Source organism: Neopsephotus bourkii, unplaced genomic scaffold (assembly GCF_033783945.1).
Source record: "Neopsephotus bourkii isolate Nb327-2 ecotype Australia unplaced genomic scaffold, CSIRO-AGI_Nbou_v1 NB_94, whole genome shotgun sequence".
NCBI lineage: Eukaryota > Metazoa > Chordata > Aves > Psittaciformes > Psittacidae > Neopsephotus > Neopsephotus bourkii.
The window spans coordinates 27617-98489 of NW_026900611.1; the positions used below are offsets into that span (position 1 = coordinate 27617).

At 45.3% G+C, this 70873-nt stretch overlaps 2 protein-coding genes across 6 annotated transcripts; one reads left to right on the forward strand and one right to left on the reverse strand.

Annotated features, from left to right (window-relative positions):
- Positions 1-1133: 1133 nt before the first annotated feature.
- On the forward strand, positions 1134-26953 carry SMAD4 (SMAD family member 4). Of its 5 annotated transcripts, XM_061355505.1 has the most exons (13): positions 1134-1223; positions 11612-11966; positions 12867-13041; positions 13458-13487; positions 15348-15563; positions 17351-17470; positions 17602-17712; positions 18499-18555; positions 19503-19553; positions 21238-21421; positions 22411-22579; positions 23797-23935; positions 25578-26953. In XM_061355505.1, exons 2-13 carry the CDS (start codon positions 11718-11720, stop codon positions 25787-25789), a joined length of 1713 nt encoding a protein of 570 aa, XP_061211489.1. In that variant the 5' UTR covers positions 1134-1223; positions 11612-11717; the 3' UTR covers positions 25790-26953. The 5 variants fall into 5 exon arrangements, with proteins under 5 accessions (XP_061211489.1, XP_061211509.1, XP_061211518.1 ...); XM_061355525.1 differs by lacking the exon at positions 18499-18555; XM_061355534.1 differs by lacking the exon at positions 17351-17470.
- Positions 26954-36175: 9222 nt separating this feature from the next.
- On the reverse strand, positions 36176-52946 carry MEX3C (mex-3 RNA binding family member C). Its single transcript, XM_061355555.1, has 2 exons — positions 52147-52946; positions 36176-38461 (listed from the first exon to the last, which is right to left on the reverse strand). The coding sequence occupies exons 1-2, from the start codon at positions 52790-52792 to the stop codon at positions 37236-37238; spliced, it is 1872 nt and encodes a 623-aa protein (XP_061211539.1). The 5' UTR covers positions 52793-52946; the 3' UTR covers positions 36176-37235.
- Between the last annotated feature and the right edge of the window lie 17927 nt (positions 52947-70873).

The window sequence follows — 70873 nt, forward strand, 5'->3', positions numbered from 1 at the left end:
CCCAGAGCGTGAGCAGCAGCTCAGGGAGGGGATCCTGCCCCTCTGCTGTGCTCTGGGGAGACCCCCCCTGCAGCCCTGATCCAGCTCTGGGGCACAAGAGGGACGTGGAGCTGTTGGAGCGAGGCCAGAGGAGGCCATGGAGATGCTGCGAGGGCTGAAGCAGCTCTGCTCTGGAGCCAGGCTGAGAGAGCTGGGCTGGGGCAGCCTGGAGAAGAGAAGGCTCCTGAAGGGGAGACCTTAGAGCAGCTCCAGTGCCTAAAGGGGCTGCAGGAAAGCTGGAGAGGGGCTTGGGACAAGGCCCTGTAGGGACAGGCCAAGGGGAATGGCTTGAACCTGCCCGAGGGGAGACTGAGCTGAGCTCTTAGGCAGAAGCTCTTCCCTGTGAGGGTGCTGAGGCGCTGGCACAGGGTGCCCAGAGAAGCTGTGGCTGCCCCATCCCTGGCAGTGCTCAAGGCCAGGTTGGACACAGGGGCTTGGAGCAAGCTGCTCCAGTGGAAGGTGTCCCTGACCGTGGCAGGGCTTGGAGCAGGAGAAGCTTTAAGCTCGTCCCAACCCAAACCACTCAGTGACCCCATGGGGTTGCAGCGGTGGGGCTGTGCATTCAGGGTGCTGTATTGGTGACCCTGTGCGCTCGGGGCTCCACTTCCCCTGTTTCACACCTGTGGGGGCTTCACCTACAGGGACCGAGGGTTTGGAGTCCTGCCGGCAGCCCCAGCAGCGGTACCCGCGCCGCCGGCGGACACCAACCACATAAACAACCTCCTAACGCGCCCGCCCGCCCCTGTCTCCTGCTGCCAGCAGCGCGGCAACCGCGAGTCGCCGTGCGCGCAAGCGCCGTATGTGCTGGTGGCGAAGCGGCGAAGGGGGGGGAATGTTACCCGGATGTGGCGCATGCGCGGTGTTGCCTGGACGTGTCGGCGGCCCCGCGGAGCGCGATCGCTGGAGCCGCGGCAACAACACCACCACCAACGCGACCGGTACCGCGGCGGCGGCTCCGTGCCTGCGCGGCCGGGTCCCGCTGCCAGCGCCGCCCCGCCGGCCCGGCCACAGCCCGGGGAGGGGAGGGCGGGGGGGCGGAGGCCTGGCCCGCCGCGGAGCACCGGGGCCGGCTGAGGCGAGGGAAGGCTCCCCCCCTCCCGCCATCACCACAGCGGTCGCCGCCCCTCACCGCAGCCCCAGGCCGCGCCCGGACTGCGGCCGCTCCGACCCCGCCTGCGGCCCAGGTAACATCCGCTCTCGGCTCCCCGCCCGCCGAGACCGCCCGCAGCTTGCACCCCCCCATCCCGCAGCGCTGTCTGCGGACCGCCCCCTGCCCCGCGCCTCCCGGGGGCTTGTCCTCGGGCCCCGCTGCCCCGTTCCCCGCCCCGGCTCCTGTCCCGCTTGCCGTGAGCGAGCAGCAAACGTCGTTCCCGCACGCTCACATCCCCCCCCCCCCCCCAGCCCCAAACTTTTAAGTGTTATTGTTGTTAACCCCCGGTCCTCTCTTGGATGGGCTCTCCCGCCGCCCGCCCGCAGTTAAACTTCGCTGTGGTGCCGTTCGTGCAGACCGCGCTCGTGTCGTGCTCCCTCTCATGCCCTGAGTGGTTTTGTGTGAGCAGGTTGGCGTTTAGTTCTTTGAAATCTGCCATCTTCTTTGCAATACCAGCTCTCTTTAAGGTGATTTTTATGCAGCGTGGGGCTGCGCTACACGTGGGGTGTTCATAAAAGTCATTAAAGTGATTCCTCCTTGACCCTCTCTCTTTCCCATCCCCGTTTCTCAGGGAGATTTGTGGCATTGTGTTATTGAGTCCTCACCACGGAAGGGTGGTTAATTTACGGGGTAATCTAGCTGTGGGTTAGGTGTGTTATTACTTGGAGCCCAAATTGTACCACTTGCAAACCAATTCTTCTCAAGCACGTACAGTGGAGTAGGATCGTGGTGTCTTTTACCACTGTTCCTAACCACTTCTTGGTTAAGAACACCATGCTGCTGTCAACAGGCAGGAGTGATTCCAGGCTCTGTGATAGCTGTCATCTTCTGAATCGCAAGACTCTTGTTACTTTGTTCAGTAATGTAGGTGCAAGGTGCTGCCCTATAAAACATGTTTTCGTACTCTTAGCTTCATGATAAGTAGGCAACTTGTCCTTCTGGCCTTCTTATCTTGGCCGGATTGCTACTGGAAGCAGTTTCTTCTCACTTTGCATTCATGAACCTTGTTTGATTTGCTTGTTGCATAAGAATGCATGCTTAACGTTGATATAGAAACTTTATTTCAAAGAGCTGAAGCCTGAAGAGAAGCAGTAAGTGTCTCGAGCTGATTAGAATTCCTTTTTTTAAGTGGCTCTTTACATAATGCATTCAGGCTTAGCTTGCACAATGGGGATCGAGAGGTATCAACAGATTTAGTGGAGAACAAAGGTGCTGAGAGCAGTGGATCCTCGTGAGGAGCAGCCATTGCTGTGCTGTTGTTGAAGGCCTGCTGGAATTTTAGGGCTCTATTTTCTTATATTGTTAATCTGTGAAAAACTCTAGTTTTGGTTGGGGCTGGAATTTTCCATGCTTGCTTTGCCCAGAGGTGATTTTTTTCTTTAAGCTCAAGCAAATGCAGAGAGCATTATCCCTGTACGGATTACAATAAAGAGCAGATGTTATCTACTACACCTGTTCTGGGGTATCGAAACATGACGTACGAGTGAAAAATCACACTGCTTCTGCCTGAACAATGTTTGACTCTTCCTTCTTACTGCTTGGCATAACCACAATTGTTTCCTCTGTTTGTGAGGTTTTGACAAATTACTATTTGTCCTTGTTGGAGGAAGCCTTCTGCAAGAAGATGAGTCTTGCAGGATACCCTGAGGAAGAGCTCAGTTCAGGTTTGCTCTGTCATTCTACGGCAAGGAGTTCCACCACTGCCTGCTTTCTGAATGCAGTCTCTTGGAAGCGAGGTAGTGTGAGGTGCTGTGCATATAGATCCAGTTGTAGAGGAGTTTGCTGCTTTTTCCACCCCCGTGGTGCAGTGTGCAGTGGTCTTCCTTCTCTGACCATGCAGAAGGCTATATGGAGGAGGTTTTTTTCAGCTGTATGCTTTCTCGAAAGTGTGGAGAGAGGGAAGGGGAACAAACATAAAAAATTAGCTTTCTGGGGGTATAAAAAGTGTGCTTATGTAGTCCCATCAGCATCATAGTGCTGTTTTTCATTGTGTCCTGGTCCCCCTCCCGCATTCAAGGACAAGATAAGGCTTTATCCTGACTCAAGAGCTGGGCTGGTTCAGCCTGGAGAAGAGAAGGCTCCTGAAGGGGAGACCTTAGAGCAGCTCCAGTGCCTAAAGGGGCTGCAGGAAACCTGAAGAGGGGCTTGGGACAAGGCCCTGTAGGGACAGGCCAAGGGGAATGGCTTGAACCTGCCCGAGGGGAAACTGAGCTGAGCTCTTAGGCAGAAGCTCTTCCCTGTGAGGGTGCTGAGGTGCTGGCACAGGGTGCCCAGAGAAGCTGTGGCTGCCCCATCCCTGGCAGTGTTCAAGGCCAGGTTGGACACAGGGGCTTGGAGCAAGCTGCTCTAGTGGAAGGGGTCCCAGCCCATAGTAGGGGCTTGGAACGGAACGAGTGTTAAGGTCTGGTCTAGTGGAATGTGTCCCTGACTGTGGCAGGGGGCTAGAACTAGATGAGCCTTAAGGTCTGGTCTTGTGGAATGTGCCCCTGACCATGGCAATGGGCTAGAACTAGAAGAGCTTATGGTCTGGTCTAGTGGAATGTGTCCCTGACCATGGCAGGGGGCTAGAACTAGATGAGCCTTAAGGTCTGGTCTTGTGGAATGTGTCCCTGACCATGGCAATGGGCTAGAACTAGAAGAGATTTAAGGTCTGGTCTAGTGGAATGTGTCCCTGACCATGGCAATGGGCTAGAACTAGAAGAGCTTTAAGGTCTGGTCTAGTGGAATGTGCCCCTGACCATGGCAGAGGGCTAGAAGTAAATGAGCTTTAAGGTCTGGTCTGATGGAAGATGCCCCTGAGCATGGCAGGGAGTTGGAACTAGATTATAAGCTTTAAGGTCACTTCTAACCCCAACCATCCTCTGATTATAGGTATTTACTGTAGTGTTTGTTCCTTGAATGAGATTAAAAACCCGTGTGCAGCAGAAATGTTTGTTCTGTTTACAGGATCAGTCTGTTGTATTTGTAAAGTGCTTTTAAAAGCCATTGGAGAGCAGAGGTGAAAGCTGAGAGGAGTTAAGATGTGCTGAGAGCTGTAGCTGGACAGCTACATCAGACCAGTTTCTTCCATAAAGAAATGGCTGCTCATACTTTTTAACTGTGGATTTGTGTTAAGATGAAGGAGTTGCCTCTCAAGAGTTATCTCTAAACTCTTCTTCAGTTCCTTTTATGCTGATGTGTGTCTTAAATTTTCGTAGCTACTGACAGTGAGATGAACAGAATTGATACAGATGATTCAGATATGAGCACAAAAATAGTATTCTGGGGAATGTCAGCTCTTACTGTACAGAACAGTGTGAGTGCAGTACCTCCTTAGTACACTTTCTCTTGCTCTTTAATGCTAATTGGTCTTATGTCTACAAACATTTTGTTCCTGTTCACCCTTTGGGCAAGTAGATAATTGTCTAATGTGCTGGAAAGAATCTGCAGTTTAATCACTTATTCATATCTTCATCAAATCATAAGCTGCCTTTTGTTTTATTGGTTTATGGATTTTTTTCTTTGTCATGTTTATCATAAAACTTCTACCACTGCATTATTAAACAGCAAAACTCTAGTAACGTTTTGGTGGTTAAAAGCTATCAAATGTACGTGCTGCTTTTTCTGACATCTTTGTGTTTGTCTAATTTTGGAAGCAGCAGCTTATGCAAGAGCCTTTCTTGTCCTTTATTTATGTGAAATGTTCTAGCAAGATGTCAGTTTGTACGCTATTCTAATTAGCCAGTTCGTTAGCGTTGTGTTACTGCCTGGTATGAAAAGGCTGGAAATCTGGGACTGGGATGGCTGTAACTGGTAAATCATGTTCCGAGTGTGGCAGTGGCAGCTTCAAGCAAACTGTTCTTACTTTTTTAGATGTGTTTTTCTAAAAATTACATTTATAATCACAACTTGGAAATACCTTTTTGGTCATTAGGGTTGTTTTTTTTTTTGCATTAATTCATTTCCCTTCTTGCCCCACTATATGACTCCCTAGAATTGAATGCTGTATCTTTTATATTGAAATTGATGTTACAATATATAACGTATATTAGATAACATTAATTTTTAACAAAAATTACATCTTTCCCCTTGACATCATATGGCACCGTGGGCCTTGGTCTGGCTGTGGTCTTTCTTCGTTACTTCAGTAGATGTGTTTTTATTAGCTTTTTCACTTGAAAACACAGATGATGTGAGCTTATTTTCTTGGTTTTGAAGACCATAGTGGTAATATTCACTCAAGTCATGGATAAATCACAAACGACATTCTCCCTGTAAATTTGCTGACTTGCTTAGACCCTTCTACAATATGTTACGACAGATAATGGCCAAGTTACCTTAAAATTCATAGCAGATAGAAATGCCTGTAGAGTAGCTGGTGAATGCCATTAGACATACTTACCTGCCTGTATTGTCTTTAGCATCCCTGTACATGTTCGTGACACCAGCCCTTCCACAGAAAGAGTACTAAAAATGCTCAGGCTTACATATTCACATGCACTGTAGAGCATAACTGCTGCTAAAGATCTGTGTTAGTGTTATTTAGAATAAAATAGTTCAGTTGGAAGGGACTTGCAATGATCATGTATTGACAGTCATTTGAAATGCTCTCATGTGACACAGGGTGGTTGTCTGATCAGTTTGTACAAAAAGGTGGCAAATTTCAACCTCACTTTTGAAAGGATTCGTGAACCCCAAATGTGTATCTAATGCTCAGCATGTGTAAAATCTCTTATTTGACTTTCATTTGGCAGACTGGTTGCATTTCCATCGCAGTGGAGAGGGGCTTTGGACAAGGGCCTGCAGGAACAGGCCAAGGGGAATGGCTTGAACCTGCCCGAGGGGAGATTGAGCTGAGCTCTTAGGCAGAAGCTCTTCCCTGTGAGGGTGCTGAGGCGCTGGCACAGGGTACCCAGAGAAGCTGTGGCTGCCCCATCCCTGGCAGTGTTCAAGGCCAGGTTGGACACAGGGGCTTGGAGCAAGCTGCTCCAGTGGAAGGGGTCCCTGCCCGTGGCAGAGGTTGGAGATGGGTGAGCTTTGGGGTCCTTTCCAACACAATTTAGTCTGGGATTGCATGATTTCAGGGTTCTTGTGAATATGGTTGTAGTTCCATCTTGCATTGTTCCTGCACTTCTGTGTCAGTGTGTGCTGCATGTTCCCCTGCTGCCCCACTGACCGTGTTCATCGGCCTTCCCCATGATCATCGCTGGGTCCTCAGCACCTTCTCTCCGTCTGGAACCTCTTTTTCTGAGCTAATCTGCAAGGCTGCTTCCCTTTCTCCACCAAAAGCTTTTCAAAGGGCCTTTGCTGCCCTGACACTTGCAGGAACTATTTTTCCAGTTGTGTCAAGGCTCTGCTGTATTTTTAAACTTGTACTTCTCATGTAATTCGTCCTGCAAACAGTAAAGTCTCCAAGAGTCTTAAGTTGTTGCTTTTCTAGAAACTACCTCCTTTTTTGTCGAAACTTAACAAACAAAATGTATGCTGTGGAGGGGGTTTGGCCGTTGGCTCATATCTTAAAGTAATTATCCAGTGGCATTTGGGCCGTCACATATTTAGACTGAGTTTCTTGGTGAATTTGATCCTTCCGTGGCTGTGATTGGCTTAAACCCCACTGTAAATGAACAGCGTCACATATCATATCAGCGTTGGGCAGGGATAAAAAGGTCTGGCCCAAGCTGCTGGAGTGCTCATTCCCTGGATCGTCTTGCTTTGGGTGACATCCCTGGCTTCCAGCTCCATCCATAACCCACTGGTTCGCCTGTGTGAGCGTGTTATTTCCTTTACTTGTTTGGGGTTGATCATTCTACCCACATTGCAATGTGTGGCTTTTGTGGGAGGAGAGGGGGAAGATAAGTGAATTGCAAGTGTGAAAAGTATTCATTTGGGGTTCTTGTTGATATTTAGAAGGGAATGTGAGTTCTTTTTACTAAATCTGTATCTGTAACTTCTCAGCAAATTTCAGCCACATTAGTTTATTGGAAAAGGCAATTGTTTGGAAGAGGGATTTTTTCAGGTAAGTTTCAAAATGTGCTGGGCTGAATGGCTAGGACATTAAAGGGGGTTTAGGTGAAGTCTCAGTATTTTTTTGTTGCCTCTGCCCTTATGTCTCAGGTGAGAGTCTGTACAACTGCAGTAATTCCTCTGTAGAACCAAGGAAACCAAGGCCATGTGTTTTTTTTTTTCCTAACTGTGGAAAACAGAAACAGTTTTTCTCTCATTCTAAAACCCCTGTACTCCTCCAGACCATGTGTGTGTGTCTGCCTGTGTCTGTATGCATCTGCATGCTTTTTTGATGAAGAATTTCAAACTGAAATATATCTAAGCAACTCTTGGGGCTCGTGTGAGGCTGTCCAAATGATCCTATCTCTTAAGTACCTAGTATGCTGCCTGAGGAGTTGCTGAAAATATTTGGAAGTCATGGCTCACACTGTTTTTGTTATCCTTGGTTTCTGGCATGTAAAAGCACTTGTTCTTAAGGCGTGCTAGTTTATAATACTGTCTTGCAGCTCTAGGGATATTAGCAAAATAAACTATTAATTTTCCGTTCCATAAATGCATTGATTATCCCTTCAGGTGAGATCTCATCTTCTTTTTGTACTTTGCTCAGGTTTCTTCCAGTTGATCAGGAGCATCTTCTTTCCACAAGTGGGAGTGCTCTCGTGGAGCTCCGGGCTAGCTTTTGCAGAAGATGCTGAACGTTAAACTTGGTCTCTGTTTTGTAGTCACACTAGTAGAATAATTGCTATTTTGAGAGGGAATGTACCAGTTGATCCTAGAACAGTGGAACGGTTTGAGTCAGTACGGTTTTTATTTTGATTTCCTGCCCATGAGATAAATGTAAGCGCAATGAGGGCGGTAGTGTAAGAGCTCAGTAATGTTACTTCCACGTAGGTAAGTCAATAATATGTTTGATTTTCTGTTAGGTGAAGTAGCATACTGTCATAGATGTCTGTGTTTTTAGAATCTATTTATATTGCTCAGGTAACCATTTGTGGCAGAATTATCCACAGATATGAAAGTGAGGCATGTGGCACCAGTGGTGCATTTTTAATGTTAGACAGCTGCTTCATGTTTTGAATTTCATTGCACAGGCTAAAAGATACATCACCCTTCAGCAAGGCAGCCGTGGGGAAGTGGGACGTACAGAAGAGTTACGGTATTTGTTCCAGTCTGCATCACTCTTGAAGGAAGAGCTGCAGTTAAATGGTTACTTACCACTGGGGTGTGTTTTAAATTACCTGGCAATCTTAACTTCTTTTGTCTTTCAGGTTTAACTCCTCTTCAGAGGATCTTAATCTTGTTCCAGTAATCTTCTTAATCTTGCTCCGATACTTCAGCTATCACAGAACACTAGTTGTTGGCATCTTTCATAAGATACTGTTAATAGTTATTGAAATACATTACTTTCTATAAGATGAGGCACTTCTCTGTAACTTTGTAACTCGTTAGCATTTTATATTATCTCATCCCATTCTTTTTTTTTCTTCTGTGTTCTACTTGCATCACACTGTAGAAGGGGGGAGAGAAACACCTTTTTGTTCCTTGGTAGGTGGAGCAGGGAGCTTCACTAGAAGCTCTGTCTCCTGCAGCAGCTTTTCTTGTGTTCCCTGTCTCTTCTCTGTGCCCCTTTCCCTCCCAGAATACCCTCTTGCCCACTTCTGTTTCATGAAATCCTGGGTAGAGAGGCAGCTAAGAAGGTCTTTGCTCAGTATATTTGCCCCTACTTACTCCACTCTAAATCTAAGCTTGAGCTGTAGTGTGGGATTGCCTAGTTGGGCAGGGGGCCTGCTGGGGAATGAATTCGAAGTTTCATGGTTGCACCAAGCAAACGTTAAATCTCACAAGCATGCTGCTGTTTTGCAGAACATTTAACACTCCGTGTCTGAGGGCACACTGGAACCTTATCTTCAAAGGCTCTCTTCTAAAAATATAGCGCATTAAGATTGCATTTTGCTTTTATTTGCACACATAAAAGTAATATAGTAAGAAGGTGTTAAGGCACCCCTTGAATGTGTGACTCGTAGAGCTATTTCGTGAGAAACTGGATTTGTGGAACCTAAGAACTTGGCTTGCCTGCAAAATACACTAATGCTTCTGATGCTTCAGAAGAAATATGCCGCAGCATTTATCAGTACGTGCTAGATCGGTAGCCACTGGCCTCACCCCTCCTTCTGGGGATCAGCATTGCAAGATCAAATCCAGGATTTCTGTAGGGGGCAGCTCTAAAGGGAGGCTCCCGAATCACCGTGCATAGTTAATGCACCAGCAGCGTGTAACAGTATTTAAACTCCTAAACAAGTGGCCTGGCTTTGAAAAGTGCTGAACAGTCAGAAGCTCCTATTGAGCTCAGTGGCAGCTGAGGGGTGACTCAACATTTCTGAAGATCATTCCACTTAAATAAGGATTTATTTGCCTGATTTTTAGTCTTCTGAAAGTCAGCAAGTAAAATTCTCATTCATGGTTTTAGGGGTGTAGGAGAGAGCTGCATGTCTTATTTTAAACATCTCTTTATTTAAAGCTCTTCTGGCTAATAGCTTTATCAAGTCACTTATTTGTGATTACTTATGCATATCTATCTGGGATGCTGTTTTATATTTAAGGAAAATGATGTTCTATTCTGTTTTAGCTGGCAAGCTTTTACAGATTTATGTGAGTGCGAGTTGCCATGGAGAATGACTGGCAGGTTAAGCTTGACTTCTAAAAGAGACTTACTGAGTTGAAGCACAGAAAAACGTAGCAGTGAGGGAGAAACTTTAATAGCTAGGTAAAATGATCTTACTCATTAGGTAACTGTTTTCCTTTGGGATAAATTAGGCTCAGAAGTGTCCTTACAAAAGAAGAAAACTACTGAAAATTGAAGTGGGGGGAGTCTGGGGGGGTTGGGAGGATTTGCAGTGTGTATTTTTTTATTTCCAAGTGTACCAGAGCATGCTGTATTTGAGTTGGAATTGGAGAAAAATAGGGAAAAGACTTTTGTTTCCTTTTATGATTATGCTTGACTTATGTTACGTTATTCCTCGTGCAAGAAGGGAAGCCATGCATTCACACTGTCATTTGTGTGATGCATTAACTTCCTAAATTAACATCCCACTCTTTATTTTTGTGCAACACATTTGTTTCCAATAAATAGCTGTTACTACTATACCTCTAATAACATGGAAAATTCCAGTGCAGTAACAGGACTTTGACTGGATATGTTCCTCAGATAATGTGCATGAACATTTTTTCTTTAACTGTTGAAGATTTTATTTACACTGAAGAGAACATGTTATTTTCAGCAGGGCTTATATTTTAAGCTTACTCAAGAAATGTAAATATAGTAAAATCACTTCGGTGTATTTGCTGCCAGTGTTTTAAAGGCAGACTGCATAGTTGGTAGAATGATGTTACTGGATTACTGCCTCAAGTCAAAGCTGCAAAAAGACCCAAAGCAGCTTTTGACAACATTAGACTCCCTTTTCTGTCAGTGCCCAAAACCTGCTGTCTTATATTTCTGAATAAGGCATAGTAATTATCTCATTCAGAATTGAGAAAATCTGGCTAGCTCTTCTAATTTGTGAATTAAAGGGAACTTCAAAAGTGTGGGGTCTTCTGTCTTTGGGAAGAATGACTTAATGACCAGAAACCACTGCAGGTTCTTAACAAATGGAGTTTAAAAGCCAAATGTGTGAGGAGGTACTTGGTCCTCATCTTCTGTTTGGTGCAGTTAAGGCAGTTCAGTTTGAGATATTTGGAAGTGCTTTTTAAGTGACTTCAGTTGGTTTGTCTTGGTCCAGAAGAAGCTGGATGCAAACAGGACAGATGTGCCAGTTGGGTTTTTTGTATATAAAGATACACACAATACTAATTTACATAAATGTGTATTGAGCTAATGGCCAGATAAGAGTTTTGTTTTTTTTCCTTTGTGATTAGCAAAGACAAATCACAGTCTGAGGTCAGATTGTAGCTGAACTATTTGAAGAGGATTATTAAATGAAGATGGCAGATGATTTTGGTGTACATTCATGCTTCTTCACTGTTCAAATTTTGTTTAAACCTATGCTCCTTGACTCAGTCAGCATTTTCACTTGGTCTCATCCTACCAGTATAAAACATAGGAAATCATTGTCACTCTTTTCCTTTTCCTGGTTCAGAGCCTGTTCATCTAATAATCCCTACCTTTCTACATGTACATACTATATGTACATGTATATAAACTATAACCTTTATGTTACTAGGGGAAAAAAAATCTTATATATTAAACTGTGCAAGCAGTGTCTTAAGCATGTTTTAGCTGTTATAGGACAAGCAGTGCAGTTTTTTGGTGTTTTTTTTTTCATGTGCTTTTAATATCTTGCACTTAGCTTGAAAATAAAAGAAGCAAAAAGCCACAGACTTCCTTAGAAACATGATCTGCAGTTTGTTAAAAACAATGCTAATGTAGATATTTTTTCCTCCTAGGTTTTACCAAGGGACAGTACATCTAACACTTAACTTGGATCATCAGCTTCAAAATCATAACAGCCCCCAAAACTGACATCTGATCTGAAAGAAAAAGCTGTGACAAATGGACAATATGTCTATTACTAACACACCAACAAGTAATGATGCTTGTCTGAGCATTGTTCACAGCTTGATGTGCCATCGACAAGGTGGAGAGAGTGAAACTTTTGCAAAACGCGCAATTGAAAGTTTAGTTAAAAAGCTAAAGGAGAAAAAAGATGAATTGGATTCTTTGATTACAGCTATAACCACAAATGGAGCTCATCCTAGCAAGTGTGTTACAATACAGAGAACGCTGGATGGGAGGCTTCAGGTTAGTACCAGTGAAAATCAGATGCTTTCCTCCTAGTGAAGCTGGAGCAAGAGTGAGCAACTCAGGATCCTAGGATGTTGAGGAATAGTAGCTGTCCTCTGGCATCCCCCTTTTGTATTTGTGTTTTGTGGCTGGAGCTCTGGACTGCATCAGTAGTTGATTATTTATTTTTTTTTCAAAAGGAGCAGAAGGTGTTGGATCAGCTATTCTAAATGAGCGTGTGTGGCAGTAAAAAGCAGGGTCACATAATAAATGCGGCTGCTTATCCTGGTATTTTCACTAGAAGCTTCTGTTAGCTCTGTGTTGGTCAACAGTTGGAAGACAGACCCATGATCCCGTGCTAAGGTACTCCAAGGAGTCTGCACTGAGGATTTTTGTTAGCCTTATATCGCCATTACTCAGTACCTGTATAGTTTGGGTTGTGATTTGCTTGTTCTGGGACAGATGTCATGTTTGTTGGGTAGCTCTCTGTCTACCCTAAAGCATTACTTTTTTTATTTATTTTTTTCAGTATAATGGATTGGCATTCTTCTACTTGTAAATCCTTTACAGTGTAGCCTGGTGCTTGTTCCTCCTCCTGTGGGGCAAAACTCTGTTAATCATCCATGGTGGGGAAGGTGACCATATGTGCTACACTAAGCACAAATTCTGCTTCTGCCATTTTGTATTAAGTATTTTTTCTTTAAGAATCACAGCGTTGACTTAACCATAGCAAAACCCTAACAGAACTTTATTTCTCTTGAAGAACTTGGGTAAACTGTACAACACCTTTTTTTCTTTCTTACTTTGGTGATGGAGAGAGGTTGTGGTGATGTTCATCCTCTTCCAGGTTTGCTCCTTACTAAGTAAAGTGGGATGTCTTGCAACTTTCCAAATCAGCTTTTGTGTCTAACTTTTTAGGTGGCTGGTCGCAAGGGATTCCCTCATGTGATTTATGCTCGTCTTTGGAGGTGGCCTGATCTTCATAAAAATGAACTCAAGCATGTTAAATATTGTCAGTATGCTTTTGACTTAAAATGTGACAGTGTGTGTGTAAATCCTTACCATTATGAGCGTGTAGTATCGCCTGGCATTGGTAAGTAACCTCTTGACCTAAAATGTGCAAATAAAATGTGAAATGTTTTCCTTTTCAGTGTAGAAAATACAGGCCTAAGTTAGAACCGTTAACTTTTAACGATCTAATGATAAATTATTCTTGTGCTCTTGCCCATCTTCTTAATGGAATTTTTCTTTTACCTTTATTAAAAAAAAACAAACCCAGTTTCTGTTTGAAAAAGCAGTTTCTGGCTTTTGTGTAAGCTTTTCTGTTGACTTTGCACACAGTTCTTAGAGTTAATGTGTATCCTGTGAATAACTTATCATTGAGACTTGTATTGTGATAGAGGGGGTATCTGTAGGACTGGTTTGTAAAAGCTGATAAACTTAATGTTCAAACACTCTTGAAGATCTCTCTATAATCCTCCACACCCTCTTTTCTTTTTCTTGATAAAGATCTCTCAGGACTGACACTACAGAGTTCTGGTAAGTAGTTCTGCTTGCTGTTGCATTTCTGTGGACACAAACTGTGTTAAACTCTTCAGCATGTACGCACTTTATTCCTGTGCATCTTCCTGAGAGGGACTATAGAGAGCAGATGGAAATGCATTTGTCTCTTTGGTTTTGGAAAATTGACAAAGTAGCATATGAGAGGCAAGTATTGACAAATTCTTTAAATTGAGGCTTCAGTGCAGCTTGTTGTTATGCTCTGTTTTCATCGCCTCAACTTAAAAACACTGAGGAAAAATTAAAAAAACTCAAAAACCGTACTTTTTTTTTTTAACTAGCAGCATTGAACAAGAATGTGTGCATGTGTGTATAATAGGCTAACTAATTGAATTGGGAATAATAGATGCTTATGATTTAGTAAGCAGTTTAACAAGAAAATAGTAGAAATTCTGTAATTAATATGCAGTTGAATGAAGCAGTCTGATATTCTTGCTCTCCCTGAAACTTGAGGGAAATTTGATGTTAAATGTCAAAAGAATATTATTCAGGAATCTGAGGTTGTACAGCTGCTTTATTCCCAAACCAGTTTTTTTTTCTCCTCCCAGAATAAATTGATAGAGAAGGAAACCTATGTTTTTAGCACATTATTAGAAGTAATCAAGAAAAATACTCATCAGGGATTGTAGTGATAGGACAAGATTTAATGGGTTCAAACCTAAAAAGAGGAAGTTCAGTTTAGATATAAGGAAGAAGTTCTTCCCTATGAGGGTGGTTAGGCGCTGGCACAAGGTGCCCAAGGAAGTGGTAAATGCGCCATCCCTGGCAGTGTTGAAGGCCAGGCTGGACAGAGCCTTGGGCTACATGGTTTAGTGTGAGGTGTCCCTGCCCATGGCAGGGGGGTTGGAACTTGATGATTTTAAGGTCCTTTCCAGCCCTAACTATTCTGTGATTCTATGAAAAATGACTTAAAAAGCCTCCAGACAATGCAGCAGACCTTAAACTTCACAAGCTTTAACTTGCACACTCATCTCTGCTGATTTGCATGTTACCTGTGTCTTCTGAAAAATGATCCTTGTGTGCAGAATCAGAGCTTAATAACTGTCAGTTAAATACATAGTAAGTGTTCCCTTGTCCTGCTACTCTTTTTTGCAGCAGGAAACAGAAATTACTGTCAAATTTTAATATATTTAAGGCTGCTTGAAAAACGAGCATGGGAGCTAATGGAGTATAAAGAGTTTTACTTGAATGTGCTTAGTGGGATAGATGGAAATAAATTCTTGTAGTGGCCATGGTAGTAATTTCCTTACACTGTATGTGGAATATTCTAAATTAGTGTCTACACTGTTAAATACAGAGTAGTGTTATATTGTCTTTGGATGTGAATGTAATGTTTCTAGTCAATTTGGATGGGAGTTGCATAAAATTACTTAAGGGATGTGTGCAGTTTTTATGTGCTGTTTTCATGAATTATGTTTATCATAGGAGCTTTATGTATATTCTTATAATAGGAATTGGTTTGTTAGCTACTGCATTAACGCATATTTGGGTGCCTGACAAAAAGCATGTTTTTCTCTTTTATTAACCATGTCAAATCACACAGTGCTGGACTGGAAAACAAAATGCTGTTGGAATTTACTACTGAGGGACTAAACTTGATTGAGAGCAGTCAGCAAAATGAACAGTTTGCTCTTCCATCCAGTTAACGCTTCAAAATTTCCTGCTGCTGCCTTGTTTATTTGCAGTTTAGAGGACTGCTTTAGCAATGTTTAGATAGGTTAAATCCTCCTCCCCAGTAGCTTTAATAGCATTGCTGTTGCTTGAAAGCAGTAGTGCGATTTGTAGTTAAATCCTGAAAATAGATTTGCTTTGCAAGTTTAACCATTTGCTTCTTTACAGCTCCATCAAGCATGCTGGTGAAAGACGAATACGTTCCTGACTACGAGGGGCAGCCATCACTGTCTTCGGCAGAAGGCCATTCAGTCCAGACCATCCAGCATCCACCAAGTAACAGGGCATCTAGCGAGCCTTATAGCACCCCAGCCATGTTAGCTCCTACTGAAGCTAGCACTACCAGCACCACTAATTTTCCCAACATTCCTGTGGCTTCAACAAGTAAGATCCTAGAGATTATATGAAATATTAAACTGTGAAAATGTGACAGCTCAAAGATAACTGCTGTTTTTTACCAGAGTAGATATTGCATCAGAACCGTACTTCTGCTACACTATGCTGGGAAAGTGTGTGGCATTACAATCTAGGCAGTCTCTTAAGTATTAACATAAGGTTTTAACTTGGAGCATAATATGAGTAACTTTTCCTGGTAACCCAGTCTTTTTTCAGTGAGACTGACATTGCGTGAGTGTAACAAGACTGTTTTGGATATGCCAGTGGTTCAGTGATACTATGTTAAAAGAAAATTGCCTGCTGACAGAACATTATGGCTGTTATTGGAATAACTGCTGTAGGAATGGAAGAATTTTATTATTTTATTGCAACGGCAAATGGAACAAACAAATACACTGTAAAGTGGCGATATCAAGAGGTTTTCAGACAATTCTTCATTGTTCCACAGCTGACAGAATAAGTCTTCCGGTTCTAACTTGATTATTTTTGTAATGGCCCACTGTACTACCAGACAGACAGCCCTAAATTAATATTGTCATGAGTCTGTTGGAGAGCTGTGTCAAAGTTTTTCTTAATTCTCTGTGTGTATTTGGTACAAGTGGAAGAGTCTGGTTTACCAGCATCAAACCTCACTCTTCACTCCAGCAGGACAGTAAAGCAGTTACGTACAGTGTCCTGCAGCTCTAATGTAGAGAAACCAGGGGGTTTGGAGTGGTTTCATGTACTCTTTGTCACTTCAGTATAAAAAAATATGTGGATTTCATGTTATCAAATTTTATTTTTTAATGGTGTTTTGATAATGTTTTTAATCTTTGCTGACTACTTTTCTGCTAAAGCTACAGATGGTTTTGCCAAGTTTGAGATACAATGTCTATTTGTCTCCAGCAGAGAAAAAAGGATGGGCAGTTTAATTGTATTGCCTTTGCACAACAGTTTATAGTCAGTAACTTTTTCTCATCAGTGCTGTAATTGTTGGAGCCCAGTGGACAGGAAAAAAAAAAAAAAGCTTGTTTTTTTAGGTTTTAGTTCAAGTTTTCAATGTGTTAAATTCTGCTAGCTACACCAGTTTGAGAGAGTGCAAATGTACTTGTGAAACTGCTGACCAGTTTAGTGTTAATGGCTGAGCTGAAGCCTTCTAAGATCTAATTCTGTTAACCTGTTCTAAAATATCTGTAGTTTTACTTTAAATCTTAGTTAATTCTTGAAATGTTCATCTGGGAGAAAAAGGAACCCAGAAGCTTTCTCAGAAACAGCCCAGTGATGCGTGCAGCTCTGTTCAAGCACTGTTTTTAAAACTAAAATGCTGTTCAGTATGTTTTGGAGGCACATAAATTTAAGTGAGTGTCCTCCTTAGGAACAGTAGTTACAACATCCTGAAAATAAGCAACTGATTGGACCTGCTGCTGGCCTGTTTGGATTCATACTAAATCTGCTCCAGCGATGTTATTCAGTAAAACTGTGGCATCTCTTCTTGTTTCCTTTCAAACTGGAAAATGAGGTGTGAACGGAACAAAGATACGGTTGGTGAACAGAGTTCTCTGCATACTTCTACTGCTAAAATATTAAGGATGTCAGTCAAAATTAGCTAATGCAGAGCACCTTGCTTCAAGTTTCCTAAGACACTCCGGTGGGTGGAAAAAAATACTGAACCAAACTTGTAGGAACTGTGTCTTGCAGTGTCCTTAGTTGAGTGTATTTTCCTACCCAGTAGTGCTGAGCTCTTCTTAATTAAAATTTTGGAACGTTCATGAATAGGTAGTGTGTTCTTTTACCAGGTCAACCTACCAGTATATTGACAGGTAGCCATAGTGATGGACTCTTACAGATTGCTTCAGGGCCTCAGCCAGGAACTCAGCAGAATGGGTTTACAGCTCAGCCAGCTACTTACCATCACAGTGAGTATATACATATGCGCACTCTTCTTAGTTTTCTAAAACCAGTTTCCAAATATTGAGGAGAAATAGAGGATTAGAAGTGAGATGCAGAAAAGCTTCCTTAAAAACCAACCACTTCTTTCTTTTTCTAGACAGTACTACAACTTGGACTGGAAGTCGGACGGCAGCCTACACACCTACCATACCTCACCACCAGAATGGCCATCTTCAGCATCATCCACCTATGCATCCTGGACATTACTGTAAGTAGTGCAGGTTTTCACATCACTTGCTTTGTTTCCAGTTTTGTTGAATGGTGGGGGCTCATTTGTGATGATTCGTTACCCCCAAATCCTTTTTTGTTGTTGTTACAGAACTGCCATTCCTGTGTTCAGTATATTCTGATGGTTAAATGTAAGAGCTTGATAGGCTTTACTCTGGTAAAGCAGCAGAGATCAGAAATTCAGATAGCTATACTGGTACCATCTATGTTATAGATGTCTTACTGTACCTGAGAAAACTGGAATTTCTTTTCTAAACCTCTGATTCTAAAGCTTTGCAGTCTAATAGTAAATATTTCCTTTGTGACAGATGAAGTTGATGCAGAATGTGTTGTTTGGATATTTTTCTTTCAATACTTGAAAGGTCCCAGCTGTGTTTATTTTCTAGAAATTTTGAAGTAATGTCTTCATGATGTAGCAATCTACATTAAAGTGTTGGATGACCTGTGTCCATGTATACTAACCAGTGTGAAAGAACTGCGAAAGCTCATGTAGTAAAGCATGGTCTTAATACAGCCTGGTTGATGGCTACATTTGGCACACAAACTTGAAAATGATTTTTTATCTGAAGTAGGACCACAACAGCTTGTTGTAAGGTACAGGAGATCAAAATGGAAAAAAACAGTGATAAAACTTTTAGTGACAGTGTCTAGCACTGTATATGTATATACCTTATACAGAGTATAGTGCAAAACCCCCCCTCCCAAATACAGGTTTCTCTAAATTTTGTGGCAAAAAGGTAGAGCAGTTCCTTATTTTCTAATACAGTGCTGAACCAGATCATCTGTTTGCAGCAGTATTTGTTATTGGAGGGGAGAATACATGGTGAACTAATATCAGAAAGACTTCTTACCTTCTGTCTATCACAAAAACTGTGGTTTAGGTACGGTCAAGTTAATTACTCTGTTCTGTTAGGATCCCACTTCATTTATCTTGTATTTGTCAGAAGTACCAGGATGTAAAAACTTCAGTGGTGCTGTAGATACTCTATAAATATCCTCAGTGCATGTATCTTTCTATAATTAATATTTGTAACTGGCTAGTGATACCACATAGAGCTTTTCTTGGCTGCTGCCGTTTCTCACTTCAGAGAGTTGCATGTTTTGACACCTACCAGCGTTGTGCCTGTTTTGACATCTTGTTGCAAAAGCTGCTGTTACTTATAATACTATGTTTAAGTCTTTCTTTCTTGTTCTCTGCTGCCTGAAAGGGACTTTCAGGTTTTGAAAGTAGAGAAAATAAACTGACCGATACCAAGACTGTATTCAGTATTTTTGTCTTTAGAAAATGAGTTCTCTTGGGTTTCTGTCCATCTTCAGGGAGTGTTTCTCATGGTCAAGCCCACAGCATGCTAGGCAACTTGTTCTGTGATGGTTTCTGACAGATTTAGATCACATGCCTCTATACAATGGTTTTCTCGTTGACTAACTTGAGGGCAGATGTGGAGCTTAGGTCCTATTTCTATTACATCTCTCTGCTACGTCTGGTTTATGCTCTCTCCTGGAGCTGGTTCTGTCTTGAGCAGTATGGAGTATTTCCTCCTGGGATACTAATGGAGCTCTTTGCTCTACTCCCAGATTTTTAGGAAACCACTAAGAGAGTAATTCTTTTATGATCATTTTATCCCTGGTCAGATTTGGCCAGTTGATTCAGAAACTACTGGGATTTGTAACATCTGGCATCCTCACAGGTATCTTTTAATAGGAAAACAAGTTAAGAAAGAAAACTTTGCTTTTTCTCCTGTAAAACAAATTGCATGTTTTCTCTTAAAGGGCCAGTTCACAATGAACTTGCATTTCAGCCTCCTATATCAAATCATCCTGGTGAGTAAAATCTAATATGTAATGCTAATGTTGTGGAAGCTAACAACTTTCTGGTTTGAGTCTGTTGTTTTTTTTCTTTGTATATTTGTTTGGGTATTTTCTGTATCAAATACACTAAAATTTGAGATATATATTCAAAAGGGAAGGAAGGAAAAAGAACTGTTCTGTTGTCTTTTGAATTCAGATGTCTCTTTTGGAATGGTGACATAGGCTGCAAACTGAATTCAGTTTACATGCCTAAGTCAAGAACTGCAGTCCTGAAACCTATATTGGAGGTGTCTGAACTCTGAATATCCTTGATAATTACTTTTGCAGGATGCCTGAAGTTGTACTTTCTGCTTGCTTAGATCCATCATGGACCTTAGGTCATGCCAGAGACCTCTCTCATCCATAATCTAGAAGTCTATCTTCACAGCCTTGCATTTGGTTGCTCAGGTTCCTGTTTGGGCCTCTGTGTAGAACCTTCCTCTTTCCAGGGTTCTTCATTAATGTAGCAGTTAATGGAACCAAGGAGGTCTTGTCTTGCAGTACAAGCTAGCTTCATTGCAGGTACAAGGTGATACTCTTGTTTTTAACAACAGCAAAGCTGTTGCCTGCACAGGAAAGCTGCACAGGTGGAAAGCTTGAAAGTTTAAATTGTTTGTTCATTGGAAAGTGACTAAATCAGTACCAGAAATAAAACTGTGATAACTGCTGGCTGAACTTAACTGTAGCTAAATTGTGTTTTATTTTATTTAGCATGTCTCTTTCACCCTATTGATTGAGCTATTGATTTCACCCTATTCTTTCCTTGGAGACATGAGTATTCATTTGAAGATAAAATAATTTAAAGGAATTCAGGCACCTTGGTTTATTCTTTCCTAATAAAACCATAACAACAGTTTCTTCAGGCAAGTAGGTGTGCTCTTGGGTGCTGCATTTTGTAACGAATGAATACATGTCAAGGCCCTGGAGATGGTCTTCTGCTCCTGGCTTATCAGGCTGTTTGTTGTGTGTAGGTCCTTTTCTGCTTACCCTGTTTTGAGTCCATTGTAGTGCTGATTTTCTTTGTCCTCCCCTGCAAACTGCTGTGTTAGCCTTTTGTGGAAATGTGCCCTTGTAGTCAGCAAAGGGGCCGAGTCCCCAGAATCTCCAGCAACTTCAGCTTATGCCAACTTTAGGTTGTAGCATGTCTGAAGAGAAAAACTCTTAACACTTGAAAGCAAACGCAGTAAGCTGTGTGGAAGGCTTGACAAGCCAGTTGCTCCCAGGTAGCACACAAGCAGCTGTATATAAAGTTACTTGCTGTTCTGTCAGGTTTCCTCACTTACTTGAGTGTTTGGGTTTCATACAGTGTATTTCTTCTTTACGTTAAAGAGCAAAATCAAGCAATAGTTGGAAGGTGCAGGAATGCAGACCCCTTACAAAATCTAACTGGAGTTATAAACTGTACAGAGACTTGTCTTAACTACAAAACCTCTTCACATCAGTGCGTGTTCAGAAATGACAAGCCCATGTTCATTGTAGCATGTAGCATTTTTCTGTGCTAGCAGACATGCCTTTGTCTATCTGAACTTGCTTATGTGAATATACACTCCTACTCTGAATGACAAATGCAGTTTCAGAAGGCTTAATTGATTATCTGGAATGTATTTATAGGGGTTTTTTTGTGCATTTTGGTCAGCTAATCATACATATTCTTTAGCTCCAGAATATTGGTGTTCAATCGCTTATTTTGAAATGGACGTGCAAGTTGGGGAAACATTTAAGGTCCCTTCAAGCTGTCCGATTGTCACTGTTGATGGATATGTGGATCCTTCTGGAGGAGATCGCTTTTGCCTGGGGCAGCTTTCCAATGTGCATAGAACAGAAGCCATTGAGAGAGCAAGGTAATCCGCACATCTCAAAAGCTCCAGCTGTCTGTGGTATTTGATAACATTTTGTTTCTGCCTTCAGTGTGTGCCTCCCTTTTCAAACTACAAGTATGGTATGTTTCTTTTAACTGAATTAACTGCAGCAGAGTGTATCTTTCTAGGCCACTGCTGTTAGGCATTCAGAATGTGAACTGCGTGACAAAGACCCTCAGTGCTTTGCAGAAGCACATTGCTTTTCATTGCTCTCAAAGGCTCTGCTGTCAGGGATAAAATTAGCATCCCGTGCCATTATGTATGCAGGCTGAATATTAGCTCTCCACACCAGAGAGTGATGTGAGAATAGTAGCAATATATAGATTTGTCAAAGGAGCAAAGGAGCGTTGATGGAGAGCTATTTGGATTTTCATTCATTCTCACCATGCACGTGCTAGGCTTTGTGGAAGCACAGAGAACTGAAGCCATCTTGCAGCTTTTTTTTTCCCCTCTTTGAAACAAGAAAAGAAGAAAATTATTCCATGTCTTCAGAAATGTGCATTGTGACGAGCACAGATTTGCATTGTGACAAGTAAGATGCTAGATTGCTGTAATGGGATCCAAATGAACACACAGTTCTGCATTAAAATGTGGCTTTGTGTATGTACTTGAGTGACTTTCTGTGCTGGAGTACTTGTGGGTGATTTTCCACTTCTGAACAGAGCTGAATGTGTTTGGTATCCTGTCTCTGTACTGTCAGCGAGTACAGTAGTTGCTACTCAGGTATCACAGTTTCTGCATTCTGTTTCATGTAGATCTTTGCATGGTATTACAGTATTTTTTACTGTACTGATTTTGTGTAACTATCTACTAACTTATACCTCAGCTAATAATTAGATTTTGAAATCCTTGAGTGTGTGGAGTGTAAATTAAGGCACCACAGATGACTGCTGGAGACCTAGGCTTATTTAGTAAAGGTGGGATCTATAGTATGCATGTATAGGTGCATTGTACCTGTTTTTCTTTTTAAGGTTGCACATAGGTAAGGGAGTGCAGCTGGAGTGCAAAGGCGAAGGTGACGTGTGGGTTAGATGCCTCAGTGACCACGCGGTCTTTGTCCAGAGTTACTACCTGGATAGAGAAGCAGGGCGTGCTCCAGGCGATGCTGTCCACAAGATTTACCCAAGTGCATATATAAAGGTTAGTTTGATGTTCCTGGATGAAAACTGTGAGGGAAATTGCATTTCATTCTGGTATATGTTGGGAAAGTGATGAGATACTGAAATAAATTTAACTTTGTTTTTGGTTATCCTTTAAAAAAAGCCCTAAAATTTCCATTTGACAAGTCTCCTGAGGTTTTAAAATTACTCTAAGATGAAAGTATAATCTAGCTACTGCAGAAATGACTAATTTTGTGTTTCATCACAGTCTTAATAGCAGGTTTTTATATTTTTACCCTTACAGTTTTAAATAAATTTCAACTAAATTTTTTAGCATAGGTTATCTGTTTGTTTACCTCCAAAGCAAGAAGAGTTGGGAAAGTGCAGAAGTGTAAAGTGTGTGTTACAGTGATCCACTTCATGAACCTGAAGTGATCCAGGGGCCACTTAAGTTGCATGGAAACAAATTATTTTCAACAGATTGTTACTTGGAGATGCCTGTGTCAGATGTGAAACTTTATTTAGCACAAGTCACACTTATAAAAAAAAAAAAACAATTCTTGAATTAGAGAGAAACTGCTTGAAATTTGCAGTTATTTATTTATTTTTAATCCTCAGTTTAATCCTCAGGAGGCAGGTTGTGTAATGAAGGTGAAAGAAACCCCGTCATTCTCTATCTACAAGGTTTCTAGTACGAGAACAGAATTCCTGTATACATTAGTGCCAAGCCTGGTCACAAAGATGGAAAATGCCACCAACCCAAAATCTAGCTGCTGAAACCTCAGGCCGATCGATTATCAGTGTTTCTTTTAAATACAATAACACATTTCTGTGAAGCAGTGAAGAATGAAGTCTGACAAAGTTAAGGAGGACTTGCTGGCTTCCATTTGTATCTATATGCTTATTTTGTGGAAATACTGGGGTTTAACTAAAAAGTTGGTATTTTATCAGCATGTAGCATCCTTCAGACTTTCATCCTGCTGACACTTCCACGCAAGCTACTGCTGCAGCCTGCTCAGCTCAGCCAGGTTCTGGAATTGCCAGTGTGGTTAACATGAAGAGTGTTTAAGAATCAGCTTTAATCTGTTAGAAATTAAACTAGTAAGGGAAGATTTGCTTTACCTAAGTGTATGGTGAAACTGTAGGATTTGCTTTGGGAAAGCAGAGTTTTCCGGATTATTGGGGATGGGAGATGAGGAATTTTTATCTTCACTGATTTCTGTAAGTCTGCATAATTTGATACTTCTTTTTTTAAAGGTGTTTGACTTGCGCCAGTGCCATCGTCAGATGCAGCAGCAGGCTGCCACTGCCCAAGCTGCTGCTGCTGCTCAAGCTGCAGCAGTAGCAGGAAACATCCCTGGACCAGGTTCAGTAGGTGGAATAGCCCCAGCCATTAGTAAGTACATTAACTGCTTGGTCTCCTTTATTCCTTACCTGAAAATAAATAACAGAGCTCCCCCTTTTAACAGCACCCATCCACCTGCTGCCCCTGGAGCAGCACAAGTAAAGTGCAGGACTGAGGCAAGGTGGGGCTTGGTGGCATCGTGATCACTCTGTATTCATCCACTTCTAACCTGTGCTACACACCAGTTTTCACTCTGTAGTCTTCAGGTAATATTGGATATAGAAGTGGCTGCTTATTGTACTGCTTATTAAGAAGTACGTACTGTATTTCTTGGAGTACAATAAGCAGATCCACTTCAATTTTTGCAGTACAGTGGAGAACACATTATGCACAAGGTGAAATAGTGTACCCTGTTACTTTAAACAAAGATACTTTGGGGCTGCTTAGGCTAGAGCTTTTGAAAACATAGTCTTTGAGATCTAATCTCATGAAAATGGTGTTCAAAACAATGGGATTACTGGGCAACAAAGTCCTTGTCTAGGTTTAGGGAAACATAATACTAAGATTCCTGAGACGAGGAAGAAGAAAGTGTGATGTTGTTTAGTTGTTGGTTTGTTTTTTTTTTTTGTGGGGTTTTTTTTCTGTTTTTTTTTTTCTTTTTAAGTTATTCTGGGGTAAAGTTTTCTTAATTACTAAATTCTAGATCCTTGAATGTGTACCTAAGTACTTTTTAAGAGCATAAGTACTTATATGTCTCAGGCTGCTTTATAGAATCATAGAATCTTGGAATACTTAGGGCTGGAAAGGACCTTAAGATCATCTAGTTCCAACCCCCCTGCCATGGGCAGAGACATCTCACAGCAGACCTTGTCACCCAAGGCTGTGTCCAGCCTGGCCTTGAACACTGCTGGGGATGGAGCATTCACAGCTTCCCTGGGCAACTTGTTCCAGTGCCTCACCACCCTCACAGTAAAGAACTTCTTCCTGTGTGCCATAGCATTTTCTGGATTCCATGTGGCTCTTTCTGGCTATCCTACAAATCACTGAAGGCATTTGGGGAATTCATGTAACTTTTTGTCTTAGCCATATGTGTGATTTGAAGCTTGCCAGCTCTGTTAATCTTTTTATTAGATGCAAGTAGCATCATTTGTTAATTCAGCTTCTTGCAGGGGGTAAGCCTGATTTCTGTGTTGAAAATGCAGCATTTGGCAAACCTCAAGAATAAGTATTTTCTGACAGTGTTTCCTAAATAAGGTTTATATGCATTGTATCACATAAGATACTGGGTTTCATGATGTCTGCTTTATCATAAGAGGTTCAGTATTTCAGCACCTTTTCAAAGTTGATGAATGATGAAAAAACAACTGTTTAAAAGAAATGCAAAGTAATTGCTGTGTTCCATCCCTGGCAGTGTTCAGGGCTGGGTTGGAGAGAGTCTTGGGTGACATAGTCTAGTGTGAGGCATCCCTGCCCATGGCAGGGAGTTGGAACTGGGCAATCTTAAGGTCCTTTGCAACCCAAACCATTCTGTGATTCTATGATTTGTGATAGCAGAGATCTAGAAATATGGATTGGCTTTGGCTGTAGTGAGAGGGAACTGTACGTGAAGGAAGACCCAAACAAACATGAGTGGCTAAAACAGATAATGGAAGAACATGTCCACGAACACTTACTTGAAACCTCTCCTGTTTAGGTTTGTCAGCTGCTGCTGGAATTGGTGTAGATGATCTTCGCCGCTTATGCATACTCAGGATGAGTTTTGTGAAAGGTTGGGGACCTGATTACCCAAGGCAGAGCATCAAAGAGACACCGTGCTGGATTGAAATTCACTTACACCGTGCGCTCCAGCTTCTAGATGAAGTACTTCATACCATGCCTATTGCAGACCCACAACCTTTAGACTGAGATCCTTGTGCTGCACTGCTGTGGGCCATTATATTGTGAGGATGGTGGATTGTAAAATACAATTCTGTTTATAACCTGAAGATATATTTTACTTTCGTTCTGCTCAATCTTCTTAAACCAGGTTTTAAAAATGCGTTTGCCGCCTTGCTCTTAGCAGAAAGAAACCGAACATGCAGAATTTGAATTTCAGTTATTTTCAGAACTTTAATGTTGTAATACAGGGCTTAAAGTGAAAGGTAAATGCCTTATAGAGACTTTACAGTGTTGGGTTTGTTCCCTGCAAAAATTTTCCTTCTCTATTGTGGCATCTTGGTGACAAGCCTCACAGGAGCCTTTTGTATGCAGAATATATATTATATATATATTTATATCTGAAAATTCCTTCTAGTAGTTACAAGCATTTACCTTATAGCAGCTTTACAATTCAGACTGATTTGTGATGTTCTTTTTAGGGAACAATGGTTAACAGAAGACTTCTTTATTTTGTTGACTATCTTCTTATGATTTTTCCAGATTAAAACATAGAAGCTGCCAAAAATTGAGGGAAGAGACATACGTTGTTGGCATTGATCTGAAATAGCAAGGAAAAGAAACGTGGCTTTTCCTTCACTAGTTTTTAAAAAAGATATCTTTAGATTTTTATTTATATAGACACATGAATTTTAAAACACTAAAGGAAATGGATACTTTCAGTGCTGGCACTCGGATCTAGCATGAAATGCCCAGTCTGCCACTGAAGTTGCCACTGAAATTGCATATCAAGTACCTAATGGCAGGAACATATTTTCATAGTTACTACTGACTTCTATGATTTTACTCAAGTAAAACCTGGCAGGTATTTTAAAAAGTTGCATGACTCTTTTTACTTGCATATACCATTAAATCATGTATGATAATAATACATCAATATTTACGATTTGATTTTTTGTATCTGTTCACCATTTCCACTCAGGGCAAGATGGCAAACTTGTTTTTATACCTCTTGGTTATTTTAAGCCCTATGCCATCGATGACCGTATCAATTGGCAGTGACTTTGTATAGAGAATTTACAGTAGAAAAAAACCTGCAAATGTATTGACTGTATGACAGATACAATATGTATGCTTTCTCTCTAGCTAATAGTATAAATAAAATTATGAAAACCCTGATTTTTATAAATTTAATTTGCTTCTGTTATGTAATTTTGCACCATGAAATCATTGATCTGGAGTGATGGATTAACGTCCTTCGCAAGACCAGCAGCAGCAGCCAGTAGTGGTAGGAATTTTTCTTGGCCATGAAGCCAGCCCAGTTTTACTTGCTTTCACTGCTTCTCAATGGAAGTGTGTCCTGAGGGTATCTCTTTTGGCTCTTTGATGGGGTGTGAAGAGGGAGCAGGAGTTCCTTATTTCCCATGTATGTGTAGAGAGCTCAGTTAAGCAAGCTTAGAAGTACATGGACTCCAGCTTAAATCTCTCAAGCCGTGCCAGTTTGGTCTGCCTGTCATGCTGTTCTGAGCTGACCTGGCAGCACAGCTGTAGTGGTTAACATAAGTAGAAGACTTGGAAGAGATTATTCAGAAGCTTTTTGCCAAGTTTCTTGCATAGTTTCAGGAATCTGCTTAGGGCTGTGTCACACAGCGCTTTAGGTGCTGCTTTCCCTGTGTGCTGACATTCTTAGGAAGGCAGGCAGCAGTCACTGTTTCTGTCTTAGCAACAGCCAGAAATGGATGAGTTTTCTCTGTATTTTCATTAACAGAGTTGCCTTCTTCAGACTTGCTTCTAATGAGATCATTGTTGGGTGGGTTTTTTTCCCTCTTTGCAGCAACTTCTTCGTGTTTGGAAAAACGGTGTTTGCTTTTCTCAGGGCCTTCAGTTTAAAACCTTTTTCATTTCTCTTTCTTAATGATGCATTTTGTCTGAAAAGCAAGCTTCTTGCAGAGCACTTTCATTAGAGGCTTCTGACTACATCCTCAGAGAAGCTTATTAACCTGCAGCTCAGTTAACACCTCATCCACAACTGAAAACTTGATCTGGGGGAAGAAATGAAAAACCTGACCACGCATTCTTCTTGCCAGCCTCCCTTTTGAATTGCCAGTCCTGCTCTTACAGCGGGGTTTGAGATGCCTCGGCTTTTGGGAAGTGCCTTCTGTCTGATCAATTTATTCTAATAGACTGTTTGTTTGATTAGAAGGGCACGTGCTTATGCCCTGTTTAACTTAGTGGTTTTGCAAGGTGCTCATCTTGGTGGATGACTGATCTGTGTATGGCTACTTCACAGCAAACCTTTTGTACCAATTGCTCTCATTTTGATTGTGCCAAATTTTGAGAAAACAGTGAAAGATTGTTGTTTTTCTTGCCTCTATTACACTCGGAAAGAATTCAGCTGTTAAAGAGTACTTCTCTTTTTGCAGATGTTTTTCAAATCTCCTTAAGCCTCTACCTGCAGTGAATGGTACCCATGGTGTTGTATTTAGATGGCCAGGAATGTTCAGGATAGAACAACAAAATAATGTCATACGAGTTTATTGGAACCAAGAAATCAGGCTCCACATGAAGAGAAACCTGAACATTGTGTAAGTCAGTAAAGATACTAAAATGTCATTCATCTTCTCCAGCAGGCCATTACCAATAAGGTGCAGCCGTAACTGTTGAAGGGCAAAATGAGAGACTCTTATTCTTAGTTTTTAATACACTTTTAATGTAATTTCTGTGCTTTTATTTCTTACCACAAGGCGTAGAAGGCAGCACATATTGAACTGGAAACCCTTCAGCAGCAGCACACAGAATCGCTGACAGTCCTGCATTTACATCTCTTTCTCAGATTCAAGGAAGAGCAACAGCTCCTTGACAGCCGTGACGGTCCCCATACGTGCCGTAGGCATCTCTTCAGCTCTGAATGTCTCAGGTTCAGTGAGCTCAACAAGTACGTTTTTCAGCCAGCAGTCTCCTGCTTGTGATCCTGTGCCTGCTCTGCTGAGTTCTCTTGGTGAAGTAATCACCCCTGTGCTTCTCACCCTCAGTTATGTGCTCCTCAAGCCCAGCATTGTGCGTAGGGCACTGTGTAATTTCACTGAAGAGCTGGGATTAGCACCGGAAGCTTTAGCCGGCTTTAGCCGTGTTACTGTGAGCTGTGTTACTGTGTGTTACTGAAAGCGAGGGCATTTGAAGTTAACACAGAGTAGAGGTGTAGGAGAGGAAGCCTTTTATGCTGGAATGGTTTTAAGTTACTCAGTTCTAACAGGAGTTCTAACTGGACTCCCCTCTGTGATACAAATCACTTCATTAACAGCTTATGCCTACAGACCTGGGAAGAGCTCTGGCTGCTTTATAGATGGAGACCTCAAGTACAGAGGAGACAAGACAGTGTCTCCCAGCCACAGAACAGGTCTGTAGCAGCAGTAGTCATTGAACCTGTGTCCAACTCCTGTGCCTTACCTTTGAGACCATCTTCTTGTGACACTTCCAACGATGACAGCATCCTCTCTGCATAGCTCAGGAACGACTGCCGCAGCTCTTTTACTAGGAACCATTAAAAACAATTCCAGTGCCAGTGTGTATAGGGGGGCTCCTGCCCCTGAACCCTTCAGATGTTGTTTACGTCTTGGTGGTGGTCTTTATTGACACCTCTCTAATCTCTTCTTGGAAGAGTAAGCGCTTTAGAAAGGACTGTCTCCTTGACCTGCATCTGTACTCTGCTGCGCAGGGTGACTGGGCTTGCTGGTCACTTCTCTAATGCAGCCAGTTAAAAGACAGCCAGATGGGTCTGCCTCTAAGTGGGATTCAGGCTTGGTCTAAGAAATCCTCTTTCCTCCCCACCCTCCTCCCGCCAGGCCTCAAGCTACTTCACATCTGCTCTAAAGTTGCAAGATGTTTCGGTGTCGGGTATTGAGAAGGACACAATTTTTGGGAGGTGACTTTCTTCTTTGTTGTTTTAGAAGACATAAACATGAAAAGCAATGGTCTTGCTTGGCCCTGCGGATGCCAGGAGCATTTCAATGACTCGCGACAGGTTTTGGGGGGCCACAGCACTGTTGTTGGGACTGAGATTTGCAAATTCCCCATCATAGGTGTGCATGTTACTCATGAGCACTAAGCTGGTCGCTCCTACCCCTGTTGCAGTTTACTCAGCTCTTTGTTCCTGGGCAGGAAAAGGAATCCAATGGAAATCATTTCTCCAGCAGTCATGGGGGAGCTGGGTGCTGCACGTACCCTTTTGTCACATCACCACCTCCACAATGCTCTGCTCTGCTCGACAGCGTTTCTGAAGGGATCAGGGAGGTGTGAGCACGTGTTTGGGGCTGCTGAGGTCCCCAGGACCTGCCCTTGGTGAGAGCCGGTGGAAAGCAGAGCCCATGAAAACCCAAGAGATTCCGGCACTGTTGGCTGCTGTTGTGCCTTGGTACCATCACTCCTAAATTTACAGGACTTGAGCCTTCCGAGCTCTCCAGAATCACCCAGCGCTTTCCCGCTCCGGTACCTTTTCCTGTGTCTTTTTGGTGAAGTTTGGTACCACCATGAAGCTGTGATTGAGCCGGATTGAGAGCTGGGAAGCACCAGAACCCAAAACTCGCCATGAGAGGGTTTTTTTAATCATGAAAGCCTAGCTAAGCATTTCTGCTTTCAGCCATTGCCTTTTGATAGGCGGTCAACGGAATTCCCAGTAGTTCCTTTGTAGCTTACTGTATGTTTTTCATTAGACCTAGTTTGTGGATAATATACTGTAGTTAACTTTCCTGAAATTCTGTAACAGAGTATGTTTTTGATTAAAAAAGGTTAAAGAGTCAAGTCTTTGGCTTCTTTATTGCCTTCAGTGGAGAGCATTTACCCTGTTTGTGTCTGGCTGTCAGAGCTGATAGCCACGGTCTGGAGCTGGGTCAGGGCTGCGGTTTCGGAGCATCCTTTCCTCAGCATCCTCTGTGTGGATGCTTGGGTGCAACCAGCATTGAACACAAAGACAAGTGCGTGTCCAGTGTGGAAGGATCCCTGGGTGACCAAAGGCAAGCAGGTACCTGTCTGGTTTACCCTGGTGGAGCACAACGTGTTTGTGTTGTTTTTAATGGATATTACTTATTTTAAGCCAGCAGCCAAGCTCCGTGTGTTCTTGGCTTGGAGCAAGGGACAGGGCTGCGCAGTTGCATTTGTTGGTGTGATATTGATGTCCTGTGTTAGGAGGTGCATGGGAGTTCAACTCCATCTGTAATACAATCCCCAGCACAAACACAGGCTGGGGACACCGGATGGAGCAGCCTGAGGAGAAGGACTTGGGGTGCTGGGTGAGGAGAAGCTCCCCATGACCCGGCTTCAGTGAGCGCTTGAGCCCAGAACCCCCCCGTGTGCTGGGCTGCACCCCCAGAGCATGAGCAGCAGCTCAGGGAGGGGATCCTGCCCCTCTGCTGTGCTCTGGGGAGACCCCCCCTGCAGCCCTGATCCAGCTCTGGGGCAGCAGCACAAGAGGGACGTGGAGCTGTTGGAGCGAGGCCAGAGGAGGCCATGGAGATGCTGCGAGGGCTGGAGCAGCTCTGCTCTGGAGCCAGGCTGAGAGAGCCGGGCTGGGGCAGCCTGGAGAAGAGAAGGCTCCTGAAGGGGAGACCTTAGAGCAGCTCCAGTGCCTAAAGGGGCTGCAGGAAACCTGGAGAGGGGCTTGGGACAAGGGCCTGTAGGGACAGGCCAAGGGGAATGGCTTGAACCTGCCCGAGGGGAGACTGAGCTGAGCTCTTAGGCAGAAGCTCTTCCCTGTGAGGGTGCTGAGGCGCTGGCACAGGGTGCCCAGAGAAGCTGTGGCTGCCCCATCCCTGGCAGTGCTCAAGGCCAGGTTGGACACAGGGGCTTGGAGCAAGCTGCTCCAGTGGAAGGGGTCCCTGCCTGTGGCAGGGGTTGGAGCTGGAGGAGCTTCAAGTTCCCTTCCAACCCAAACCAGTCTGGGATTCTATAATTTATGGGGCTTGTGGCTCCTGTGGTTGCTGGGGCTCCCCTGGCATGGACGGGTTGGTGCCAGCGCCACTGAAGCCACCCTGAGCTGGTCCGTGCTGTGGCTGCAGTGACGCCCAGCAGCACCATCCCGCTTCACGGCTGTGCCTTGTCTCCGGGTCAAGCGGGTCTCTGCTGCCCGAGGGGTGGGGGGGGGATCCCGTCCCATGCCGGACCCTGCCCACGGCGCTGCCGTCGGCATTCCCATGGGGCACAGGCGTGAGCAAGGCCTGGCCGGTGCAGCCCCACGGCGGGGTCCGGGCCCTGCTGGTGCCGCCCGGTCGGTGCCGCTAGGGGTCCGTAGTGCTCCGTGCTGCGGAGCCGCGGCTCTGCGGGGGAACGGGGCTGGAGCCCCGGCCCCGGGGGGGTCACGGGGGGCGCGGGGACCTGGCGGCTTCAGGAGCACCCCTGAGGGCCCCGTCCGCCTCAGCCATGGGAGGTACCAGGGATGGGGACGTCCGGGGCAGCGCCCGGCCCTGGGGTGGTTCTGTGGGATGCAGGTGTCGGAGGGAAGCTCTACACAGAACCGTGGAGCACCGGTTTGGGTGGCCAGAGCTGAGCCCAGCCCTGGCAGCATCTCCACGGCCTTGCTCCAGCGGAGTGCTGCTGCGTGACCTCCTGATGCCAGGCTGTGTCCATCTCCCGTTGTGTTTCATATGACCATGGAATTACTTAAGTTGGAAAAGCCCTTCAAGCTCATCCAGTCCAACCATTCCCCAGGACTGCCAAGGCCACCCCTAACCCATGGCACTGAGGGTGTGTGAACACTTGCAGGGACGGTGACTGCAGCCCTGCCCTGGGCAGCCTGTTCCAATGCCTGAGCACCCTCTGGAACAGGAGTCCGTAACCTCCAACCGATAACTCTCCTCCCATAACTGTTTCCCCTCAGTCTGAGGGAGGTTTGCACCCTGCACTCCACACAGAGCACCCTAAAGATGCCTTTGGAAGTCATCGTGTCCCCTCTGTGCCATGAGCTGCCTTCTCCTGCCTGTCCTCCCCTCTTCTGACCCCAGTTCTGTCGTTGGAAGGAGCCTGCTTCGCTCTGTCTGTCCTTGTGCTGGCTCACGGTGCAGAGTGCTCAGATACTCCAGCAGTGTCAGCACAGCTCTGTTCTTGCTCCCTGCTGAAGCATCCTTCCTTCCCCATTCGTTAGCAAGGGGCGCCTGCAGGAGGGGGCAGCTCCCTCCAGGATGGGGAGGTTTTGTCCGGAACCAATTTATGGTTGTTCTGTAGGGAAATGGGAACAGCCGCTCCCGCTGGCAGCGCACAGGGATGCACTGACGTGTGTCACTGCCTGGCCAAAGATCTTAGATACCTGAGGCTGCTTTGCTTTGGGAGGATGCATCTCCCTGCCTCAGCACTGGCTGTAAACACATTCCTGGAGTACACGGCGGTGATGGAGCTTGTGGTCCTCAAAGCCACCTCCCTGGCGCTCGTGGCCAGAAATCTGTCCATTCTCTTCAAGGGGACGGAAAGGAGATTGCTCCCTTTTAATGAGAACAAAGTCTTTCAATGATGTCTTGGGGAGAGATCAAAGGGTATTTAAATTCACTTCGCTTGGAGAAGTTTCAGTGTTGCAGAAGAGGCCTCAGACATAAAACCTCTGGCAGCGAGGAGTTAACCCTCATCCTTTCCCGATGCGCATCAGCACCCTCAGCCCCAGCCTCTCCAACGTGCGTTCTATCCAGCGCCGGCTGCGCTGCCGGTTACCCCGGCCTTGCACGGGACGGGCACGGGCTCAGAACGCGCCGCTTCCCATCCGTCTGCTGTCATGAACGGCGTTTTCCATGCTCGGGAGCGCTTGTGATGGGTGACTCAACCCGCCTGGAATCTCGTCCATGAAGGGGAAGCACCCGGCACCGGCACGGGCCACTGCCCCGCTGCAGGCAGGCGGCCAGGGCGGCCGAGCGAGCCCAATGCTGTTATTCCTATAGGAAGTTCAAAGGAAGTTTAAATTCACTTTTCCTTTCATGCTCGGCAGCTCCACGCTGCTCCCTTGGCTGGGCTGCAGCGGGAGGGCTCCGGAGGGGCTGGGTTGGCACCAGGCTGGGTTGGCATCAGCCACAAGCCCCGCAGGACCATCGCTGTCAGGGTCCCATCCCTGCTCTGCTGCAGCAGCATCCGCCTGCTCCAATAGCCCGGGCCCTGCGCTGGGAAACCTCCTCTGGCTCCCTGTTGGGAGCAAGGGTGGGAATAGGGATGTGAAACCCCTCCAGCTCCCCGGGGATGCTTGCTGTCGGTGCTGTGGCTGCTGCTCAGTAGCTGTGGTGTGACCCTCGGGGTGGAAGTGGTGCGGGCTGGCCCTGAGCTCAGCACCTCCTGTTGGGTCCTGAAACCAGCCCTGGTCCAAGCGCTCCTGCTCTGCTGCCCACAGGGCTCACAGTGGGGCAGCAGGTACAGCACAGGGGCTGGCAGCAGGATGCTGTGTGTTAAATACAGGGGCTGGGAACAGGATGCTGTGTGTTAAATGCAGTACATAAATAAATCCCTTTTGTGCTTCGTGCTGTTCCTTCACTTGTGCGAGCACCGGCACTGCTGCACTGGGGCAGGGAGCTGCGCCCAGAGATCCTCGCCGTCCTTGGAACCGGAGCTCCCTTCTCCATGTGCTGTAAGGACACTTACATCGGCTGTAGCTCTGACAGGTAGAAGGGGGATGCTTCCCTTAGGATGAGGCTGCCCATGCATCAGGACTCAGGAGAGAAGCTGGGTTTTGGATTGGAATGGGGAGTTTGGGAGGGAGCTCACCTATGGGTGAGTGATCTCCTGTGTCAGGACAGAAAAGAGCCCTCTGCCCATGGGCAGCTCCTGATCCCTGCCCTGCAGGTACAAGCAAACTGGAGAGGGGCAGCTCTGCTCTGAAGCCAGGCTGAGAGAGCTGGGCTGGGGCAGCCTGGAGAAGAGAAGGCTCCTGAAGGGGAGACCTTAGAGCAGCTCCAGTGCCTAAAGGGGCTGCAGGAAAGCTGGAGAGGGGCTTGGGACAAGGGCCTGTAGGGACAGGCCAAGGGGAATGGCTTGAACCTGCCCGAGGGGAGACTGAGCTGAGCTCTTAGGCAGAAGCTCTTCCCTGTGAGGGTGCTGAGGCGCTGGCACAGGGTGCCCAGAGAAGCTGTGGCTGCCCCATCCCTGGCAGTGCTCAAGGCCAGGTTGGACACAGGGGCTTGGAGCAAGCTGCTCCAGTGGAAGGGGTGGAGCTGGATGAGCTCTAAGGTCCCTTCCAACCCAAAACCAGTCTGTGATTCTGCGACTGCTGCTGCTGCTGCTGCTGGTCGATGCTCGCACACACGAGCACAAGGAGTTTGCCTTGCACGAACTTCAAATGCAGGGTCCTCACCATGGCACCCAGCAGTGGCTGCACCCTCTGGAAGGCACCAGCTGCTTGGAAGGGCAGAAGTTAACAGGCAGCAGGACCATTGGCATGTGAAGTCACTCAGCCACAAAGCCAGGTTTGCAGTGTATTAACCACTGGGAAACCCCCATGGTGTTGGGTGAGGTGCATCACCCATCCCTACCCCCGTCCCCAGCCTCCAGAGGCTGCTCCAGGTGACAACCATAGACAGCAAAACATTCAAGTTAATGGAAACGAGTCTTTATTAAGTAACTTTTAATATCAGAAAAATAAAACTCTTATAATTCTCTTTACAGCAAATATATAATATCAGTGCTTTGGCCATCATAAGTTAAAGGCCCTTTATCATAAAATATATGGTTTTTAAACTTTACTCAAATTGAATAACCCCTATGCCCTCCCTACATATACATAACAAAAAGTGTAGTAAAATTAGCAAATACTAAACTGTATTGATAGTTTATCATTCTTAAGTTTGTGGTTTATAGAAACAGTACACCCAGCTAACATCTGTCGACTCCTTGGCTTATTAGTTGCGGTGTACAATGCAGTATAATACAAAATACATGCCCAGTGAACACTTGTTTGCATCTACAAGACTGCAGCTACAGATTAGGATTCAATACTGACATGTAACTACCCTATAAGCAATCATAGCATTGAAGTTATGCAGTACATAATGTGCCATCAAGGCAATTCTTATACCGAAAATCATGAAATAAAAACTGTTATTTGTAAACTCTTTATACGAAATGTAACTCTTCAAGTGGAAATAAAAAATAAATTTTTCTGTATATTTACTAGTTCAGTACACATATAATTTCATTTTCTTAAGCTGAGAAAAAAAGCTTTGTCTTGGGAAAATAACGCTTCAGAAAAAAAAAATTAGAAAAAAATCCACCAGAACTCCACTTTGTGTCTTTTATTTGTTTGCTTATTTTTGGTTTTTTTATTGTTTATTTTTTATTGTTTTTATTGTTCTAAATATGCCAGCACAGATTTGGGAACCTACTGAGGATGAAGCAGCTACAAACATCCACAGGTTGAAATGTAAGAAGCGCACTGAAAACTCTTTCTATTTTTAGGGTTTTGTTTTCTTTTTTTTTTTTAAGGTTTTTTCATTTTTTTGGTGATTGGAAAGACAGTTTTGAAATGAAGTAAACTGATTGCAGGGCCACTGTCACAGCTGCTGTCACGAGCAATACACGGGCACGTGAGCAACTCCCCGTTTCTCCTTTACACCCTACTAAAAATAAAATATATTATTTATACATGTGCAAGACAAGTATGGATTGAAAACAAAAAAATGCTTCACATTTTCAACTATACACTCGCTACAAATGTAATTTAAAGACAGCTTGATCGGACTAACGAACGGAATGTCAGCATCCCCACTAGAAGTTGAACTATGGGCATCCCTCTCTGGAAAGGGATGGAGCCAGCCCGACTTTTCTACATTGCATTAAGAAAAGCAGTGGGTAGGAATTCATAAATCTAGATGCTCTTGATTCTCTGAACATACTGCCTGTAACGTCAGGCAAAACAGAGGTGCGTGGAGCAGCTTCTCTCCCCTCCATCACTGTAATTCATTACCTGAACCTGCCACTAAATCACACCATGCTTTAACTGCAATGCCGAAGAATCAGGCCCAAGTTATGCACGAAGCAAAAAAATAAGGTGTATGTATTTCCCCAAACCTGTTTTTCACAACTGGCAGTGTAAAGAAGGCAGCACTGGAAGTGTTGATATATTGATAATGCCACAAACTCTCCACGGCAGATGAGCACTTCTGAGTTCAGGCGATTGAGGTTCACTGCTGCCAGCACACACAAGTCAAATGTTTAAAACTGATCCTTTAGAAAGCTCATACGTGTTTCTTTTCTGTTGTACACCTGATGAACACTTCCCCTTGCTGTGCCGTATCACCACACCAGCTCACTCGGTGCTCTATGTGCCATCTGCTTACAGTGAACCCGACAGAGACCACCTACGTGTAGTGTTACCGTAGCAGCCTTTTGAGAAAGCAGAAATTCATTAACAACTTCAGCCTAATCCCAAGAAAGCTCAATAGTCAGAATTCATTAAGAAGTTCACGAGTGGGTGCCATTACACCCGTGCCTTTAACAGTCCATACAGAATATCCATACATGTTTAAGAGTGAATTTGGATTGCCTGAGTAACAGCTGTCTGGCAAACAGGACACGATGGCATTTCCTTCTCACAGATTTTGTTGGCACACTCCATGCAGAAGAGATTGTGGCCACAGGGGACCAGGGCCGCAATGACTTCACTCTCAAAGCAGATCACACAGTCGTGCTTCTGTCTCGACTCTGGGGGCGAGCTGGACGTGGAGCCACCATTGGAGGAGGAATAGCTGTTGGTACCATTGGAGAAAGCAGGGATGTATACGGGAAGGCCAGCTTGGTGGATGACGGTAGGTGGGTCGCTCGTCGCTCTCCTCACCAGCGAGTGATCCAGACTTTCTGGAAATGTGGGTGACAAGTGAGGAGTAGATGGCTGGCTGGCTTGGCGCCGAGGCTTGGCATTGCTTGCAGCATCACTACCAAAGCCAGAGAGAGGGTTTACCGGTTCAAAAGGAGTCCAGATGGTTTGGCAAGGTGTTGGTAAGGAGTCATACGCGGCAGAGTCGGCCGCAAGATCTTCCGTGCCAACTGAAGGCAGCGCTTCTCCAAACCAGAAGTTACCTGTGCTGAAGGGACTTGTTGGGCTGAAGTCAGCCAATCTATTGCTTCCAAAATAGGAATCTGTGGAGCCACTTCCCAAGGAGCTGGAGCTGTCATTTCTGTAATTAGGGATCATTCTGGTGCGGCTGTGAGGGACAGGGTTAGAGGGGATCCACGCTGAGCTGAGGGTGCCTCCTTCGAAGCTCACGTCTGTACCGTTGTAGTGGAAGTCATTCTCCTCGCTCAGCTCAATGTAGTTCCCAGTGCGCATCGCTATGTGCATCTCGATCTCCTCACGTGCGCGGTCCACGTTTTCGGGCATCCCCGTGACCTCAAAGACAGGCTCCTTGTCTCTGCTGGGAGTGACTATGTAGGTATGGGTCTGCTGCTGAATTCTTTTGATTGTAGCCCCTTTTGGACCAACCACCAGCCCAACTACGCGGTAAGGCACCCTGACTTGGACAGTGGTCTGACCTGGCAGGCTGGGGGTACATGGCAAACCTGCCAGGACAGCACCGTTCTTGTTGCGCGACACTCTGATCATGGAGAAGTGTTCTGCAGCTGAGAGAATTTCCCTTTTGGCCATGGCTACGTCCTCTTTTCGTCCAGTGACAACAAAGATGGGTTCTTCTCCACGAACAGGGGTCTTAATGTAAGTATTTGTCTTGGCCCTTAGTGCTTTTATTTTGCAACCTGTTTAAAGGGAACACATGCAAGTTTAGTAAGACAGCTAAGTTTAGAAAGCCACAAGAAAGTTGGCTATTTTAAGCTGTTTGAGAGTTCCAAGAAACCATAGGGTGAAACCAAAAGCAGCTGTTTTTATCTCTGCAATCCACAGCAGAGAAAGCAGTAACAACTTCCACCCATTATTTCCAAGCAGAACTCTGATACTTACAGCCACAGACTATTTTAGCAATGTTTCTTGGGCTGTTTAGGCCCGTCACCTCCTCAACAGCTATTAGATGGTGAATAAACATGGATGGCTTTTTCCTGACAGCCACATTCATGATTACCCTATAATGGTGGGTTTCTCCATTGACTGGGTATCCTTCAGCTATTTCTGACATCCTGCAAAAGCAGTAAAGGCTCTCACACAGATGCACGTGCGTCTGATATACACCAGCCTTTCACCGACAAGCGTGACCTAAAAGCAAATTAAACCTTTTCAAGGGAGAGAAGGGTCTGCGATACAACCTGTGGAGGATATAGATAAAATTGATCTACTAAGAACTCTTCATTTGCTTCCTGTTACCAATAAGTGTTATTTAACATTACTCTTCCCTGTGGGGTGAAGGAGCCACTCCCTGAACTGTCAAGTAGGAGCTCAAGCAGTTTGCATGCAAATAAGGCTTACTGTGCAGTATTATGTGCCTACATGGAATTTCTCTCGTTAACTGAGTAAATACAACCCAAAAGAGAAACAAGAAGCTAATGGAACATTTGTCTTTGATTTCTGGGGACTGAATTATAAAGTTTGCTAGAACACAGTGGCAGAGGCTCTCTTTCTCAAGATGCTTAAGGCGTTTTGGCACGGTGCCTACAGAAGCACCTCTTACCCATCACAGGACCAGAAAAACCTGCAGTGCGAAACTGAGAGACACAAGCAGGCCCACGACATGCAAGACAGTCTATGGCATTCAGTCTTAACTGAATTTAGCCTGTATTAAAACAAATCCAAAAGCATATCACGCTAAATGTCATTTTATAGCAAACCTCATCTTGAAACAACTATAAGCAACATTTGCAGATCAAGTGTTTTAAGCATCATTTCACTTGCAGAGTGAAATTCATTTACTTTAAGTATCTCGTAACTGTCTGGGTACATGAAACAGTCTCTCGAAACAGTGTTTTCTGCACCCAAGGTACCACTAGTGATAACAATTTTATAGTTAAAAAGCCACTCACACATGCACTTCATTCAGGACTACCTACTAATAAAAACCAGCAAATATGCAGATGCTGGCTGGAACAGAGGGAAGGAAGACCTGCTTCTCACAGGGCCCCTCCACACAGTAAGGACAACGGCTGAACACAACAGTCCTTTGTTTCCAGGACACAGCTGGAGAGGAAGTTCATTATCTTCAACAGCTTGTAGGGAGGCCCTACCTCCACCAGAAAGTGCAGGGAGGAGCAGGGGAGTGCTCCTGCAAGGGAAGGAGTGAGGCACAGGCAGATCTGCACAATGGAGGGATGAAGACCCCAGAGCTGAACAAGCAGCTCAGCAAGAGGCACAAGTACTTGCAGGAGAAAACAAATCCATAAACCTCAACCTCCCACTGCAGCACACTGGAAAGGCACCAGCACTCCAATAGATAAAATAAAGGAAAACATAGGCACAAGATGCCTTCTGGAAGCTGCAAAACACACATCCTTTGAAGCCATGTCATTTCTGAGCTCGTAACAGACAACAGCACCTTGCTCTGGCATTTTGCCTTTACTACCTCCATCTCTTTGTTTGCATTTCTCCCTGTAGATAAATCTGCTCTCCTGCTCTGTTTCCCACCCTTTCACAGTTGCTTAGAAAATGTGTTGGGTTCAAGTCTTAAACCCACAAGGATCCCTAAAATGGTGCTGCTGAGGTTTTCACTCCAATCAAGCCCTCTTTACTGGAACACCAAAAGCCAAAGTCAACCTCCTGATGTGCCTCAATTATTCTCCAATTTACACAGATTAATTTACTCCATTCCACCCAAGTACATACTCTTACTTCCTAAAAGACTAGAGGCAGCATTTAAAGAACACTTAGCACAAGGCATACACATAATAAATATCAATGTGGCTATTTATATATATACACCACACTTCAGAGCCTATTTACTTCTAAAGTGCCTTCCCAATTCTTACAGTTTACATTTTAGACGAGATTTTCCTGATGTTTCAGAAACTCAAGTCAGAAGCCGGCACCATCAGCTCCATGCCCCAATTCAGCTGCAAACTCACACAGATTGTTTTGCCAGAGCTGCATTTCCAAACCACTCCTGTGTGAAGGAAAGCCTTCCTGCCTTTCTTCCTCAGGCTGCAGAAGGGCACAGAACAAGATGGGCACCCTTTTCTTTCAGGGTGTGAGCCACATACCTAGAAAGCACAGACTGAATACTGCCTCAGCTCCCTGAAGCAACACAGTGGAAAGCTGGCTCCAACGGAGCACTGACCATTAAGGCCAACTCTCAAACTCTATCTGAAACTTAGAAGGAACTGAAGAAAGTCACCACATACAAAACCCAACATTTCTGAATGAGTCAGTAATATGTGCTGGGCTTGGTCAGCAAGGAGTGCTGGAAAACCCCACAACAGACAGTCATGTCAGAGCACAAGGTCAGCTGCCCATCAGAGCACTCCAGCAGCATGATCTTTCTATTTGCCTTTACTCAGCCACTCTGGCTGCCCATCCTCCCCCATTACTCACTACTGAGATGATGATATGAAGCATGGCTGATTCCATCCCCAGTCTGACAGCTCCCAGCACCTAGAGGCACTGAGGCCACAACATGAACTCATGTGGCTGAAGGATGAATCAAGAAGTTTCCCAGTCTCCTGAGCTTAGTCAGAAAAAAGAAAGGAAGACAAAGGAAAAAAAAATACATGGCCCCAGTTATTGTAGCCAGCATGTTTAAGTACAGAGATAAAAAAGCCTGAAGAGAAGACTGGAAATTCAATTTAATCAAATCTTTCAAAGCAATTTTAGCATTGGTATGTTAATGGAAGTCTATTCAATACAAGCTACCATACTTGATTCAGCAGTGTAAGCATTCCTAGGCAGCACATTCATCCATAAGTACACACTGACATAGCTAAAGCAAAATCCTTTAGTTTTGCTTGCATTTAGGCAGATTCAGTACTGGCCTGCCCAGGCACTTGTGGAGGAGCTGAGCTGTACTGAGCCCTGCAGGCAGTGTTCACCCTGTGCTGGCTGATTTGTACCGTTCTTCTCAAGCCTCCTCCCCGTTTTTCCTGTAGGAGGATTATTTGACCGAACATTTTAAGCACACTTGAACATCATACTCCCCAAGAGACTTAAAGGTAGCTCTGAATGAACTGTTTACCTCATACACTACCCATTTTAAATGATGAAACACTTCCTTATTAAAGAAAATGTGATAGGAAGACAGATTATTTCCTCCCTCCCCACTTAAAGTGAGAGTTAAGCGCAGCAGCCACAGCACACGCAGTCCTCACTCGCCACACAGCAATGCCCAGCTCAGCCTTTGCTCCAACTTTCACCTTTCATCACCACAAACAGGGTGAGACACATCAAACCTGGTATCAGGCCACTTACTCCACAACAGAAACTCCCCACGGGAGCCAGCGGAGCCCAGTGACTGCAGTGGGAGTGCTGAGCATCATGCCAGCAGCCTGCTGCCCTGAGCCAAGGACCACCTGAAATTCAGTTTATGGACAACTCCTGTTTCATTCAAAGCAGCAGCACAGGAGGAACAGAACTTTCTTCTCCAGCCCTTTCTTTCTTCTGTTAAATTCACCTCAATGACACATACCAGGAATGGGATGAAGACTGATTTATAGATGAGGATCCCTTGTGTTGTCTCTTTCAAACAACTACACCAGGGGAAGGGAGTCCTTCATGCTTCTCAGTACTAACACTTAGCAAAACGCAGCCTGTCAAAGCAGGGGCACCCACCTCATACCCACATTCCTCCTGCAACTCTTGCCAAGTGCTGTGAAACTGGGATTCAGGTATGCACAGGAACCCAAACACTTTAAACCTTCATGTCTGTTTAACCTTGCCTCCCCAGTTACATAGGCTTTTGAAATAAAAACCTGGGGAAAAAAAAAAAAAGAAGTTTATCTAGATAGATGCCTGGAAGTCATAGTGGGTAAAAATTCTGTAAGCAGTCCCTGCAAACCACAACTTAAAACCAGCTTGTTCTCCTTCCTTGCTCCTGATGAGTCCTTTGTTAAAACTGAGAACCTCCTTCAAGACACCAAATCCAGTGGGAAGACACAGTATTGCCTGGGCTGTAAAAGCAGCAAGCAGGGTGAAGCTGCAGTAGCACCAACTCACCTCTCATGCAGAAGGCAGGGCTGATGAGCAGTCCCAACCAAACCTGGCATCCTTCAACACAGCCCAGAGCAACCATGGGCAAAGCAGAGATGTGACAGATTGGCCTCTGCAGCTTGTCAGCACTAAAGAGAAAGATGTAGTTCACAGGAATATATTTTTCAGTAGCTTTGCTGTTACCTGATGAAAGACAATGGAGTATTACAGCCTCCACTCAACAGTCTTTAGCGCACTGACCACTGATTTTGTAATAGGCTGATATCAAGTAAGGAGGCAGCAATAGAGTAATTAAGTGACATCAACCTGGAACCATGAACTGCTAGTGGAGTTGTGGCTAATTCCTTGCCTAGAAAGCAAGGGTAGGGTCTGGGAAGTCCCTGCAGACGTGAAGGGAATGGCACAGGATAGCTGGTCGTGACAAGGAAAGGGGAGACTGCCCAGGGATTTGTTTTCTATGAACCTGCAGCTGTTGTGTATGGACACAGTTTGTTAAGCTGGCACAGCCTCTTTCCTTGCTAGGTTGCCACAGGCTTTTAATTGGGAAGTGGAACTCCTGCAGCGAAGGTAACGAAGGATTTGCAGAGACTGAAATGCTGGATGCACCTCCAGGCTGCTGGGTCTGCAGAGCTTAACACTGCCCACCTGATTGAAAACAAAGAAAAATTAATCTACTTCATTAAGAATGGCTGCTCTACATCGTTTTTGGAAGTGTTGCTCTTTCCCATTGGTGGTACACCTCTCGGGTGTGACATGGCTAAAAATACCTATGCAGTTTGTGACTATACAGTAGAAAACTGATATATGCCCAATTTATCAAGCACAGATAGAGCTGCATTGGGACAGAAAAATTAAATCCTATTCTGAATTGTTTAATGGTTAAACCACCTTAGGCAGGCTGGCCACACAATTAAGACCAGAGTATTTATGACACTTCACTGGGTTATTAAATGTGTATGTTGGCTGGTCAGTTGATAGACTGACTCTGGCTACTATCAGCCTTCACCTAACACCAATTAATTCCTCTCACACCTTGTTTAAATTCATAGACAGTAAAATTTCAACTCCTTTTATTTTTCTGTCAACGGGCTGTTGAATATAGCTAGTAAATGCAAGGAAGATGAAGTAATTTCTCTGCACTTACAAAAGATGCTGCTCCACACAAACCCCTAGATCTATCTACTCAGGCAGTTATCCATCATCCCCTCTGTGGATTTCTGATTTTAGGAATGAAGGCTGTAAATTTATTTTTAAACAATTTTAAGAGGCAGCCTAAACTTGGACAATAATTATCACATAGAATTTTTTGAAAGCAAGTTTTCATTCATTTTGTGCAGTTTTCTCCATAGCTGAAGGTAAGCTGAGAGACAGCTTATCTCAGAGCACAGAGCACAGCATCCATCCTAAAGACAGCATTAGACCAACCACCAACAGCTTCACTTCCCATTAGCATTCTGCAGTAAAGACAACAGTCTGATCACTATTTGGGTTAATTAGCTGGTAAGATTAAGGCTGCAGTGTGACCACTCAATGTAATGCCAACAAACATGAATAAACCAAGAGACAAGCACAACTGGGACTCGCTCAAGCTCATGGGGCAGGCCTGGAAACAGAAGATGACAGTCCCTGAAGGAGAAGGGAGCAGGGTAACTGCTTAAATGGGGGCACAGATCCTGGCAGATTTTAAGGAATAGCCATTTTGATCATCACCTAACAATCCAAAGCAGTCTCCTCCCTGATGGTGCCCAAGGTGCAGCTCCTTGGAGATGGCCACATGAGATGCACAAGAATAATCTGAAGATTAATGCCACATGGCAAAGGCTTTTCCTACAGGCCACTCAAGCATCCAGTATGTGCCCCTGCCCTTCAACAGGTGGTATCTTTAGATGAAGCTTTCTGTTTATCACAGTAGGGATGGTTCTTAATGAGGACCCACAAAGCAGAGCTTCTCAGATTTAGGATCTAAAATGCAATACTGGTACCATGACAACCTGAAATTTGGGAACAAAATTATCTGCTTCGAAGTATGGCTGCATTAATGGCTTCAGACAATGACTGTACCTCAGAAGTGCTATACACTGGTAATAACCATCTTTCACGTCTACCTATAATGACACTACAATAAGCAATGCCGCAAGTAGGTACATTAGCTCCTAGGGTAGAAGAGAAAGGAAAACTCAACTGACAGCCACTCTGATAAAGTTATTCCAGAAAAGGAAAGATCATATACAGGTCTTTTAAGAAAAATCAGAATTTGAGCATTTTATACTTCTACCAAAGACATGTTCCGTGCATCCTGACCCCATCATTAACTTACCACTGCAATCAAAGGCTTTTAGTTGCGCTGCAGTTACCAAACCCCTGTGCCTGCCTGTGGAACATTTCAATACTACTCACACTATATATAGTGACCGAGACTGCTTCCATTGTAATTCCATCGTGCTCACCCATTTCTGAGCAGCAACTGACCACTTACCACTTTGTACTTTTTACATGTAGGAATGCTTATATGACTTTCCTGCTTGTCATCATCCAGCTGAAACTGCAGGAGGGTTTTAAGACAAGATGCTTTCCAGACAAGCACTTCTATCTTGAGTGCACCAGGTGCTGCAGCTGTGCAGGCTCAGGCCTGTCTATGTACCAGGAGGGAGGATGACCTGGAGATCTCAAGTACTTTCATCAAGAGCCAACTAATCACAGTCAACCACTTCATCATGCCAGACCTCAGGGAACAGTACTCTGTCTGGCCCCATTGCTGCCAAGAGGAGCTAACAGGATGGGAAAAGAGGGCAGCTTTAAGAATCTCTGATGATGCTGAGAAAGCTTCCCAAGAAAAGGCTGTTTACAAGCTCTCGGGACATTTCCCTCTTCTGGAAAAGGAAAGCCCTAGTTCAGTAACCATGTACAAACTCATTATTCCTTAGGTATGTTATCAATTTATCAACTGACTTGTACATCAATCCAGTACAGAATGAATTAGCGAGCCTGCACACTGTTTGCTTTGTATGTCAGGCTGGGACAATCTATCAAGTAAGTAATCTCAGAGACAGAGGAATACTCCAATCCCCGAGACAGATGGCAACTCAGTAAACAAGTTATATGCAACAGAAGAACCAGAGGGCAACTTATATTATTAATTACCGTACCAAGAATAAGGCAGCAGCTGCTGAGAAAAATTAGGATACAGTGTAGAGAAGCAATAGTTATGAGAGGGAGTACATTCAACAAACAAAATAGCTACAGGACAAAAGTTGTTTCCATCAAGGACACTGATCTAGTGAACGGAACAGATTGGTGTGAGCAACAGTGTGGGAAAGCTGACCTGCAGATGGAGGATATTAAAAGGGACCACAGTTCAAGATGGTATGATGGCAAATAAAAGGAAGACTGCAAAACCCCTATGCAAATCTTCACCTACACCAAATCCACGATTCAAAGATGCTGCTAGACCTGTGTTTTAATACACAAAATTCCACCATATATTGTCAAATGTAAAATGAACTAGAAGCTAAAAAGTCGTGAGAGGCACTGTGTCTTTGATCAAAGCAGCAGCAGAGAACTTGGTACAGACTGCAGAACAACTGACTCACACCAGTGAGCGGAACAGAGATCTCGGACGCTGGTGAGACCTCATGAACCTAAAGGAATACCTGAAAGAGAGAGAAAAGGAAGACATTCTTAAAGGGTAATAGAACTTGGAAACAAATGCTTGATTTAGAGCTTTTTAGCCTTTTCTTTTGATTAAACAGAAATGTTCTAGAGCTCAGCAGCCTGTTGGGGTTTTTCTTGTTACAGCAAGTACCCCTGTTAACTTTTTTTGGTTCTGATAGGGAACTGGCCCTGTGGGATGGATATATTGCATCAAAAACAAGTTCAAGCTTTGAGATACCCAACATTTTGTTTAGAACAAAGTTTCTCTTCCAGAAATTCATACCACAGTGTACTACAAGAGAGAGCTACAGGGGCTACTGCAAGGAAACACACATCTGCCAACTTTACTAACAGCTTAAAAAACCATGCCCATCACTGTTTTTTCATGCCACAGACAGGTTAATCTAGTGGAGATCGGAAACATATTAGCCAGGATTTCTTTGTATGTATAAGTTATAAACCTAAAAAGCCATGTTATTTCAGAACATAGAAATTTTGAGGGGGAAAAAAAAGGGGGGGGCAGAGGACTAAAATTTAGCATTTTACTTCATCAGATTTCTATTATTTTAATTTCAGCTTCACCCAAAAAGAAAATCTACTTATGCAGGCATTCACTTCTGGTATTCATATGTCAAAATGTACAGAATTACTGCAGACTACAGAAAGAGAAAAATCACCTGAGTGTTCACTGAGTTTGGTGTGCTTCCCACCCAGAAACCCAAACAGTAGCAGCATTTGTAACTGAGGATTTATGATCCCAGCTGGAGAACCTGCACCCTTCTGACACACCCTGCAACTGGTGTTGGGTCTTTGCATAAACCAAATCACAAACAGCAGAACCAAAATGTTTGTTAAACAGCACCAGAGCAATAAATCACTGAAACTTCAGCAGGAAACAGGCTGTTCAGAGCCAGGCCACTGTATGCTCACAGGTTTAAGTTCCTAGACTTACAAGCTCTAAAAAGTACGGTTATCAGAAAAACAGTTTTTATATTGGATTTCAACACACAGCTCAAGTTTTCTTTCAGTCTTTAGAGCAAACCATTTCATATAGGATCTAATAACCTGCTTGCTGTATGCAAAGGATGCAAAAAGAAATTTGAAGTATAACTGACATTTCAGCTTTCACTTAAATTAGCTGAACCTGTGGTCTTTGCTGTCTGTGGCAATAAGCTGGCACTGAGATATATGATGACTTCAGCCATGTAAATTAGACTTATTCCTGAGAGTGGACATCTCTAAGCATTCAGGTAAAAAGAAGCCAACAGGCAATTCAGACTAGTTAGCTGTGTTTATGCTGACTACTTACAGGTGAGCAATTAATAACCAGTCAAGGCTACATAAATATTGTCAGTAACTCAGTAACACTGTTATCACAACATAAGAGACACAAATCCAGACATACAGTTCTCTTTGAAAAGGTGTAATTATCCTACCATAGGGCTTCTAGGTACCAGACTCTGCTAACACAAGTATTTCCTCCAGGACTGTTTTAGCACCACTTCCACTCCCCCAGGAGTGGTAGGTATTGTTTTTATTCAGCTGTTCAGCTGTGCTAGTTATCAGCTACCAACTTACCAGAAGTATTTTGTTTCAAGGTACATGGCTGTTTTAAGCAAAGTAATATTTTGCTCAAGTATGCATTCAAAAGCAAAGAGCAAAAAGGAGTCCAAGATCATTAAATATGCATAAAATTGTTATTTCAGTGGCAAGGCTGTCTCATGCAAAGCAGATTTGTCATTATTGATTTAATCAGTGAAATGGGATGATATCATTCCTCCTCCTCTTGCTCATCTGGGGTTTGGAGACTGCCCGGCTCGTTTCAGTTTCTGCAGCCATCATCTGAACTATACTTACTGAAAAACGAAAAGCATCAAGCTCGAGAGTTAAGTAGCTCAACTCGAGTGATGTCTTGGGGAGAGAAAACACTACTGTCAGCTTTATGGGAGAGATAAACACTTGGAAAAATCACATTACTTGGACAGTCACAACAGTGGAATGCAATGGGCAAATATCCCAGCAATCATATGAAGACAAAACAGGGACGCAGCATCTCCCTACAGCACAGACTTCTGTCCCTACCTGCATTGTTCAGGTTTTCTGTTCATGCCTTCAGACACCACTCCTCTTTTTGCATTATTCAAAAGAGCTTTTAGTGTTTAAACATGCTTTTCTTATTAAAGAAAGTGGATAGGGAATGGGACACTAAAGACCCCAGTTAAACTTATCAAACCCTTCTCAGGGCCCACCAGGACTGACAAAGAGAATTACCATGACCAACTTCACATACAGGGATGTACATATAGGATGCTTCCAGGTGATCCACAGCAGACTTTTGCAAGTCCTTCACATGATCTAGAGATTAAAACAAAACCTCCCAAGTTAGATCCCTAGAAGTTGGTTGGTTTTTTTAAGTCTAGATTCATGCTTATATAATTTTGGGTATACGCCCTATGCCAGCTTTTCTCAGGCAAACAAGGTCACCTCCTTGGCAATGCAGCTTTCTTGCACCACTCCTCAAGAGCACTTTCTCAAACTTTATTTTATAAAGACCAAAGCAACTTTAAGCATGCAGGACTTTTAGCTGCTGACAGCAAAGGAACTCACTTTTCTCATCAGCACCATGACTGGACAACTTAACGAGGGTTGGATTCAAGAGCAAGTGCAAATTCATACAGGAAGCCTGTACAATGCCATGAATGGAATCTAGTTTTCCTGGCTCCAAATCACATGCCTTTATAAGAATAAAAGGATACAAACACCTTTTCCTTCGCTGTTCACCTTTGAGACTCTTCCACTTCACGTGAAGAGCTGTATTACACTATCCCAACCAGTGTCTGTCAGCTGCATTTTTGGGGGGCAAGGGGAATAAGAAAAGGTTGAGAACATTTAAGATTAAAAAAAAAAAAAATAATCCAAAACAAATCACCATCCCTCCAGGTTTAAGAAATACTACAGGACTTTTCATTTTAAAGAAGGAACACCTACTATTCACTAAAAGAAAATCTTACTTAAGCCTTTTCTGTGACATAAATGCTTCCAGCTGCATTGAAGCACTGTTACAGTAACCCAGCAGCTTCACAAGAAAGCCATCAGCTACTAGGTACATTTCAGGCACTCTGCACCTCCTGTAGCTGCAACATCTCACATCTGTGCACAGCTACCAGCAAAGACCCAGCAAGGGCAGCTACCCATGGGTGGACCAGCTACCCAGTGACCCAGAGCAGGGCTGCAGGAGCAGCACCTCACTGCCTGACATGCTGTATTATGTCTGAAACTTGCACATAATTGGAAAAATGCTAAATGTGAGCACCATGAGGTTTTTGCTTGCTTACAGCTCTCCTAGGAATCAGGTGCTCCTTTGGTCTGATACAGAGTGCCTGTAAATTCTCCCACCCCGTGCAAAAAATCTGATTTAGGTAAAGAATACTGTGGAATTCTGGTTATCACTATTCTTTCAGTTAGGGTGACTTACAGTACACATGCTTTCAGCCACAGCAGCGATGCCTCCTGTGAAACCTAGACCAAGCTTAGCATTTCTGGTATTTCAGAGCTGATGTTTTGGGGGCTGCAGACATTTCAAGCTCTTTTTATACCTCACAAAGACAGCAAAAGAGCGAATATAAAGTTAAATCTTAGTGAAAACCCATTAAAATTAACATCCCAATCACACTGCCCTAACATAATTGGATATTAAAAGTATCACAGTGCAGAGGAGTCTGGCATAAAACTTAAGCTGAATTCACTAAAGATAATGCAACCAGCTGTGTGCTAGAAAGAACATGCAGCAACTTCCGTTTTCAGAGAGAGCAGAAGGATGGGTGAAGGATGCAGCTCAGACCAGACTTGCTTGGGGCAGACCAAGCTGCACTACACTTGACCACACATTCCTGGGTTAGAGCACATACACATGCAAAGCAGGTGGGTAAGGGCCTTCAGCCCATGCTGTGAGACAGCACAGCTCTGGAGCACAGAAGGAGCTGCAAGGACCAGGATTTCTAAGAAATCTGACGAATACTTAGTGGAACTAATACAGCTTACGTAAGTTGGTCTCTAAGCATAGGTCTCCCCAGATGAGAACTCTGAAGGACCTCCTTGCGCAAAGCTTTCATGCAAGTATATTTGGTAACAGTTTTTTTAGCTCTCCCTCTACTCCTTCTGCTCCTTCCTCCTTTGTAGCCCTAATTCTCTTTATGGTAGAATCCCTCCCCACCGAGGCTAAACATTTTATCACAAGCCAAACACTGTGACATCTGATAAGAAATAAAAGCAGAAGCAGCAGCAAACGAACTCTCCAGGAACAGTGATCCCATTTTTAAACAAACTCCATTATCTTGTTTTTAAGTAACTCAAAGTACTGAAAAAATGTACTACAGAGAGCAATCCTGACCACGGGGAGAAAAACACAGCTGCCTAATCTGTCCTTGAAGCCCAATAGTTTATATTGCTCTTCTACAGGGCTGTAGCAATAACCATTTTCAGTTCTGTTTTCCATCTCCCCCCTCCCTGCCTGCCATCCCCAGTGACACATGAGGAAGTCTTAAGACATTCAAACATAAGTTATTGGAAAAGACGTTTTCTGCTTGAAACTGAACAGACTTGTCTGCATCAGAGGAAGCTACCTGCTAATTTCTGCAACACAGCCTTCGGTTCTCTGACAAACCCAGCAAAAAACCCCCACCCTTGACTGCTAAAAGCCTAAAATACATGCAGGAAGAGAAAACAAAAGTGTCAGTGCTCAGTGGGCATTTCTTTAGTACCACATCGTTCAGACCGATTTTACCATTCCTTCCACACTCAAGGGGAAAAAAAAACCCACAAAAGCCACACTGATGCAGAGACCAGACAGCGTAACAGCAGGTTATCAGAGCCGATCAGCAAACGAGACACACCACCCCCAAACCAATGAAGAGCAGCACAGAAAGAGAAGAGGAAGACAGCAGCAACTCCACCGTCTGTTTCCACACCTACACTTGACGCTGCTCAGCGCTTCCCCTGGTATATAAAGTGCTTTTAGAATCAGGTTTACGGCCAGAAAGCTGGCATGAAACGTCATCTTTCTAACTCCTCGGAGCACCGCTCCCAGGAGACCACATGAAAGGGCACCAGCGATATGACCTTATCCTAACAGCGTAATAGAGACCCGCGGAGTGTAGCAACAGCGATCAACAGGAAGCCGCAAACCGGGCAGAAAGGCAAAGGCTTTCACACAGAAAGCTGCACGTGGTTCCTTTCTCCACCTCGCTCGCTCCGGAGGTTCCCCCTGTCTCGGCGAGCGTCACGGAGCGCTATAGGAACAGTATCGGCACACACCCTGCGCTGCAAGGCAAGCAAGTTAAAAAGTCCTTCACCCTAAAAGCCTTTGTAAAACACAGGTACAAAGTTCCTGTGGTGAAACTGAAGACCACAAGCCCAGTGTCACCGAAGACCAACGCTTGTGCCAACACCTACCTACGCAAAGCCAGGCTACACACCGAGTTTTACAGCTCAAATTAACAACAACCGAAGGGATGAGCTAGCCCAGGGCTTGCTCTCGCCCCTCGGCTGCTCATGCAGCTCCGGCCCCATGTGCTCCGCGGGGCACCCGGGGCTTCGGGGAGGGGGAAGCGGGCCCCAGGGAGACCCGAACCCACTGCCGGGGAGAGGGGCTCCTCCAGCCGACCACGAACGGGCCCTCCCGGGGGTGTGTGGGGAGAGCCCCGGCCGCACTCACCCTGTCTCCCCACGATCTCGGCCACATGCTCGGAGCTGGGCACGGGCACACACTCGGTGGTGTTGACGCTCTTTCGGCGGAGCAGCGCCGCCTGCTCGCTGCTGAGGCCCGTGGCCCCCCCGCCGCTGCCCAAGCCGCCGCCGTAGGCGCGGGACAGCATCGCCGCCATCATGCCCTGAGGATCGTCCGCCCCGCGGAACGCTCCGGCCGCCGGCGGCTCCCGCACATCGAAGGAAGGCGACAGCAGGACGGAGCCCAGCGGCGGCAGCAGCGACAGCGGCTGGGAGGGAGACAGCACCAGCACAGCCGCCGTGTCCTGGTCCTCCTCCTCCGCGTCCTCTCCCCCCAGCAGCTCCTCCTCGTCCAGCTCCAGGTCCGCCTCGTCCCCGGCCGCCGCTGCCTCCTCCTCTACCCCTCCAGGCCCCGGCTCCAGGGGGGGATCGGACGGAGGAGCCAGGCCCGCCTGCCGCAACCGGGCTTGTCTCTGGGCCGTCCCTGCCCCTCCTTGGCCGCGGAGGCTGAGGCCGGCGAAGCTCTGCTGGAGCACCAGCAGCGGCTGCGGCGACGGCGGGCGGGGAGGAAGGAGCGGCGGCAGCTCGGCGGCCTCGGCGGCGGGGGAGGCCGCGGCGGTGCTGCCGCTCGGCATGGCGGAGAGGCACTGCGGGCCGGGCCGTGCCGGACTCAGCGGCCTGGGGCCACCATGCCACAGCGACCACGGAGCGCGGCCTGGGCACCAGGGCCGGCTCCTCACCGCGCCTTTTGTCTCATGGCGCTGCCCCCGGCGGCGGCCGCGGGCGGCGGCGGCGACAGGGTTGGGGGGGGGGGTGCATGCGAGGAAGAGGCGGCCCCGCCCCGCCCCGCGCTCGCCGCCGCGCCATTGGCCAGAGGAGCCGGTTTCTGGGCGGGGCCTGCGCGGGGCAGGGGAGGGCGCGCGCGGTCGGTGGCCGCTACCGGCACTCGTGTGCCTGAGGGAGCGGCGGGGGGCCGGGGTCACGGAGCGGGTTGTGCTTAGAGCTCATCCAGCTCCAACCCCTGCCACGGGCAGGGACCCCTTCCACTGGAGCAGCTCGCTCCAAGCCCCTGTGTCCAACCTGGCCTTGAGCACTGCCAGGGATGGGGCAGCCACAGCTTCTCTGGGCACCCTGTGCCAGCGCCTCAGCACCCTCACAGGGAAGAGCTTCTGCCTAAGAGCTCAGCTCAGTCTCCCCTCGGGCAGGTTCAAGCCATTCCCCTTGTTCTGTCCCTACAGGCCCTTGTCCCAAGCCCCTCTCCAGCTTCCCTGCAGCCCCTTTAGGCACTGGAGCTGCTCTAAGGTCTCCCCTTCAGGAGCCTTCTCTTCTCCAGGCTGCCCCAGCCCAGCTCTCTCAGCCTGGCTCCAGAGCAGAGCTGCTCCAGCCCTTGCAGCATCTCCATGGCCTCCTCTGGCCTCGCTCCAACAGCTCCACGTCCCTCTTGTGCTGCTGCCCCAGAGCTGGATCAGGGCTGCAGGGGGGGTCTCCCCAGAGCACAGCAGAGGGGCAGGATCCCCTCCCTGAGCTGCTGCTCACGCTCTGGGGGTGCAGCCCAGCACACGGGGGGGTTCTGGGCTCAAGCGCTCACTGAAGCCGGGTCATGGGGAGCTTCTCCTCACCCAGCACCCCAAGTCCTTCTCCTCAGGGCTGCTCTGAGTCACTTCTCCACCCAACCTGTAGCTGTCCCTGGGATTGCCCTGCTGCCGTGTGGGACAGTGTTGAATGCTTTGCACAAGTCAGCATAGGTGTTGTCAACTCTGCCAGGTTCAAGCCATTCCCCTTGGCCTGTCCCTACAGGCCCTTGCCCAAAGCCCCCCTCCAGGTTTCTTGGAGCCGCTTCAGGCATTGGAGCTGCTCTAAGGTCTCCTCAGAGATATACAGGGGACACATGAACATCAGAAAGAACTGGGGTTGCATTGCTGTTCCCTGAAAACATTATGCTGAGAAAAGGTTCTGGGGAGAAGTCCAAGTCCAAGTTAGAGATGCCAGCATTGTTCCCAGTGCTGCAAAGGGAGAAGTCGGGGTAGGAGCGTGGGCTGGCAGAGGGGAAAAGCTCTGTATCATCATGTAGCTGTGGGCTGGCAGACAACCATGAGAGGCTGGAGGGGCAGTTCTTTAGCTGGAGTAGAAGGGCAGAGGTCTGCCATGGAAGGATCAGTCTGTGCCAAGGAAGGGGATATCTCCCAAGTGATGAGCATGATTTACTGTGGGTCCAGGAGAAGCAGGATGCGTCTGGCAAGTGTGGCAAAGGCCATAGGGGGCTGGGGCGGAAGATTTTGGGAAGAAACAAGTCTCAACCAGAGGAAAAGCTCTCCAGACAGAAGCAGTTGGACTGGGTGTATGTTGTTCTCAGCAGCCAGATGTCCACGTCAGCGCAATCACTGGGGGTGTTAATTGGCATGAGGATGGATGCCGCTCACAGCGAGACCGGAGTCCAAATTGCCTTGCTGTGACTGCTCTGTCAGTGGGAGCTGATGCTTGTCCTCAGGGTCCTTCTTCCAGCTAAGAGCTGAACAGAGCTCCTGAACCTTCCTGGAGATGCTGTCTAAGTTGCAGTGCTTGGGAACAGCACCCACACTGATGTCCAGAAAAGCAGGGCTCTTTGTTTCCCCTTTTCAAATAGCAGATAGATAATGAGCACACTCGACCCCGTAGCTGCTTGTAGAAGATACTTATAAAAATGAGTCTCAGATAATTGCCTGTTGCAGCCCATAGTCAAGACAAAAAGTGTTCTCGGAAATATTTTTTGAGTAAAAGGGGCTGAAAACATGATTCCTACCTCGGGTTAGAGATAACAGCTGAAAACCCTGGATGCAGTAAGAGAGGGTAAGAGAGGCCCTTACTCCCCCTGCTCCCATTTACTTCATTAGCCTGTAGAAATACTCAGTGAAGACATTCCTGATTAGACTTCAGGTTGAGTTTCAAAAGCATCACTAATAAACAAAGCTCTTGATTATTTTGAAAACCTCCAGTAACCTTTTCTCTCATATAACTTTGTTTCAAAGTGTAAATTACAGGAGTTATAAATGCAGCTTCATGAAATTGCCTATGATGGACTTATGTAATTGGCTATGCATTGGTTAATGATGATGAGAAGCGGTTCTTGCATTCCAGAAGGTGAAATTAGGGAACAGAGGGCACAGGGAGATTGCTGCAGGGATGCATCGTCCCTGGGCTCATATGATCTTTTATGTTCTTTCTGCCTCCCCCCCCCCCCCCCTTTCTCCATAATATCAGATGTAAAGAAAAGCTCAGCTGGACCTTTATACTGTGTGGAACATGTTGTGCAATGCCACTACTTATGCTTTTATTCATAAATCCCACTCAAATTCAAATTCTTCCCTCTTCTGTTTCATTACAGGTTAAATTTGATGTTCTGTGGCATTCGTCTTTAAATCTAAAGTCAGGCTCTGTGGGAACTCTCCCACTTGTACTTAGGCATACATATTTACAGGCATAGGACAGTGGGTTTTGGGGGTGCATCCAGCCTTGGTTGACCTGCTCTCCCAGGGTGACTTTGTGGCTGGAGCCTGGAGCTCCTCTTCTGTGCCATGTAAAATCCTCCCATTTCTGGGGTTTTCTGCTCTAGGTGACTTCAGATTTAATAAAAAAATGCAAGCAGAGAGGTAATGGGAATGGTGAAATAGATGTCTTTTTCTTGCATTTCTCTGGGTGGGAAGGCAGAGGTTTCAGGTACATGTGAACAGAACTTGGCAGTTCAACTTGCCTTGAGCTGCAGATCTTGGAGCATCAAAGGGATGCCTTTTCCTCCAGTCCCGTGCATTAACATGCTGATAGCAAGGACACCTGCAGGGACCTTTTCTGGGGGGTTCTGGGGTTTTTGTATTTTCAAACGCTTCCTGAAGGAGCCTGGGAGGTGTCCAACAGCGCAGGGGGACAAGAGGGGCAAGACAGTACAATTTCCTTATGAGGCTGGAAGGAAGAGAAACCAGAGGCACCCCCTACATGGTGGGTTTTTTTCCATGATATGCCTGACAGTGCTGATTTCTGCCTTGTCCAGACACGTTGCAGTGCACAGCATCTACCTTTGGCCTCTTCCTGCAGGCTTCCTTCCCATGGGAAGGGTAGTGCTGCAGGCAGGGTGGAGGGAAAAAGATGCATTTGTAGGTCTTGCTCTGAAATAGCATCGCCGGGCAGCTGGGGTAATCACCCAAGTGGAGGAGACGGAGAATGTTTCTGGGTGCCCTGGTTTGGTGGAAGCCAGAGGAACCTGTTCAGCTGCTTCCCCTGCTTGCTTCTCTCCACATCATCCTTCTGATCCATCAGCGTGTCCCCTCCACAGCAGGAGACTCTTCTTTTGTGTTGGAAAAAGGGCAGCTGGGCCATGAGTGTACATTATAGGTAGTATTTCTTCGTGTCTCTAAAGATGTGTTCTTAAGTAAACAGCAGCTGCAGATAAGCTGTTTTGAAACCCTGTGACGCTGATAAATAAATGGAAATTTGTTTTGACTGCATTTGCAAAAACATTGAGAAGAGGATTAAATATGACACTGAAGGAGAGGAGTAGAATCGATGACCTGAAATGAAGAATAACGGATCTTTGTGAGATATTTATACACAGATTACTAGGTTACAGCTACAGCAACTGGGTGAAGTTCTGTGATTAAATTCGATGGCCTGAAAGATCCTTTTTTCCAACAAACTCTGTCAAAGTTCCCATGATTTCTTCTGGTTCTGTCCATCATTGTTGGTTGGGAAACAAATGAGAGCACATGGAGAACAAGTAAAGACTACTGCTAGGCTGATCATTGGTTGTGTAGCAGTGGATGTTCTCCAGATCATTGTGCTGCTCACCTTCTCTCATCTGCCTTCTGCCCATCACGTGTTTTGGCCAGAATTTTGCCCTAGTGTTGCCTTGAGCTTCTTGGACTGTCTGAAGGCTTTGGGCCTGCTGTATTTCCAGTTCTCTGGAAATATCGCTGGATATCATGGTGACTTATAGAAGGTCTTTTTCTCATGGTGTTTCCAGGTTCAACACCAGATGTTAGAGCTGGGCTGTCAGGCTGCTGTACAATGTCTTGCCTTCCATTTATTAAATAGTAATTTTCTCTCTGTCCATGCTAAGTCATCAGATAAAAGTGGAATCATTTTTTGGGGCCAGTTTTTTTTTTCAAACATCAAACTAATTCCCATCCAGAAGACTTTACTTAAAAAAAGTAATCTCTTGGATCTAACTTTACTAGTGACAGCCAGTCAGGATGTTGTTTTCCCAAAGACAAAGGATAACATCGGTAACATCTGCCCAGATGTTGTTTGTCTCCTTACAAAGGTATGTTATTTACCCTGCTGTTTTCAGCATTAACCTTGTACCTTCCTCCCCAAAACCAGTGCTCCCTAAAATGAGGGCTCCTTGCCATGAGAGGTTACTCCTGAAGAAAAAGAGGTTTCTTCTCCAATATCTGTGGAGCATCAAAACCCACCCTTTATGTGTATGTGTAGCTGAACTTTGCTTTTTGACTGGATTTATTTACTTCCTTACCTCCTCCCTTGGCATGCCGTCTCTGGCTGCTCTTCACAAACTGTTCCCTGCTCTCTTCTCCCAAATTCTCAATGCATTTTTTTTTTTTCTTTTTCCAGATTTCTCCATTTTTTCCCCTTCCTCTAGTCTGGTGGTCATTTACTCTGTAGCACCTCAGCAAGCATGTAGGGCTGGTGTCAGAGGGAAGATAGGTGAAAGAGGCCTTGTCCCATCTGCTGCCAAGGACAAGATCCCACTAGCAGGAGGAGGAGATGGCCAGAGGCTACAAGCATTTCTGTGGCATAGGGAAAGCAGGGGAAGGTAAGAGCTTGGGGCTGTCAGGTGTGCTTCAAGCAACACCAATCACATCCTCATCAAAGACTTGGAAGAACTACAAAGCTGGTGTCACCTCGTTCTGCTCCTGCCATTGCTGCGTGGAGGTTGAGGATGAAAGCACATATCCTTCTTGGTGTGACTGTTGCACCCAGCAGCCATAGCTGTATGGGAGTTGCTAGTGGGTTATCCCATAGAAGTCTCCCCTGCACATACAGAGTAGTGGTGAAAAGTGAGGGAGCCCCAATTATTCCTCTATGGAGCTCCTGTCCAGAGTGTCTTGTCTTTTGGATGGTAGGGAGGTCTCACTGCCTATGGGATAATGGGGGAAGAGCATTTTAGGATTGCACAAGACTTATTAGAAGAGGAAACAGGTGAATTAGAAGAGTATCCCAGAATGGGACAGCAAGCACCAAGGCAGCCTTGCTAGTATATATATATGTACACCTGTACTGTATATATGTATTTCCCACTAATGAGCCTTTATCCTGTTCAGGCAGAGACGGGAAGAAGGAGGGGAAGAAGAAGCCAGAGGAGGATGATGATGTTGGTCCTGTTTTCTGTTTCCATGAGTGTTTCTGTCCATATGGATACACAGGATGGTGGTGAGGCTCTGGGGGCAATGGGAGCCTACTGGGGTGAGAGGTAATGCACGCAATGCTCTGAGCATCACCTGTCTTCAGGACATCCCAGAAGAGGGGTGCAGAGGATACAGGAAGTAGTTTGGAATTGGTGTTGGAGGAAACATAAAGAAGCACATCTGAAACTTTTGGGGTTGAATGATGCTACCTGGCACTTACAGGCAAAGCAGAGGGGGGATGCGGGTTATAGACTTTTCCAGCATCATTTTGGTAGCTCAGGTTCAGGAACTGCGTGAACTTAAAGGAACTGTGAAGCCTGTAGTGTGAGAAACCTGTTCCTGTTCACTTATTGCAGAAAAGAGTCAGAATTTCAGGGAGGTTTTGCCTTCTCAGAAGATCTTGTGTGGGTATGGGTTGAGGGCAGGCTGTTCGGAGCATTTGGGAGACTTTAAACTCAGCATGGCTTCTGCCTTGGGACCGAAGCTGCAGGCAGCAGGTACCTGAAGAAAGGTTAATGAGTGACCTGATTAAAAGTGCCCTGTTGAAAGCCAGACCTGGTCTGTTGGAAACACAAGTATAATTCTGGCCAGCTGTTGTAAGCCATTTGACCAAACACCTGTCCATGGATTCTATTACAAAGACAGCAACCAAACTGGTGCCCTACCAAGTGTAGACTGGGATTATGCCTAGAGGCAGAGGGACAGATGGTTTATTGTAGCAAAGAAAGAGCTGAAACAGTTTCATGTTCTGCATCCTGCAGATTTCATTCTGCAAGGCTGTAGCTCCAAAAACTGTTATAAAAGAGCCAAGAAAGAAAAGAAATAAAAAGGAAAGAATTTGTGTTCAACTGATTTCAGTGGAAAACCAGGGATAAAATGTTTATATTGTGTAAGTCAACTGGCACCGTTTCATCTCGTCATCTCAGCTGGACCTGCTAAGAGATTGTGCCTGGTTTCTGTGTATCTCAGAATCAGAGAGTGATTTGTGTTGGAAGAGACCTTAAAGCTCATCCAGCTCCAACCCCTGCCAAGGGCAGGGACACCTTCCACTAGAGCAGCTTGCTCCAACGCCCTGTGTCCAACCTGGCCTTGAACACTGCCAGGGTTGGGGCAGCCACAGCTTCTCTGGGCACCCTGTGCCAGTGCCTCAGCACCCTCACAGGGAAGAGCTTCTGCCTTATGTCCAACCTGAACTTCACCTGTTCCAGTTTGAACCCATCACCCCTTGTCCTACCACTACAGTCCCTGATGAAGAGACACTCTCCAGGTTTCCTGCAGCCCCTTTAGGCACTGGAGCTGCTCTGAGGTCTCCCCTTCAGGAGCCTTCTCTTCTCCAGGCTGCCCCAGCCCAGCTCTCTCAGCCTGGCTCCAGAGCAGAGCTGCTCCAGCCCTCGCAGCATCTCCATGGCCTCCTCTGGCCTCGCTCCAACAGCTCCACGTCCCTCTTGTGCTGCTGCCCCAGAGCTGGATCAGGACTGCAGGGGGGGTCTCCCCAGAGCACAGCAGAGGGGCAGGATCCCCTCCCTGAGCTGCTGCTCACGCTCTGGGGGTGCAGCCCAGCACACCGGGGGGTTCTGGGCTCAAGTGCTCACTGAAGCTGGGTCATGGGGAGCTTCTCCTCACCCAGCACCTCAAGTCCTTCTCCTCAGGGCTGCTCTGAGTCTCTTCTCCACCCAACCTGTAGCTGTGCCTGGGATTGCCCTGATGCTGTGTGGGACAGTGTCGAACGCTTTGCACAAGTCCAGGTAGATGACATCAACTGCTCTACCGCTGTCCATCAGTTCTGTAGCCCCATCATAGAAGGCCACCAAATTGGTCAGTCAGGATTTCCCCTTAGTGAAGCCATGCTGGCTGTCACCAAGCACCTTGTTGTTTTTCATGTGCCTTAGCATGCCTTCCAGGAGAATCTGCTCCAAGATTTTGCCAGGCACAGAGGTGAGACTGACTGGTCTGTAATTCCCTGGGTCATCCATTTTCCCCTTCTTGAAAATGGGGGTTATATTTCCCTTTTCCAGTCATTGGGAACTTCACCTGACTGCCATGTTTTTTCAAATATGATGGACAGTGGCTTAGGAACTTCATTTGCCAGCTCCTTCAGGACCCAGATCTCGTCAGGTCCTATGGACTTGTGCACATCCAGGTTTTTAAGATGAACTTGGACCTGATCCTCTCGTAAAAGATCATATCTGCCTCCACAGAGGGTTGTTTTTTTTATAAGCAGTGGGTCCTTTATTTTTTTGCCTGTAGATCTATTTTCCAATTTAATGGTTAAACTTGACAGCATTAAGGGTCTTTTCTGACCTAGTTGATTCTATGATTCTGTGATTCTATTCTATTTATATACAAATTAATATCTGCTGATGAAGTGTATGGATTATTAAGGTTGATTATTCATCATACGTGTGATTCTGTTACTGGGATTGCTTCCTTTCCTGCATTGGACAGCTAAAGGTTTATATGGTTTATTAAGGAGTAGCAAGTAATGAGCATATTTGAATGCTTGCAAATGTAGGAGTTTCCATGAAAAAAGTGCTCTTTTCCAGGCAGAAATGCAAACACACACACATCTATGCAAGCTCTCATAAGAAAGTTAATAAAAGGGATGATTTTGTGTGAACTGTTGCTCAGAGAGGAAAGCAGCGGCACTGTGGTTACTAAGGGAGGCTGCTCCAGCAGAGGGTGAGCAATGCCTGCATCCCTCACAGCAGTACGGGCAGCAGCAGCTCTCTGCAGGGGCAGTGGGTTCTAGTGTCTGTCTGTCCTTTTCTCACCCACAGCATGATAGGAAAAGAAGCAGGTTTTTTTGCTGCTGTGACACTGATGTCCTGGAGATGCGCAGGCTGGGCATTTGCTGGATTTTTAGGTGAAAGAACCACAGTCACATCACTTAACGTGGCCTGCCTGAGTGCAGGGGGAGCAGGAGGACTGACAGATTTATTTTTCCATGACGTTTCAGCCATTCTCCAGAACAATTCTGGCTTAAAAAAAGGGCAGGAGTTTAAAAAAACCCAACCAAAAACTTTAGATTTTTCAGCCAAAATCTACCAGGTTTTGTTGAAGCCGCTTCTCTGAGATTCTTCCTGGGATGCTTTCCTGAGCTAGACCCCGTTTTGGTAAGACTGGCTCAGGTGGAATTTAGCTCAGCCCTTGTAGTGCCGAGCCTATATTAAGCACTTGATTAACAACACTGCCCCCACCTTCTGTGTGGACTGAACAGATTAATATATCCCACCAGTAAGGTATTTGTCCAGGTAGCCTAATTTATCCTAATCTTCATTTTATTGTACAGTATAAATGATGTAGAAGATAACCTGATAGGCAGTATAGGTATTACTGTACATTTAGGCACATGCCATGGATGAAAACACGTATTTTTGAGACTTCTTGAGGCTCTGAGACATCATCAGTGCCATTTGAGGAAGAGAAAACATTTTTCTCTGCCTTCAGGCACCCGAGCATCCAAGCACGGCTTCCTGCAGAGCCAGTGACCTTAGGGGATTTTCTTTGCCACCAAACGACCAGGGGGAGCGATGTTTGTCTTGACATCACCTGGCACGGACACAGCTGTTATCTAATATATGGAATAGATTTCTGAGGTCAGAAGAGACCGTTATGATCATCCAGCTTGACAGTTACTATGATCAATTGTGATGTTTTGGGCTCCAGCCAGCAGCCTGCAAGGGTCAGGGAGGACTTTCCCCCTGCAGTGCACAATCAGTGGGTATTTGCTGGGTTGGGTTTATGAGTTTGTTTTCCTCTCTTTTTTTTTTTATTTATTTTTTTTCCTGGAGGCATTTGAAGGTGGTTGTGGCTGGAGATAGGGCCTGGCAGGGCCCTGTGGTCGTGTACAGGAACCGGTTCCTCTGTGGTGGTGATTTCTTTTCCTAGAGATGCTAACATGCTCGCGAAGCAGAGAAGCTTTTGTGTATTGTTTCTGACCCCCTAGCTGCTACACTGACTTCAATCAATCCCGTGTAAGATACAAGATCAGAACAAAGCTATTCCCCAGATCAGATCAGAAGGGACTTCTTGCTGCCTTCTGCAAGATGCGGTGCAGGGAACTGGATCCAGCCCCCAGACATGTACCACATTGTTGCAGTCCATCCTCTTTGCCCATAGCACCCTAAAGTTCAGTTTCTGGAGAATAAAACCAACTCTGCCTAGCAGAAAAACAATTACTGCAGTGCAATCAGGGACAAACTGGGTGGATTATGGGCAATGGGAGTTGAGGTTGTTTATCTAATTAACTTAATTAACCTGGAGGCTGAGAAATTACTAATACAGTCTGTATTACTTGACATTTTGATTTATTCTTGAGCAGTAAGAAAACATAATTCTCATAATTAGAGCAAAACAAAGCAGAGAGATGGCCTGCCCACCATGACCTGGGAAGACAGGGGAAGCTCTGTACCACCTGGCTTGCTGTGGAGTGGGAGTTTGTTGTGTGTACTGGGAATATAAATAACCAGATCAGCCCAGAATCAACAGTTTTGTCAGCTGTGTATTGGGCCTGTGCCAGCTACAGACTCTACATATGTAATTCTTATTATAATCCTTTATCTTACACTGGTCCCATAATGACCTTGTTGCATAAGGAGGGAGTTCTAATGGTGTTATAAAGGGGAAATACTTCTTGAAATTCATTGCTGGAGGAAGGCTTTGTGGAGGATGGATGGCCCTGCTACCTTCCTACACTTCTATCCCTGTGTGTCTGAAAAAGCCCTGCACTGAGCTTCTTCATTCCAGGTGAGTGAAAAGCATTACTGGAGATGCATCCAGGAGCCCATGCTTGTGCCTGTTTTGTGGCAGCGAAATAATGCCTTGTGCTTGACACTACAGCTGCAGTTTTACACCTCACTTGGCTTAATCTTATGAATAAACAGTATACTAATTGTTTCAGCTCGCAGGGCAGTGGGGATTGCAAGGCAGCCTCGCCATGCCAGGAATTAAAGTTTATGTAATTTGGTTTTTGCTGTGGATTGCAAGCATGGCCTCTGGCCAGCCAGGGCACAAAATGCTGTGTGTTGTAGATGCCCTGTGTTGGGTGAGAACCTACTCGGTCCTTATGCTGCTGGAGCATCCTCCACAGGTGGTGCATCCCATCACACTATGTTGCCAAGTGACCAACTCTGCCCACGGAGATGCTCCTGCTGCTAAGGAACACGTGGAGCAGAAGCCAAACCAGCTCTGATAGCTTTGAAAGCAATGCTTCCTAGGCAAATAAAAGCAGGGTGAGCTGTGTCAGTGATAAGGGTGTGCAGCAGGAGAGAAATGTCCTATGGTTGACCATACACTTCATGTTCGTTGCTCTTCTCACATATGGTCCAGAAGCTGCCATGATGCTTCCTGAACCTGGTGTGCGTAAAGCCATGTTGGGTATCTGATGAAAGGAAATTTGAGAGTGGTTTTACTGGTCACTTGTATGGGTATAATGTCAGATATTTTCCCTGTCCGATTGCATTCGGTGTGTCTTTAGTCTCTCTGAGTGGTGTGACCCCCTGCATCTACCAGCCCAAGCAAAGGTGGAAGCACTGTCTCTCAAACCGCCTCTCCTGCTCTGCTATCACCCTTCCTTCAGGATAAACCCAAACACTCTGCTCCTTCGGTTTGCATTTCAGCTCCCCCTCCCATCTGCTTTCCTTTCCTGCTTCCCCAAACATCCCTCTCTGCCATATGGTCCCTCTCTCCTGCATGGCCTTGGCAGCGCTCTCTGGTCTTCCTCCCCTCCAGGCACCCTCACCCTTGCCAAGCCCCAGCATTTTTCTTGCAAAGCTAGTGAAACTCCATGTTTTTAGTGATGCCCCAGCTCCTGTGATGATGGTTGGCTCTCATCTGTTTCCTTTTATCTTCAAAAAATCCCCAACTTTCCAGACCCAGGGCTTGCATTTTTATTTAGTACTTTGAGAGTTTTTAAGCTGCCCAGGTAGGATATCTCCTTGATCTTTGAAACCCACTAAGCTCTCTGTCCGCCTTTCTCATCCTAGTTTCAGAGATGTCCTCCATTTGCCTCATTCCTTTCAACTTTTTTCTGACCAGTCAAATCTGCACTTTAGGGCAGATTTTCCTGTTTCATACCCTCTTGTTATTTAGCAGTGACCCTAAAAAATGTAATCTTTCTCTGACAGCTAGGTAGGCATCTAGCTTCTTCTGCAATGAAGAAAGACATTGTTATAAGCAATTGGAGTAAGCAGGAGGAGGGAACACAGCCACCTGTCCCTGCCAGTCTGGTCCATGTCTGGTGGTGATGGTGCTTCTGCTGCAGGATGGGCATTTCCACGAGAGGTTTAACTGAGAAGTCACCATGATGTGGCACTGCCAAAGCCTTTCTTTTGGTAAACACACTATATTGGTTTGCCTGGGGATATTGTCTAGGACCGGCTCTAGTGCTGGTTATCAAAATCCAGGCTGTGCCCATGAAATCTGGGCTGGTGACAGAAGGAGATGGGCAAAGGAACGACGGGTTGTCCTATCTGCTAGGGAGTGCAGTCATGGCAGGTTATTCAGGCTGAGAAACAAGTCCTTCATGCCAAGGGAGTCAGGATTTTCTGCCTATCCTCCTAAAATAAGAGTGTAGATGCACTAGTGTGAGGTAGTTCTGCTTTTTGAAGGCATTTGATCCAGTCTTGGAAGGCTGATTCAAAGGGAAGCCATCACATGCTGCTGCATCCCTGCAGGACAGTTGCCATCCCAAATCCGCCATCTGCCTGCTTCGTTTGTGGATGCAGCATCTTGTTTTTACAGTTACAGATGGCTTGAAAAGTTAAATCAACTTGACACAACCATGGCACAGAAATCTTCCTTCCCTCCCACTCATGTGTGTCAGCACAGCCCATTACAATCCATCAGCTGTTTCAGTGGTGATGGATGGTTATTGCCAGCCAGCATGGGATGCTGGAGTCAAGCATCCTGCAGCCATATAGAAAGCCACAGTATTGTAGCAATCCTTAACAGCTTTATTTTCCAAGCAGCATCTAAGAAAACATCACCTTGTATATCTTCATCAGTAAAACTACTAGATTTTGAGTGGGTTTTTTTTCCCAGTCTGTCTGTCCTGAGGCTGTGCTGGTGAGCAGACACAACCCATTGCCTGTTCAACCAGCAACCAGCATAAACCATCTGGGATCCAGGTCTTATTCCACCTTTGCCAGCATTGATACCAAACTCAACAGGAGGCTGAATGGCTTTCAAATGAAAAAAAGAGCCCAAATCTTTCTTTTTAAGAGCAAATATTACTCAACTGCTTTTATTTCTTATCCTATATTCTATATTTCTTTATTATTTCTTATTATTTCTATATTATTCTACATTAATTCTTTTTCTATATTACTTACTGTTTTTCTTTCAACTCTGTGTGTGACTGTTTCAACTGTTGCTATTTCAACTCTGGTCTCACATGTGGAAAGAACAGAGGATGGGGATGACTTCTCGACCTGTTTTAATTAGGATGCCATCTTTGATAGGCAGAGAAGAGTCCTCACCTCCAAAAAATCATACTCAATCTTAGCTTTTGATTCCGAAGTGGTAGCTCAGCAGGATTTAAATCATTGGTACCTGGTACAGTAAATACCACATGTGTACAGATACAGCATCTTGGCCTCCAAGTAGGCAATCATGAACAGAAACCCAAAATTGAGGAATTCAGGGTCTGGCAATATGTGGATTTGTGCCTACTCGTGAGTGTAAATACATTTACCTGCTAATGCTTGGGGAGGTGAAGAGGTTAATTAAAGCACAGCTAATCAAGCGCTCCACTGAAGCGGGCTGCTAGGGGTTGATTACGTTGATACTTAATTGGCACCTTTAAAACCAGGGTTCCAGTCTGCCCTTAGAAACAGAATAAAAATGGACTTAAATGGGCTATTTAAGGGAGTGCATGTACAAGGGAGAGAAGCGGCTATTGCAGTCTGTGATAAACAGATTATAATGTCCAAACAAAACCCATTTAGGGACTATTATAAATAGTATTTCTATTGCTCCTCCTGAAAGTCCCTCTTGATACCTGCTCTCTTCTTCAGCACCTGGAACAGTGGTGGCCTGGCCTGCTGGCGTGGCAAAGGGAAGAGACATTGGATCTCTTGTCCCAGCAGATATGGACCTGCTGTTGCAATGCCCAAGGTGGCATAGGGAGGACTCTACCACCCATCCCATGGCATTTACACTGTAAATTGAGGAAACAGCTACATAGGACACACAAATCGACCCATTTTTGAACATGTAAGTAAAGCTCACCACTTCCATCCGAGATGCCATAAAGAAAATGCTGCCTTGTCTAAGCTGATCTGGAAATCTTTGATAATAAATTGTTTTGAGCTGAGTGTTATTCACTGGGACATTTAGGAAACTTATGTTGAGTGGCATGTTTCTGCTAAGAACTTACGCTGTGGTGCAGGAGGGAGCAAGGATATTCGTGCCTGCATGCAGGATTTTGAGCTAAATAATGAGAGTTAAACACTAACATAATTATATACTTTTGAGATGTTGCTGGTATTTACATAATTACTCATTTTATTTTCTGTTGCAGGAAAGGATTATTTTGCACCAAAATCCCAGCACTGGCTGAAACTCCTTGCATGAGGAGGTGTTGGGGTGTCTCAGCTAATAAGGTCCTTATTTGCTTACTATTTGGGTTGGGAGGTAGAAACTCCCTGCTAGCTTTGCAGGGAGTGAAGAACATCTCTAAAAAAGAAATTCCAAGGATTTCTGAGTAAAACCTCTTTACACGGCTCTGGAAGAGGGAAGGCTTGTTAACAGCCTTAGAATCATAGAATCATAGAACAGTTACAGTTGGAAAAGAACTTAAGATCATCTAGTTCCAAGCCCCCTGCCATGAACAGGGACACCTTACACTAAACCATGTCACACAAGGCTCTGTCCAACCTGGCCTTGAACACCACCAGGGATGGAGCATTCACAACTTCCCTGGGCAACCTATTCCAGTGCCTCACCACCCTAACAGGAAAGAATTTCCTCCTTATATCCAATCTAAACATCCCCTGTTTAAGTTTTAACCCATCACCCCTTGTCCTATCACTACAGTCCCTAATGAAGAGTCCATCCCCAGCATCCCTATAGGCCCCTTCAGATACTGGAAGGCTGCTATGAGGTCTCCATGCAGCCTTCTCTTCTCCAAGCTGAACAGCCCCAACTTTCTCAGCCTGTCTTCATATGGGAGGTGCTCCAGCCCCCTGATCATCCTCGTAGCCTCCTCTGGACTTGTTCCAACAGTTCCATGTCCTTTTTATGTTGAGGACACCAGAACTGCACACAATACTTCAAGTGAGGTCTCATGAGAGCAGAGTAAAGGGGCAGTATCACCTCCTTCGACCTGCTGGTCACACTCCTTTTGATCCAGCCCAGGATACGGTTGGCTTTCTGGGCTGCGAACGCACACTGAAGATGGCTCATATTGAGTTCCTCACTGACCAACACCAACAGGTCCTTCTCCTTGGGCTGCTGTGAATCTCTTCTCTACCCAACCTGTAGCTATGTCTGGGATTGCTCTGACCCAGGTGTAGGACCTTGCACTTGGCATGGTTAAACTTCATGAGGTTGGCATCAGCCCACCTCACAAGGGTGTCAAGGTCCCCCTGGATGGCATTCCTTCCCTCCAGCGTATCAACCGAACCACACAGCTTGGTGTCATCGGCAAACTTGCTGAGGGTGCACTCAATCCCACTGTCCATGTCACCAACAAAGATGTTAAACAAGACCGGTCCAAACACCGATTCCTGAGGGACACCACTCGTAACTGGCCACCAAATTGGTCAGGAAGGATTTCCCCTTAGTGAAGCCATGCTGGCTGTCACCAAGCACCTTGTTGTTTTTCATGTGCTTTAGCATGCCTTCCAGGAGAATCTGCTCCAAGATTTTGCCAGGCACAGAGGTGAGACTGACTGGTCTGTAATTCCCTGGGTCATCCATTTCCCCCTTCTTGAAAATGGGGGTTATATTTCCCTTTTCCAGTCATAGGGAACTTCACCTGACTGCCATGTTTTTTCAAATATGATGGCCACTGGCTTAGCAACTTCATTTGCCAGCTCCTTCAGGACCTGTGGGTGGGTTTCACCACGTCAGCCTTGTTTAAGACCCAAAGCCATATTTATTTTTTTTCCTAGGAACAGAAAATTTGTTGTTTCCCTATATGAAGATGTGTAAACTTGTTCTGCCTTATGAATATGCAAACTAACATCATCATCCTGCATGTAAAAGAGGTGATTTATGATGCTGACTTATACAACTAAATCTGGTTTTAATGAAGACATAAGTACAGTGTTGCTGTGTCCCTGTTTTGTATTGCTCATTGGGGATGGCAGAGGCTATGGAATAGGAAACCTCACTTGCAGTCCCTTTTTTAAACATAGGAGGAAGAGGTTCATGACATCTGCCATCGTGGGAGATGCTGGTTCTGTGGGAGAGCTCTCTTGGGGAGGTGACCACTGTGATTTCTGTGATCTGAGATGGCCTGTCCATTGCTCACATCCTGTCCTGGTACCATTTCCAGGAGCTGGCAGTGCTCAGTGTATGCAAAGCTTGGACAACACAGAGATAACATGAAACAACTTTGAGAATTGAAGAGGGAACCGGTGTGAGTAGATGTCCCTGGGAAAGAGCCACAGGGAGATAGGGCTGCACTGACTCTCTTCTCCAGCAAGCCCATAATAATTAACCTGCACCCCTGAAATTATTGCTATGGCTTTGATAGCTTTTTGGGACAGCTTAGTAGCTGCTTTAGCTTCTCAGAGGGTCTGTTGAGGAGGTGAAAAAATTTCCCTTGACCCCAGTGGGACGTGCACATCCCTGGGGGGTTTGGTGCATAACCTGCTGAAGTGATTGGACTCGTTCTCATGTTTGTGTTAGGTATTTCATTTTTGAGAGATAATAATGAGAAAATTAAGTTCTGGGATAGGGATTATGCATTTGGGCACTGTCCTTGCTCCTCTCATCCAACAAAGCTTCCACTTGAGCAATGGCCAGCCTTGCAGAGGTGGTATAGCCTTTAGCATGACACATGTTACTCATAGAGTCATTTAAGTTGGAAAAGACCTTTAAAGCCCTTAAGGACACCAGTGTTGCAGTAACCTATGACATTTAATAGCTAACAACAAGTACTTGTAGCTTCCAGTGTTTTCCAGTCCTCAGTGGGAGACATTTATTTTCTGTGTTGCCATGTGCAGCCTCTTCATAAATACTATGGCCAATTTCTTCTGTTGCTGAATTTCCTAGGGCAGAGGATGCACACTGAAAAATATATACGTAAATACATCTCCCATGTATGGGAGGAATCAGCTATGCACAGAGATGTTTTTTGGGTAGTGGATATAGGGGTGAGGAGGAGGAGAAGGCTGAAGCTGCTGTTTCAAGAGTGAAAAGCAATTCTCCAGCTCTAGAAATGAATAGCAGTGTTTTCCCCTGCCTCTCTCTGGCTGGTGATGGAGAATGGCATGCAGAGCATGCTCTTCTCTAAGGATGGATCTGCTGGCAAGATGCTCTATACACTCCCTACACAACTTACATGCTAACATGGCATTTTTATCTTTGGCTTCAACCTTTTTCTGGTACATCTTTTCCATCTCTGGCTTCCCCACTGCACACTGCAGTGCCAGAATGGGAGGAAAATAAATGCAGACTCTGGTACCACAGTGCTTCCCCCCAGGTGAAGCCAGGCTGCAGATATAGCAACATAAATCTTATTTTACTTTATTAGGCTTTTACTTATTTGGAGTCCTTTGACAGCAGCCAATAAAGATGGTCCCAAACAGAGACAGCTGGTATAAAAGTGTGGTTGACAGGCATAAATAAATAAAACTAATTGAAATAGAAAGACCTTCTGCTTCTTTATGGTGACAACTGAAGCACTTCACTAAAAATGGATCGACTGCAAAGAGGAATTAAGAGGTGTTGTAATAAGCTGGGGAGGTCGCTTTCTCTTGGAAACTTATTTTGGTGGAAGAGTGGGGTTTCAGTCAGGTTTCTTCAGTCGCCACACTGATTTTCTGTAAAAGATTTTTATTTCTTCTGGAAAAACATGAATGCCTCATGTCCTAAACAGTGACATTTGGGGCTCTAATCTGGAATGTAGGAGGATGTAGTCTGGAGTCTCGGCTCTTTTCCTATACCTTATCTTGAAGTCACGCTTCTTTTGCTGGCATAAGGAAGGAACTGTGCCTTCTACCACACTATCTGAGATACAAAAAGTCTGAGACACAATCCAGGCTTCCTCTTCTCAGACAATTGTCTCTGCGTGTCCTTGCTGTGTATGCAGTGAAAAAAGAGATACACCATTACAGCTGCAGATAACTGTGTAAATAAATGATAGATTTAAAA

Coding starts and splice junctions, on each gene's coding strand:
- SMAD4 (XM_061355505.1), top strand. CDS start 11,718: ATGGACAATATGTCTATTACTAACACACCAACAAGTAATGATGCTTGT. Junction 11,967..12,866: donor CGCTGGATGGGAGGCTTCAG/GTTAGTACCAGT, acceptor CTAACTTTTTAG/GTGGCTGGTCGCAAGGGATT. Junction 17,471..17,601: donor GCCAGCTACTTACCATCACA/GTGAGTATATAC, acceptor TTCTTTTTCTAG/ACAGTACTACAACTTGGACT.
- MEX3C (XM_061355555.1), bottom strand. CDS start 52,792: ATGCCGAGCGGCAGCACCGCCGCGGCCTCCCCCGCCGCCGAGGCCGCC. Junction 38,462..52,146: donor CGAGATCGTGGGGAGACAGG/GTGAGTGCGGCC, acceptor CCCTTTAAACAG/GTTGCAAAATAAAAGCACTA.